This window comes from Papio anubis, chromosome 11, assembly GCF_008728515.1.
Source record: "Papio anubis isolate 15944 chromosome 11, Panubis1.0, whole genome shotgun sequence".
NCBI lineage: Eukaryota > Metazoa > Chordata > Mammalia > Primates > Cercopithecidae > Papio > Papio anubis.
The window spans coordinates 95,601,104-95,673,192 of NC_044986.1; the positions used below are offsets into that span (position 1 = coordinate 95,601,104).

General features: G+C 43.6%; 1 protein-coding gene across 2 annotated transcripts; it reads right to left on the reverse strand.

The window, feature by feature from the left end:
• Positions 1 to 2,985: 2,985 nt before the first annotated feature.
• LOC116269483 (supervillin-like) lies at positions 2,986 to 29,101 on the reverse strand. Of its 2 annotated transcripts, XM_031652419.1 has the most exons (6): positions 28,579 to 29,101; positions 19,988 to 20,114; positions 16,088 to 16,135; positions 7,918 to 8,065; positions 3,671 to 3,760; positions 2,986 to 3,584 (listed from the first exon to the last, which is right to left on the reverse strand). In XM_031652419.1, exons 1-6 carry the CDS (start codon positions 28,824 to 28,826, stop codon positions 3,448 to 3,450), a joined length of 798 nt encoding a protein of 265 aa, XP_031508279.1. In that variant the 5' UTR covers positions 28,827 to 29,101; the 3' UTR covers positions 2,986 to 3,447. The 2 variants fall into 2 exon arrangements, with proteins under 2 accessions (XP_031508279.1, XP_031508280.1); XM_031652420.1 differs by lacking the exon at positions 16,088 to 16,135 and having other exon boundaries at positions 28,579 to 28,954.
• Positions 29,102 to 72,089: the final 42,988 nt, after the last annotated feature.

Consider the following 72,089-nt stretch of genomic DNA (forward strand, 5'->3'; position numbering starts at 1 on the left):
TTCGGTCCCCTTACTGTCTCTCCATGACTAGCTTCCACACAACTCACTGCCCCCCTCTGAAAAATAACCACTTTTTGGAAGAATATCTGAAATAAAATAGGCCCGCAACCATCTGTGACCACCCCACATTCTCACAACTCTGGGGTGGAAAACCAGACTCAGGGAGGTGAGCAGACCGAGGGAAGCGATCTTCCAACAGACTCCCGCTGCCGCTCTCCACCTCCAGCTGCGCGGGCCTCTGTGCCCGAAAGGCCTCTTTACATACCATGGTGTCAAGTGTGTAATATACATATATGTTTACATTATGATATACAATAATTTAAACAGTGACATTGGGTGGGCGGAAGATTGAGAAATGGTTAAACAGCTATGTATGCAAATACCCAAAATACTATTTTGAAGTAGAAAATAGCAAAGGGCTCATTTTTTAAGGTAGGAAATTAAAACATGCAAACTGAAACAAATTGAGCAAACCGGAATATGCAATGAATTTATCAGGAGCAGCTTGTAGAAAATGGTATATGTCACTCTGACAATTTCGCAGGAAAGACCCGATGGGCGTGGTGGACTGCCGTGGGTGGAGCCTGTCCAGCGTGTCCTCCTCTGCTTCTGTAATAGCATCTGGATTTTCCTTTGGGGAAACCACCTCCCTGCGCCCCCACCGTGGCTCTAGAGGAGACCCAGAGACCCGCCTTTAGCCAGTCGGCATCTTCCATCCCATTGGCCACAGTGACTGGTTTAGGGATGGACACGGGACTCCAGTTGAAGCCAAGAAAATCAAACGTGGAACTTCTGCTGGGACTACTGGGAAGAGAAGCTACCTGTGCTGGGCTGGCCAGGGAGGCAGCCTTGTGACTCCAGAGCTGGGGTGTCCATCTGCCGCCAGGCCACTGCCTGACGGAGAGTGAGGCCAGCCCAAAGCCAACACAGACTGTGTTCTGAGGGGCCGCTAGAACCCGAGGCCACACCCGCACTGTTCAGCGAGTGAGCCAGTCAACCCCGCCGCGCTTTTCAGCGAATGAGCTGGTAAACCCCTCCGCACTGTTCAGCCAGTGAGCCAGTAAACCCCTCTCATTTTTCTTTTTGACTGAAGTCGGTTTGAATTGGGATGTTTTTCCGGCACTTGAAATTGACGGACTCCTAATACCATAATCACTTTTCCTAGTTGGTTTAGTCATGATCCCGTGGGAAGAGACACCCTTAGTCATCACTGAGAAAACCCGCAGATCTATTGATTTTGTAAATGATTGGAAGCTAAGTAACATGCCTCACTGATTTTTTAGTGAGCTGTACTAATTTGAGCCCATCTCATCTAAATATTTTGCAAAGTTATGAGTAAGAATTAAATAAGTCAAATGAAAGACAGGCGTTGAACTCTGCTAAGTGATGTAAACCTAAAAACTGCAAAACAGTATTCAAGTTATGTGAAAAATCCATTGACACTTTCTTTATGGCACAGGACAAGCACCTGTGGCGCACGGGTCTGCCTGCCTGCACATCTGGTCTGCCGTCTGCATGTTTTATCTGCTGGGAGGCTTTGTGCCCCTGGCTCCTGCAACAGTGTGCCCTGGCTCTAGAATACTAACGCCCCTGTGATGGAGTTAGAAGGAGAAGGAGGTCACATGGGGAAAGAGCCTGGTGGATATGCTGTGTGTAGGCGAAGGAAGCCCTTCTCAGTGGAGGAAAGATGCAGACCCAAATAACTCACTTGGATGCATAAGGATTGAAAATGACATCGAAGTCCCTGTCCAGCTCCACAGGACTTGTGGGCGTATTATAATCCACGCTGTGGTAAGATCTGGCAAAGGTTTCATCATCATCCGCCTTCATCACCTCCTCCACAGATTTGCCAGTGACAGTGAGCACCGTTTCTTGCATCCCGCTTACTATCAACAAACAAGCAAATGACGTAAGAGTTTTATAAAAACAAGGACTCCAATTATGCCTCACAATAGTTTGAAGATTCTATTTCCTCCTAAGTTCCTGGAGTGGAGGAAACATGATTGTGATATACAGGGTCCTGTGGTTGCTTCCCAGGCCCTTACTTAATCTCTGACCTATCTCTGACGTAAGGACTTCCCACCTGAACAAATCTTCTGCAGTAACATGGTGGGAGAGAGGGAGGCTGACCTTACTGCATACACCAGCCCACTGAACGCTTCTGAACCTGCACTGGCTTCTGCTGAGGGTGGATGAACCAGCCTCGGCCTCATTCTACATCAAGGGTCAGCAAACTTCTTCTGAAAAGGGCCAGCCAGTAAACATTTTAGGCTTTGCATGGGGAGGGCCGACAAGGGGCCTGTGTTGCAACTACTCAGTTCTGCTGTTATAATGCAAAAGCTCACATTGGCATGAATGTGTCTCAATAAAACTTTATTTACAAAAACAGGTTTGGGCATGGTGGCTCAGGCTTATAGTGTCAGCACTTCAGGAGAGCAAGGTAGGGGAATTGCTTGAGCCCAGGAATTCAAGACCAGCCTGAGCAACATAGTGGGACCCCATCTCTACAAAAACAGAAAAAGTAAAAAAATTAGCCAGGCTTGGTGGTGAACACCCATAGTTGGAGCTACTCAGGAGGCTGAGGTGGGAGGATTGCTTGAGCCCAGGAGTTCAAGGCTGCAGTGAGCTATGATGGACCACTGAACTCTAGCATGGGTGGCAGAGCAAGACACTGTCTCTAAAAAACAAACAAAACAAACAACAACAAAAAACAAAAGCAGGTGGGCAGCTGGATTTGGCAATGGCCATTGCTTGCTAACCCATGGCTACATCACTGTTCCACATTTGTAATAAATGCTTTGCTGATTGGCATTCCTTGCTTAGCTAGTTTAGTGATTATATTATACTTTCATATTTCTGTTCAGTGGTGGTTTTATTATTTTCAACCTTTTAGTGGTCACTGTCAATAGGAGGGGCTCCCAGTGCCTAGTATTTGGTAAGTTTCCTGGATTGGACATTTTAATCAAGAGATAAAAGGCAATTTCTGCATATTGCTTTTATTTTGTGTATTTTGTTGACTTTTATATTGAAATATTTATTTCAATATTCATTTGCCATAATTTTCTTTTAGAAATCATTTGTGATTATAAGAAATAACGTCAGCTTTTACCTTATTGGAAACTGATAACATACAATTTAAAGTTCACCAGGCCCAAGATCATGTTGATTTGGCCGACATATAATAATCTGCTTTCAGAGTTATAAGCAAAATCACTCAGTTCACAATTCCAATTGGATGGCATCCCAAGAGTTTAGATTCAAGAGCAAATGTGTTATTGGGGCCCCCAATTTAGTACATTATCAAGTGAATCAGGGGTTGATAGTCTAATCAGTCTTGACCAAAACTTCATTTTTTGAAGATAACAACAAAGATAATGATTACAGTATGACTTAGTAAAGCCATAATGGAAAGAAAACAGTTTAGCTGAGGAAGAAAAGCAATCAGAATTAGGATTTAAAGATTCTGAGAGCAAAGCCTTCTGGCTTCTGGTAGGTAACTTGGTTATTCAGCCTTCTCAGAAAGGTTTCCAGCCTGTCCAACTTCAGGTCCGATTCCAACTGCATATCTGGTCTGGCTTCGATATCTAGGCGAGCAGAAACTGTCAGTGAGACCGCATCACTGAGGCCTCTTCTGCTCAGGCTTGGCGTGGCCGGGGCCTTGGTGACTTACCTTCCAGGGGTTTGGAAACGGGTGTGGTGCCTCTTGTTTTACTGCAAATGGGTGAGGCTACTGGGGTTATGGCAGTGGGTGACGCCAAACCTGCAGAACACACAGACGAGCTACTGAGCATCTCAAGGTCACTTCTGGAAATGTCCGGAACCCTGATGGATCTCTGTGAGTCCCAGGGTAGACGGCACAACATATAAGAATGTACACACATGCAGGCACACACACACGCACTTCACAGGTACGGCGACTGTGGGACAACCAACTGCAAATGTAGACAGGATTTTATTATTTCCAAGGATCGTAGTGGCTGACAAGCTGATATTCCAAAATGAATGCTGAAGACGTGGGAAAACATATTCGTGACATGTAAACTTGGGCAAATGCAGCTGTGAGTTCTGAGGCCCTCCGGGGGTGGCGGGGGCAGCTGAGAGTGCACTGGTGCCATCTGCAGAATGAACTGTGTCACACTCGCCAGCAAGTGACCCTCAGCACTGAAGCTCTCCTCCAGGCTGAAGGGAGAGAGGGACAGTGGCCTTGGGGACATTACACAGACAGTAACCCAAGGAGGGCCAACCTTTCAGAAGAAACCACAGACCAGGGCAGGTCTGGACTGACTGTGCGTGTTGGAAGGTCCTGTCCATCTCCCATGTGGGCAGAAACAGGAAATACTTTTCCTCGTATATTTACTGAGAAGCAGGTTGGGGAATCTTTAGAAGGGCAAGTGGTGAGAGACATATGAAAGGGAAAGGGAGGAATTCCAGCATGAAGAAAGTATCCAGCTGGAAGAAGAAAACTTAGTAAAGAGAAGGATGAGTATCGCTTCCCTAACCTAAGTGGAAGGCATTGGAAAGAAAACTAGTGCATTTACAAAAACCAAAATGAGATGTGAATGTTCTCTGCACTCATTTGTAATAAATGTGAAATCCTTAGATGACATTGCCACTTAGATGACAATGCATCCCTGGACGAACAACATCCAGAGAATATGCCAATCACTATCGCAAGGAAAACCAAATGAATGATTCTGCTCCTTCCTCCTGTGAATGGGAGAAGTATTACAGCATAAAAATTTAATAAAAAATACCATTAAATGGTTTAAAACTCAAGTTTTAGGTAACATCCTAGAAGTACTTCTCATTTTATACATATATTTGATTGATGATATCAATAAAAGTTTTAAAATTTGTTTCAATTGCCAGAACTACAAAGGGTTTATATCCATGAGAAAGTAAACTTTATTGAAAGATGATAAAGATAAATAAAATCTGGTATCACAGGGTGGGGAGGGAAACCATCACTCACTAGAAGGATGCTTAAGAGACATCAGAGGAGTTCATTAGCACAGAAGCCGTTAACTCCGCAGCTAATAATAAACAGGGCTGACTCTGACGGTTGGTTTCCAAAGCAACGGGAGAAATCCCTCCCTGTCCTGGCGGGTGCCGGGCAAACCCCGCTGCCATGGCTCCCCCTGCTGGCGGTTCAGGCAGTGGCACTATCCAAAAGAGCTCTTCTCCCAGCTAGAGATAAGGATCCTTAGGCAATGAATGGCTCAGGGCATAGAGATGCAAATTACAAAACGTTAAAACAAAGATCCTCCATAGCTCTTTTCAATGAATTCTAGGTACAACAACCAGTCACCTACTCTCTTCGGGAACACTGTCACATCTCGCTTACTCCAGGTGTGGCTGGAGTACTTGGCTTCCAGAAGAAACCTAGAATACCACAGGAACCTTGTGGAGTGCTGTTACACAGAATTGAGGAATATAAAAAAGGGAGAAAGTCCTAATAAGACTAACAGGAGAAGAGAGGTTTCTGGGATGAGAGAATGAAGGTCAGGCCCCGGATGCCTCCTGGCAACGCACTGAGAGGTGGTCACTCCTGGTTGCCTGATGTTCCTGGGAGGTAGGAACCCAGGCTGTTGTGTAAGGGGTTATGTTATTCTACAGTGAATGTAAATCGGATGCCTTATCACTACAAATCAAAAAGAGCTAATGACTCAAGTGAAACATATAACCCAGGAGGTGATGGCAAATATTAGAAATATAAGAAACAGTTTTTTCATTAATTATAAAGCATAAGAAGATCATTTCCTGAGTGAGCCATATAGCACCTGTTAAATAAAGATCCCTGATATATTCAGGAAAATATGAAAGCGAACTCATTCACAGAGAAATGGGAACTGTTCCTTCTCCAAACCTGCATAAGAGCAACTCTATATCCTCTTATGTCAATGTGAACAAGGGCAGTGGCATTTGGTAGTAAGAACCCACTTACAAATAAATTAGGATTTTTAAGATAGAAGAGGAAAAAAGAAACCAAAGCAGAAAGTCTTTAAGATAAACGTCTGGGCTAGAAGTTGGAAAACCTGAGGTCTGATTCAAGTTCTCAGCTCCAGTTCTACTTAGTCACTCTGCGCCTAAGGAGGTACTTCTGTTAAAGAAGGGTTGGGGTTCATGTTAAAGGAGTTTAAACACGATTATCCAGTTCTGTGATCTGATGCAGAAAATTGGCAAATAATTTAATGTGAGAGTAAACTATCTTCTCTTATCTTTTCACAATTCCAAGATGAGGTTGAAGAGATCTGCTGGAAGGGATTTCCTGCTAAGATTTGAGTTAGTTACAATTCAGGGATTTCCCCTCCTTTCCTTCTGCAGACATTTATTATGTACCTATAATGAATTAGGTCCTATTCATGAAAGTGTGGTTCTCTGAAGGTTTTGAGAAAAAGGAAAGCTAAGCCTATAAAGCTGATGACGAGATGTTAAGATGAAGTGAATGTGAAAATGTTTACCACTAAGTTGGGAAATCTGCTTTTAAACAATAGCTTAGAAAATGATGGTATGTGCATATAGGTGACAAAGGGACCCCAAATTTTAACAATTTCCTGCAGGATAGGAAATAAAGCCCCAAACACTCCTATGAAGACTCAAAGCTCTCAGGTGACTTTAGTAAGCATTTCATATGTAAGTCAGTTTCATACATGTTTGAATACAGGCATCAAATCAGTTCTAAGAGCTCAGCAGCAGAGGACTGCGGCAGGGACGCCCCACTGCCTTGGAACTGAGGACACCTTTTAGACACTTATTAAAGCATATCCGGAATTGACTTGGTCAGTCAGAGAAATCAGGTTTCATGGAGAAGGACCTAGGAATTAACCTAAAAGGAAGAGGGGATAAACTTCTTTACTGTGAAAGGCTGACTTAGGGTATGTGGTTGCCAGGTCACAAGGAAATGGAAATGATTTAAAAGTAATTCTGGGAAAGGACCAATATTTGCTAGCAGATCTGAATTGCTTTTGAAACCTACAATTGCACTCAATTCCAAAGGGATAAGTTTTGAGATAGTGACAAATTGAAATATGCATTTACATTGAAGCTGACATTATTTATGAAGAAAAGATACTCGGTAGGACTATCTCACAGACCCTACCCAAAAAACATGTACAGGACGTCAGTAAGTTTAAAACTTTTAAAGAAGGCTGGGCATGGTGTCTCATGCCTGTAATCCCAGCTACTTGGGAGACTGAGGCGGAAGGATCACTTGAGCCCAGGAGTTTGAGACCAGCCTGGGCAACACAGTGACACCCCATTTCTACATAAAAAGTTTTAAAGGCCAGGCGCGGTGGCTCACGCCTGTAATCCTAGCACTTTGGGAAGCCGAGGCGGGTGGATCATGAGGTCAGGAGTTCAAGACCTGCCTGGCCAATATGGTGAAATCTCGTCTACGAAAAATACAAAAATTAGCCAGGTATGGAGGCGGGCACCTGTAATCCCAGCTACTCAGGAGGTTGAGGCCGAGAATTGCTTGAACCCAGGAGGCGGAGGTTGCAGTAAGCTGTGATCACACCACTGCACTCCAGCTTGGGTGACAGAGTGAGAGTCCATCTCAAAAAAAAAAAAAAAAAAAAAAGTTTTAAAAAGCCAGGCATGGTGTTGCACACCTATAGTCCCAGCAACTAGAGAGGCTGAGGCGGGAAGATTGAGTTTGAGTTTGAGTTTGAGGTGGGAAGATTGAGCCCATGAGTTTGAGGCTGCAGTGAGCCATGATTGAGCCACTGCACTCCAGCCTAGGCAACAGGGCAAGACCCGATCTCTCAAAAAAAATAAAAAATAAATTAAAAAATAAAAAAATTAAAGAGACCATGGCTTTTTCCTTTAAATTGAGTTATCATGTACCACCATGCCCTCCATGGGTGAGTGTGCTCACAGGTGTGCATTGTGCGCGCACACACACACACACACGCTGACCTTTCTTCAGCATCCTGCCAGCCACAGTGAACTGGGTGGAGTCATTGGCCGCTCCTCTGCCTCTTGTCTTCCAGGCCTCCTCTCTCACAGTGATGAGCTGCTTCCTTTCCTCAATCGTCATCTGGCTCTCTCGACTTTCTGTGACCCGCTGTTCATAAACGTACAGAAGAGAAAACAGGAGAGAGAAATGACAGCGGTGTGGATCTCAGCCTGCAGCATTTCATGAGTGAAAAAAGCAGGTAGACAAAGAGGAGTAAGTATATTGTCCAAAGATGTTCAAAAATGTTCTATCTGAAATGGGCTCGGCTTCCTTACATCCAGGTTGGGTCGGAGATCACCACTGGCGATACTGAAACTTTAGATGAACACCTTTGTCCTGTGACTTACTGGTTTGGGGCACTGGAGCACCAAAACAATCCTTTGTAAACACAAACAGTTAAAAATAGATTGTTTTTGGGCCCTGGTTTTAAAGTTTCTCTGTCTTATCCCATCTAGTTAAACTCTGTTAACTGGGAGATTTTTATCCCTATATACTCACAAAGAACATGATTGATCCAGAAAACTTTATCCATGTGAGCACGCAAGGAACTTGCCCAGTTGGAAGGAGGGAGGCTGGTTAGGAATAAGGGGCAGGAAAAGGTTTGCTGGGGCTCTGCTTGCTTTTTCCTGCAGCCATGATGTTCTGTGGGCAGGTAGGCAACCAGGAGAGCCCACGGAAGTGGCTTTAAGCTGTGAGAGATCTGACATTGAAGATGAACTATGCTGCAGACGTAACCTACACACACAATAACATTTCTACTGAAAATGCTTTCAGCAGTTTCTAACTGGAAAGTCTCTGGAGATACCTGCTTCTTCCATTTCCAAGCCTTTGGTGACACTCATTAGGCTTGAGGTTGGCGATGTGGCAGGAGAGGAAAGGGAAGAAGCTACAGAGGACTCAGAGGGCATCAGGAAAGGAGAAGGGGCTCAGGATAGGCCTGGGATGGGGAGATGGGGCTGAGGAGGGAGGGAGAGGAGCAGGGATGGAGGCAGAGGACAGGGCTCATGCCACTGAGTGATGTGTATTGGGGAGAAGAGTGTAGGTGGCGGTCGCGGGCGATATCAGGGCAGGAGGTCCTCAAACGCTGGCCTGCAGAGTTTGCTTTCCCTCTGCCTTCAAGCCATCTCTCCCAGCACCACAAGACCCCTGACTATGGTGAGGCACAGGGCTGGGTGGAGAGCAGGGGAGAAGCACAGGGGCTATGGAGCTAATGCCAAGGAAGGAAGAGTGGAAAGGTGCCCCCTCTAGAGAAGAAGCCATGTCCCTGGCTGTCACCTGCAGGTCGCCTCTGGAAAGGGCTCTGGGGGCTGGAGATGGCCTCCTGGCTTTGGCTTCTCACTTTCCCTGTCTTTCGGACTGGAGGAAGGCCACTGCTGCTAGTGCATCTGCACTAGCGTCAAACTGCATCTGAGCACTCCGCACCTTCTTCTAGCAGGTCCTCCAGATGGCTGCTAGGGCATCTGCTTTCAAACTGCTTCTGAGCACTACTCAACATCTTCTAGCAGGTCCCCCAGCTGGTCTGCCTTTCTAAGGCATTTTCCTTGGCATTTTCCGTGGATCGGTGTGATCCTAAGGCCTCACGCTGACACAGGGGAGGACTCGGAGAGCCCCGAGTGAAGCCCATCCTGGAGATTCTCTTCCCCAATCCCTTTCCTCCTCACTATGGCAAACCACTTCCCTTAAGAGAGAGAACTTCCTGATTCAGGAGAGACAGGAAGAGAGTGGCGATGGAGACAGTTCATTTTTTAACGCCCTGGAATGATGGAGGTTGACAGAGGAAAGGCACCTTCCCTTCATTTCCAGCAGCACAAAACCAGGTCTGCACTGGGAAGATTTGGCTTAAGCTATGAACGTGGGCTTCTCCACCATCTAAGTGATGAATCTTTCTTTCACAGGATTCTTCCATAAGGCCCTCATAGCCAGAAGTGATTTTGAGGTCCCTGCCAATTTAAATTGGGTTAAAAACCTTTTCTTAAAGAGATATGACAACCAATGATCTTGGCTTGAATCCTAGATGGGGTGGGGGCTACAAAGGGCATTATTGGAGGAAATTGACACAATTTAAGACGGATGTGGATCAGATAAATATTGTATTAACATTAACTTCCTCATGTTGATCACCATATTGTAGTTATGGCAGAAAATATCTTTGACTTTAGGAAATACACACTCAAATCTTGAATGGTAGAGGAGCACAATGTTTCCAAACTACTGGCATATGGTTGGGGTGGGAAAAATGAGATGGAGAAAGAGAAGGCAAGAAAGTGGGATGAGGAGTGGAGAGAGGAAGGGAGGGAGAGTGAAGGAAGGGGCCAATGTAAATGATGAGTGGTTCTGGTGGAGGGTATGAAAGTGCTCTGTCTAGAATGGAAATGTTTCTATAAGTTTAACATTTTATCACAATTAAGATTTACTAATTTTTTTGAAAAAATCCTAACTTTTCTGCTCATGATTGGCGAGAAACCCCTAATTCCAAGTAACTCTCTGAATCATGTATCCTTTTTAAATAAACGATGAGGTTCACTTGCCCAAAAGACCTCATCAAAATTCAACAAAGAGAACATGTTTTCTTTGAAAATGAAGTTTCAGGAGTGAATTTTAGTCAAACCAAGATGACACTTGGCTTCAAATATTTCCAAGAAACATAGCAAGTGCCAAGAAAATTGGCATCTCCAAAGGTCCAGCCATCACGATGGTGATTCACTATTCACTTAGCCAACTCTGTGGTGAATCCTCTCAGGCATCTCGACAGTCCAGGGTGGGGTAGTGGGTGTGGATGGTGACTCAGAAAGATAGTAGCCTTGAGTCAACAATTTTGTTTTTCAAAGCACTGGGATTCCCCCAGAGCCCTTCATGGACATGATGGATATGAACCCCGGGCCGATATGACCATTTTAAAATTGAAAGCTTCAATTTCTTTGCCAGATATAGGTCAAGAAGAAATAATTTTCACCCTCTGCTAAATGATAGTATTAAACATAAACATTTTTGTTTCTCTAAAAATTTCTACTTAACATTGCTACTTAGTAGGGTTGGCTTACAGCTCCCCAGTTCCTGCTGTCTGACTTTACATGGCTCTATAAAGAGGTAAATAATATAGGTTGTTTATACTCCAAAGAATTTAATAAAAATTCTTTGCTCTTCTATTTTAGAACTCTTCTATTTTAGAACTCAAAATGTGAAAACAAAGAAGATGGATATCTTTGTCCATTTGCCTTTTTTTAGCTTCTTCATTATTGTCTTGTTTTTTTCCTTCTAGTTTTTTCTTTCCTTGTTTAGAGAAGGACATATGTACAGTAATAAGTACTGTATCATTTCCCAGGTTTAGCTGATACACATTGAGTGTTGACTGGAATAGTAAGAGAATTGGCGAAGAATCTGAACAGAAATCTCTACCCCATCTGTCCTTTATCCTTTCAAAGATAGATCCCATGAATGTGGTGGGGAGAGGCAGAGAGAGAGGGTGGAGGAGAAAATGAGTATTTGTGTATGTGTATGCACGCGTGTGTGTGTGTGTAGAAGGTAGTGAAACAGGTAGAAAGGACCGTCTTCTTTCAGAGATGGTCAGAGACTTGGTAGGTCACAGCTGGAAACTATGCAAAGACAGAATTAACATGAATGCTTTTAGGTTGTGTGATGTTGCTGATGGGTTTGCTTCTCTCTTTATACATCGACTGAGAAATCATAGCAAATCTCCCTTAATGTTTCTCACACAGGGATGTGATCCAACAAGAGAGGGTAGAACTAAGACGTATTATAAGGATTAGGATAGATTTCAGAGTAAAACTCCACAACCGGAGAGCTTCATGGGAAGAAAATACTATGATCTGGTTTTTAAATTTTTATCTTATTCACATCTAGTTAAACTAAACTGTAAAGGAAGAAATTATAAGAGCACTTATTAAGCAACAGAAAAATGGTCAATGTAATAAAGTTGTACTTTTCAGTTTTCAAAAACGTTAGCATCATTTCGATTTCTACACGCTGTGAAAGAAATTTAGCTTTGCACCTTCCTTAAGAGAAATTTCAGTCCCTCATCATTGCATACAGCCTCAAGTAGCCTGAACAAAAGATGAAGATCACGGGTCTAGGCTCAGATCTCAAAGTAACTGTTTTCCAGTCCTGTCACCATCTACCAGCTCCTAAAATGAAAAGAAGGGAATAAAGTGAAATCTTATTCTGGTACAGTCCTGAGGCATGTGAGAAAGAAGAGAATTCAGGCTGAAGCCTGACACAGAGACAAACAGTCCATTTAGACAGAGCCTGTGTGCTGTGTAAATGCTCTGTTTTCTTCTCTGAACCTTTGTATTATTAAATATTAAGACACCAGTACTGCTGGAGGAAAGAAAAGGAGTGACTTGACCTCTGAGAACACAGATGAGCTAGTGCTACATACTTGGTATGTAAAATAGTTACATTTGGCTGGGAAAAACTGGTCAGAAGAAAAATATAGAATTTTTTGAAATTTTAATTTTGAAGTGATGAAACATAAATGTATTTGGCAAATGTTATTTTCCCTTAAACTTAACAATATATGGAGATACATTCCATGTTCGTGGATAAGAAGACTCAATTTTGTCAAGATGTCAGTTTTTCCCAACTTGATCTATAAATGCAACGCAATTCCAAAGTCCCTGCAAAGTATTTTGAACATATTGACAAACTGATCATAAAGTTTACGTGGAGAGTCAAAAGAGCCAGAATAGCCAACATAACACTGAAGGGGAAGAAAAAAGTTGGAGGGGCCGGGCGCGGTGACTCACGCCTGTAATCCCAGTACTTTGGGAGGCCGAGGCGGGTGGGTCATGAGGTCGGGAGATCGAGACCATCGTGGCTAACACGGTGAAACCCCGTCTCTATTAAAAATACAAAAAATTAGCCGGGCATGGTGGCGGGAGCCTGTAATCCCAGCTACTCGGGAGGCTGAGGCAGGAGAATGGCATGAACCCGGGAGGCGGAGCTTGAGGTGAGCCGAGATCGTGCCACGGCACTCCAGCCTAGGAGACAGTGCGAGACTCCACATCAAAAAAACAAAAACCAAAAAACAAAAAACAAAACAGTTGGAGGACCAACACCAGTCAACTTCAAGACTTACTATAAAGCCTCAGTAATCAAGACTGTGTGGTACTAGTAAAAGGATAGACAAATAGATCAATGAAATAGTGTGCTCAATAATTGATTCATGTAATATAGTCGACTGATCTTTGACAAGGAGCAAAAGCAATAGAATGAAGAAAAGATACTATTTTCAACAAATGAGTGCTGGAATAACTAGACATCCACATGTGAAAAAAAAATCTAGATACAAATCTTCCACCATTCACAAAAATTAACTCAAACTGGATCACAAAGACCTAACTGTAAAATTCAAAACTGTAACACTCCTAGAAGATAACATAGGAGAATATTTATATTATTTTGGGTTTGATGATTAGTTTTTAGATATAACACCAAAGGCAATATCTTAGAAAGAAATAACTGACAAGCTGGACTTCACTGAAATTAAAAACTTCTGTAAAAGACACTGTTAAAAGAATGAGAAGACAAATTACAAATGGGAGAAAATATTTGCAAAAGACATGTCTGACAAAGGACTGTTACCCAAAATATGCAAGTAACTCTTAAAACTCAACCATGGGGCCGGGGGCGGTGGCTCAAGCCTGTAATCCCAGCACTTTGGGAGGCCGAGATGGGCGGATCACTGGAGATCGAGACCATCCTGGCTAACACGGTGAAACCCTGTCTCTACTAAAAAATACAAAAAAATTGCCAGGCGAGGTGGCGGGTGCCTGTAGTCCCAGCTACTCGGGAAGCTGAGGCAGGAGAATGGCGTGAACCCGGGAGGTGGAGCTTGCAGTGAGCTGAGATCTGGCCACTGCACTCCAGCCTGGGCGGCAGAGCCAGACTCCGTCTCAAAAAACAAAAAACAAAAAACAAAACTCAACCATGGGAAAACAACCAGATTAACAAATAGGAAAAACATCTAAATAGATACCTCACCAAAGAAGATATATAGATAGAAAATAAGCATATGGAAATATGCTGAATATCTAATTTGCAAATCCCATTATTAGGGATTTGCAAATTAAAACAACGTGACACTATTACACATCAATTAGGATGGCAAAAACCCAAGCACTGACAACACTAAATGCTGGCAAGGATATGAAGCAACAGGAACTCTCATTCATTGCTGATGGAGATGCAAAATGGTGCAGCCGCTTTGGAAGACAGTTTGGAGGTTTCTCACAGAACTCACATACTCTTACCATGTGATAAAGCAATCATGCTCCTTGATACTCAAATGAGTTGAAAACTTATGTCCAAACAAAAGCCTGCACATGGATGTTTATATTACTTTGTTTATAATTGCCGATTGTTTATACAGCGAGAGGACAGAGACACTGTGAGAGAGGGGACAGAATCCCTGAGAGGAAAGGGACAGAGGCCCTACGAGGGAGGGGACAGAATCCCTGAGAGGGAGGGGACAGAATCCCTGAAAGGGAGGGGACAGAGGCCCTAGAGGGAGGGGAAAGAGGCCCTAGAGGGAAGTGACGGGGCAAAGCCCTGCAGAGAGGAGATGGGAGCCTGGCATTCCTGGAAAAGCGGAGCTGTTTTGACACCAAGGACATTCCATGGGGAAATAAAAAAACAACTGTTCACATTTCTCATGTTATTCACCCACAGAGTGGCTCAGCCAGGCCGGGTCTCCCCTCCAGGGTGGGGTTCAGAGCGAGTACAGCGAGGATGGACGGAAGGGACAGGGGGTCCGTGTTCTCTAGTTTTAATAGGGCCATTGGAACCTGCTCCTTCTGGTTCTTTATTAGGGTCACTGGAGGGGCCTCCCCTCGCTGAGTCTTCCTCCCTGTCCCTCCACACCCCAAACCACCTCCACCATATCCTCCTCCTCTAGGAACTGAGCAGGACAACATCCTCACTGGGCCGGAGTGAAGAACACGGCCACCTCTCCTGGGCTCGTGACTCAGGATCCAAGCTTGGAGGCTGAAAGGGGACACTCTCCCCTTAAACCAGTTTCATGACTATGAGGGGAATTAATGCCATCAAGTCCACCTGAAAATCTGAGCCAAGGATCAGTGTGTGTGTGACTGACCCTAAATACATGAAGAACCAATTAAACACACACATGTGCACACACTTACAGACACAGACACACACACTCTCATAGACACACACACACTCATACACACACTCTCATAGATACACACTCAGCACACATATTCATAGATACACACACACTTTCATAGACACACACACACTCATACAGACACACTCTCATAGATACACTCTCACAAACACACACTGTCAATGATACACACACACACATTCTCTTATAGATGCACGCACACTCTCATGGACACACACACAATAGTACTGAAACACACACATCCCCCTCTTTCACAGTGAAATGTAGCAAAGAAATTATTCCCCAAATTAAACAGAAGTTCTTCCCCTGCTGCTCAGAACTTGCAGTGAGGCTTAACATGAGTGGCTTTTCCTCACCCAATTAATCAACACAAAAGACAGGTATTTATGGGCAGCAGGAATAGCAGGAGAATAAGTAGAAGCATATACAGGTTCCTACAGAGCAAAGCAAGAGGATTTAAGGTGAAAAGAGAAGATTTATCAGAGCGGGGCCAGGCAGGGACATGGGGGAAGGAGAGACAAAACAATGATTTTTTTCTAACAGAATGTTAATTGACTCATTGCAATTTCAGTTCTCTTTTCAAGAGAGTCCTTGCTTGAATGCTGATGCTAAAATAAATCCACACAAGCGCGGTAAATATACCTGAGTCAGCTTTGTGCAGTAATTAAATGAGTTAATTTATAGAAGATTGTTAGTTACAGAGAGAGGAACCATCACTTTCATTGACAGTTTTAACATTTAACAGAAAATATCTTCTTAAAAGTATTTTCATTACATTATTTAAAAAATAGTTTAAGGGCATGGGCTCAGCTCTCCACTCCGGGCAAAGGCTGCATCTGGTCTGGAGATAAGAAAAGCACCAGGGAGGGTGCACAAAGGAACCACCCAGGATCAGAAGTGTACACCCACGTGAAGTGTAATACTGGCCACCATCTAGAGGACACCTGTGTTAGAGTCAGGCTTACCCAAAGCAGATTAGAAATGGCAATATCATCCGCAACTCCTCCTTCTTCCTACAGGTTAAAACAAACAAGGAACATTGCAGAGTATTGGAAGAGAAGAGCCTCATCAGGGCGTCGCAATCGCCTTCAAGTATTTCGTGCCTGGGTTCAAACAGCAGCATGCACGTGCTCACACAAGGCAGTGATGTGAACCTCAGGCCAACTCATTCCCTGACCGCAGAATGAGCATCTGGAGTTTAGAGGGCGTTCCACCAGCCTTTCTCTCCCTCCCATCCTCGCACTTTAAAAGGAGACTTTTAAATTCTCCTGAATTGCGATCTGGAATTTCAATGGCAGCAGACACAGAGAATATAAATGTGCCAGATTCAGTTTTCTTGAAATTTCAGGCACTTGTTCTGGGGCTGTCATAGATCTGAGCTGGGTGCACTGACCTCACAGCTACTGAAGCACAGTAGGATATCCAGTTCCCATCTGGAACTCAGAAACAGACACAGGGTTTTAATGGCCAAGTCTATGAAGGGTTTTTGCTTCTTGGAAAAGGTCTGATTTGCTGGATGACTATCTTCACAAAAGATGGGGGGTCACCGTGTATGTCTAAATGCCGAATAAGCTGAAATGGGGTTGGAATTGAAAATAACTATTTGGTGAAAATAAATACATAATCGAAAGTTAGTTGTAACAGAGACTCCTGCCAAACCACTTCTTTGAGACTTTGCTTCATTTCGTTTTTCTCTCTCTGGTGAAATGAGTTTCCCTTCCCTCCCCTCCTCTCCCTTCCTTTCTTTTCTTCTCGCTTTGTTGCCCAGGCTGGAGTGCACTGGTGTGATCATGGCTCACTGCACCCTCAACCTCCCAGACTCAAGCAATCCTCCCACTTCAGCCTCCCGAGTAGCTGGGATGACAGGTGTGCACCACCACACCTGGAAACTTTTTGCATTTTTTGGTACAGACCAGGTTTCACCATGTTGCCCAGGCTAGTCTCAAACTCCTGGGCTCAAGCAGTCCTCCCACCTTGGCTTCCCACAGTACTGGGATTACAGCGTGAGCCACTGCACCCAGCCCCAATATAAACCTTAACATAAAAGACCCAAAATGGGCTGGGCACAGTGGCTCACGCCTGTAATCTCAGCACTTTGGGAGGCCAAGGCAGGTGGATCATGAGGTCAGGAGATTGAGACCATTCTGGTCAACATGGTGAAACCCTGTCTCTACTAAAAATAAAAATAAAAAATTAGCCGAGCATGGTGGCAGGCCCCCGTAGTCCCAGGTACTCAGGAGGCTGAGACAGGAGAATTGTTTGAATCAGGGAGGTGGATGTTGCAGTGAGCCGAGGCTGCACCACTGCACTCCAGCCTGGGAGACAGAGCGAGACTCCACCTCAAAAAAAAAAAAGACCAAAAATGAGATGCTGGCTAGAGCACCTCAAATATGTTTTCTTTTTGGACCAATCCATTGACAGAGACAAAACAGTTATAGATTTTTCATGGCATCCTTTAGTATATTTTTAAATGTGACTCTGGAAAATTTCAAAACCACCTACGTGGCACACATTATATATTTTTATAGGACAGTGCTGACTTCCATGCTGCGTGTATTTTCATAGGAACAATGGAAGGAACTTCTAGAGTCCCGTCTCTTTCCTGCCTCTTCTACATTTCCACAGACTGCACACTCACGGCAGCAGGCTCTCAGCACACAAAAGGAACGCAGGAACTGTGAAGGGCGTGATGAAGGGCGTGACTGTAACACCAGCTCCTTTCTGCCCTTGGTGCTAAAGATGGAAGGTTCCAGCACCTGCTCTCCTGGGTACCTCTCCATCAGCAAGGCTAGAGCTACTCTGTGCAGCAAGCGCCCCTGTTCAGGCCCCACGTGTCATGACTGTCTGTCCTTCTTCAAGGCAGCATTCAGACACCCCACAAGCAGTGGGCGTGTCAAGTCTCCTCAGCTACTGGGGGACTCCCTTAAGACAGACCAGGTTTAAGGCGCCTCACCCACCACATGTGAGCACAGGCTGGGGGGGGGCGGTACTGAAAACAGTGCCAGCCCTCGGGAAGGAATGAGAAACACCTGACCTCAACAGAACCTGAGATTGCCCAATGTGGGCTACAAGGGCCTAAGACAGATCGGCTTATTTTAACTTCAAAGAGCTTATTGTCTCCAGCCAAAGGGAAGCAGGCCACTGAGGAAGAGTGGGAGAGTTCACCACTGCTGCAGGAACAGCAGCCTCCACGCGCCCAGAGGCGGTATTTCCCATTCTAGCCCCATCCTGCTTGGAAGCCCCGGGGCTTCAGGTCACTGGGTTTTCTACTCCAAGGGCAACTGCAGTCAACTGGCCTCTCTTGCCTTCTAAAACCCTTAGCCAGCCTTCAGGCGGTTCGGATCTCATCCTCCACTCAAAGCCTTCTGGCTTCCACACCTAAGGTGATCCTCCATTCTTCTACGGGGGTAACGCACCTATTTCACTATTCACCGGGACCCTCTCCTGCTTTGTGCTTTTTGGCTTCATTTAAATTTCCACCGGCTCTCTAGGACTCCCAGTTCCTGATGGGCTGGGGAGTCTCTGCACCTTCCAAAATGATGGACAAAGGGCCAGGCGCTGCTTGGTGCCAGGACATAGTAGTTGGCAGGTTTGCTAATGAGGAATGTGTTCAAGTTGTTTTTGGAGCAATGATTTCAAGATTCTTTTAAATAAAGTTTGTGGGTAGCGGGGATACATTATTTGACAGATGGATTTTCTTTCACTTCAGGATCTCATTTTTGAAACCTGAATTTGACATGGTGTGTGAAAAATATGTGCATGTTGGTATACTTTCTAAACATCTAGTTATATTTGAGAACTTTACAAATGGCCGAGGGTTAAATTCTTTAGTTATATTATCTTTAACACCACATATGTCTCAAAGAAGAGAATTCAAATTGCCATTCCAGTGTAACCTAAGAAGACACAGAAGTATCGGATGAAATAGTGTCAGAGCTCCTGACTCACCCTTCTATGGGCACATCTCATTTTTATGTAAGTTTCTTAATGCATGAAAGTCACACTCATCATCTCTCCCTTCCACAGATGCTTAACTCATTTTAGAGCTAGAAGGGGCCTGGGGAACATCTGGTTGAAAGCATTCTTTTTCTTTTCTGCTTGAAGACTTCTGATCCTAGAAAGTGAGCAGGGAGTGCGCCACCGGTGCATCATTTCGCCTCCAGCCAGAAGGTGCATTTGCAATTGTAGGGCCAGCCAGCAAGTCAGTCACCATCAGGTTTGAAAGTGTGCACTACCTGGTCAAAAGTTGGTCATCATCACATCTGTAATTTAACAATTCATCAATACTTTTGCATATGAAATGCTTGCTAGTATTGATCACCATGCATTACCTAATTTTGTTTCAACTTGTAACATACATTACTGTATATTCTCAATAAAAGGCATAGCTACTCATGAAACACGCTTAAATGGTGAACTAGTGAACTAAATACTCATAAACCACAATTAAGTCCTTACTTTTTATACTTAGGTTTAAAATATCTACATAGGAAAATCAAGTCCATATTTTATATGCAACTTAAAGATGTTCAATTTTTTTTCATTATAAAGGCTTTAATAACATTCTAAAGCCAGACTTCATTTAAGAAGGTTTTTAAACTGAAGAAAAAGTACACACTTTAAAATTCAGTCACTTGTTTCTGACACAGTGTGCGTGTGTTGCTGATCCCAGTTCTAAAACATCTCTAGGCACAGCCTTCCACCCAATTTTAGCTGCTCTGTGACAGGCTCTCAGCGTGTACCCTAAGGGCAAAAACGCACTAATGCTTCACAGAGAAGGAATTAGGTGGCACATGCTTGTCTCTTTGATGCACTTCCAAGAGTGGTGTTAGTCTGAAGGCTTTTCCTAACACGAGGAACGTTACCTTCTTGATGAGGGACCGCCCTGCTTCCTGGGTGTGCAGGCTGCTGGCCGGAGCCTTGCCGCCCTCCTGCCTCCTGCTGAGTCTGTTTCTCCAATCTTCCTCTCCGCTTTTCTTCAACAGTGCCAATCTAGGAGGAGAACATGCCAGCCACAAAGAGTTCAGCACCAAACTCTTCCTTGTGATGGAACCATAATCTAGATAAGTGAGAATGCTTTGGCCAAGACACGACCACAGCCACCTCATTTTAACATTTTGAATTTCATTTATTCTGAAAATAGCATGTCTGGAAAAATAATAAAGTCCCTTTTCTAAGATGGCCCCAAAGATTTTACAGTTGACTGAAACACAGAGCCGAAATGTGACTTGCTAGATAAAAGATGCACCGTCATCCCAGCCAAGGAACGTTTTCCCTTGCCCTTGGGCTGAGATCAAGAGAACCGTCCTCAGAGAAAAAATGTCTTCTAGTGACGCCTTCTGTTCACTTGGTGAAATAACATGAAAGGACTAAAGCTGTATCGTAGTTCCTACTTGCAGAAAATAATGCAGACGTGGGCTTAAAAACCTAAAGCTATGAGGCACTTACAGTCTCTTAATATCATCCCTTTCAATTAGAGGTAAAATTTGATGTTTATGACTGCTTCTCCTCAGGTATTCTAAGCCCTGTTCTTTTCCTACAAATGAATTTGGTCTTTCTAATCCGTCTTCTTTAAACAGAAACTATTTTCTACCAACCCATTTTTAAAAAATTATCACTTCAACTTTCCTCACGGGAAAGGCATATACAAAAAAAGAATCTAATTAACTGAGGTTGTTACCTAACTCGCTTTAGTTCAACAATGGCATGGCTAGGAATTTGCTTGAATATTGGAATCTTGAGAGGTTATTTTTCACAAACATGAGGCTGTTTCAGCTAACTGTATTGCCATGAATGAAGAAATCTTAGGCACTTGCATTGGACAAACATGGGAAAGATAAAAGGTAAAAAAAAGATGATGATCATTAAACTCATTTGAGCTGCTGTTCAAACAATTTAAAGAGTAGGGAAAAAACCAAATAACTAGATCCCTTCCCCTCTGTGCTGGACCTGATGGGCGAGGTCTTCTCAATATCACTAATGCATAATCCATAAATGTTGTATTTTTTATTTTTATAAATTTGTTTTAGAGATGGGGTCTTACTTTGTCACCAAGGCTGGAGAGCAGCAGCATAATCATGGCTCAGCGCAGCCTCGAATTCCTGGGCTCACGTGACTGACTCTCCCATCTCGGCCTCCATAGTGGCTAGGATGACAGGTGTACATCACTATGCCTGGTTAATTTTGAAAACTTCCATTTGGTAGAGACAGGGTCTTGCTCTGTTGCCTAGGCTGGTTTCGAACTCCTGGCCTCAAGCGATCCCCCTGCCTCAGCCTTCCAAACTGCTGAGATTATAGGCGTGAGACACCACGTCTAGACAACAGTGTATTTTAAAGCAGCACATCAGCTCTGGTCCCAATTTGGCCACTAACTCCCTTTGAGTACCTTGGCTCTCCCTCCCGTATCTGCCACATCAGGAACCGGACCAGATGATCTCTAAGGGTCTTTCTTCCGAGCTGCCCGATTCCCATTAAATATTTGTTTTGGAGATGGGATGAGATATATCCTATGATAAATGTTTTGTTAAGTTAAAAAGAAAACAAATTTTTTGTATTTAAGAATCCAGTGACGTCTACATATGTGTACACAATTACATCTATACTTGTCTATTCACTCAGTCAAATAATGGGAAGTAAGCCGTGAAGAAAGGAATTCCCCAAAGGAGGCAGGAGGTTTGAACTCTGGACCTGCCCCCTTCCTCAATCTCTCCCTTCTCCTCCCTTCCTTTCTGTTTTCCTCTTTCTCCTAAGTGGCAGCAGATACGATCTCACATGCCCGTTCTCTAGAACTGTGGTAAGGCTGCCTTGTCAATCTCATGCAGATCCCTTTGGTCAAGGTCTCATTTAGTCCTAACTCCTGTAATTCTCAAATGTTGAACAACACCCTGCACGCTACAAGAGCTAGTTCGTGGGCGTGGACACAAAGTCCAAATTCCTTCAAGAGTTTTAATCTGCATCATTTCATACTGTACAATGACTATGATTCATCTTTTCTCCAATTATTTTAAATAAGTCAGTTTTATTCTAATAAAATAATCTCACAAAATGAAATCATTAAAGGAAATTGGTATTCGCATGCTGTACTTGAGCTTTCAAAGCATCAATAAACGAGACTTTGAAAAAGTAAGCATGCCAGCACTTTAATACCCAAATGAGAAGGAAGAAGTCCTTCTTCCTTCCATCATCTCGTGGAGCCAGGCACTCATCTCACTGATATTCTCCTTGCAAACTGGCCCCAGAACCAGCTTCTCTCACTTCACCTTCGACCCAGGCCAGCAGCTACTCCTCTTGACCATCCGCCTTGTTAATCAGGTTGGATCCAAATGATGAATTTAAAAACAACCAAATTCATCTTCCTGAGTTTATTAGAAGTCATGAGCTCCGGTCTTTGAAGACCTTCTGAAAAAGAAGCTCTCAAAAGTCTAGGGCAAAGACACCAGCACCTGTGTCATAGGACGATTTCCCTGGTGATTGCTTTGTGGCATCTAAAACTGACTTGGAAAAACACAAGCTGTGGCATCTGAGATCACCGCCTCATCCACCTTATACTCTGCTGATCTGCTCGGCGACCCGAGACACGGGGAACTGTTATCCCCATTCCGACGGACAAGGAACGTGGGAACATCCGGGTCAAGAATTCCATTGACTGAGGTCACACTGGATGTTAGTGGGCAGAGAGACGTGACTGCAACCCTTGCCTGCCTGTGCTTGTTTCACTGCGGTAGAACATTAGCTGACCAGACACATTTTTGTCACACCGTTTTAGGAATGGCATAGGATTCTTACAAGGTTTTTCCTTTCTTATAAGGTTTCTTATAAGGTTTCTCCCACCATGGGAAAGTCTCCAAAGAATTTCTCCATTCCAAAACCCTAAAGTTTTGCTTCTACATGTGCTGGCAGAGTTACCTTTGGGGTCTTCCGAAGACTACAGAGTAACCAGAAAAACCTGGAAGAAACTGTGCTTCCATGGAGCCCCCATGGCACTTGGAGCCAGCCCTCGCCTCCAGCCTACGGAGCACATGATGAATAACTCGTAAATAACACGCACTAAAACTTGAGTGGGTTCTTCCTGTCCCTTTTGATTTCCTCATTGGCATCCACCATGCTGAGGAGGGAGGGAGATCTTCCCAAATGTGTTCCTTCCTCCTGTGAGCTCACAGCCCTCCGGCTCACCGCAGACTTCCAGGCTCTGAGAGGGTCGAGGAGCCGACGTCTGGGTCTACACAGGACATAAATTCCTGCTGGTGCAATTCAAACAACTGTCAGCGCTTCTGACAACTGCCAAGCCGAAGTGCTGTTTGCAGGACTGTGATGCTGGGAGCCTGGGCAGCGGCTTGGCCTGGGGCTGTGTAAATCCAGGGAGTGGAACAACACTGGCCCGCTCACCCAACGCCTGGTCCAGGGCCACCATGACAGGTGCCTGCCAGGCCACCCGGGGAAACGGTGCCTCTTCTTCCATACCTCACACTATTCCAGCAGAGAATGCTGGCCTGAGAGCCCTGCTTGGTGAGAACAAGGACTTCAGACTCAGAGCAGTCAGGGCTGGGTCAAACAGGAGACACGACAACCATGTGCCCCTAATATTAAATAAAGTGTGTTTTTTCTCTCTCTTTTTTAGAATTCTCCCTTCATTTTAGAGAATTATAGGCATCCCATAGATCTCAGATAAGGCTGAACAGCATACACAAATACTTATATTAGATCTTGGTCTTGGCTGGTTCACAAGTTGGAGACGCGAATGAACTAAAGTGTCTTTTAAGTGGGAGACAATCAAACATCAGAAAAGGAGGGCTGGGTGTGGTGGCTCACACCTGTAATCCCAGCACCTTGGGAGGCTGAGGTGGGAAGATCGCTTGAGGCCGGGAGGTGGAGACCAGCCTGGGCCACAGAGCAAAACTCTGTCTTTACAAAAAAATGAAAATAAGAAATCAGCTGAGCATGGTGGTGTGCGCATGTAGTCCCAGCTACTTGGGAGGCTGAAGCAGGAGGACCATTTGAGTCCCAGGAGACTGAGGCTGCAGTGAGCTATGATCACACCACTGCACTCCAGTCTGGGTAACAAAACAAGATTCTGCCTAGAAAAAGAAGAGAAAAAAGAAAAGAAAGGAAAGAGAGCAAAGGGGAACTGCATCTCTATTCTTATTCCTACATAAATCTGGGGCCCTGTAGTGGCTGAAATCTCCCAGCTACAAGGTAAGAACCGGGAGTTTGGAGACAGGGAGACAGCCTCTGGCTGGATGGGATAGGGAAGGGTGGATGGTTGGGGCGGGGGCGGGCAGGCAGGAAACATAGGAGCCTCCAGCCGGCCCCTCTAGGGCAGAACTCCACAGAGGCGTGAGGTGGATTCTGCGACAGTTCAGGGAGTTCCAATGAAGTCCTTACACGCCACCAATTTCCCGAAGTGAAACAATGGCTCTTTTATTATTTTCCAATATTTTTCTTCGCCAAATTAGAAAGCCCAGATGCCACTGTTTCTGAGATTGTGGAGATCAGATTTCTAAAGGCCTAACGTACTCTTTAAGCAATAGCAAAGGTTTTATCCCTAAATAACTTAAGAATTATTTAATTCACAATGTTTCTCAAAGAAGTTCCCAAACAAGAACCATTTAAACACAAATAATTTAGACAGTTATAAAACAACAATTTTACTAATCCAGTGGGAAAAGTCGATTGCGTCCTATGTTTTATGCTGGTTATGGTTCAAATTTGACATTCACAATGTCAGAAAAGATGAAAACCGCAAAATAACTTTTTGGTAGATTTCCTCGAGCAGCAAACATTTTCTAAAAAAGGAGGATGTGGAGGGTTTCCTTTAATTTCTTAATTTCTCCACTTTTTGTCTACAAGTGGGGATAATATTGCTTTCTTCTGAAGGCTCTCTTCAACATCAGAGGAGGTATCATGTGCAAAATGCGGAAGGCAGTCTGTGATGCTGGGTAGCACTGAGCACGGAGCACTCACTATCATCAGGCCCCGGACAGGGGAGAGACTGACACAACAAGGCTGAAGCAGACAGACCTGCCCTCTTTAGTGGGCACAGCCATTGATAAAAAACGATAAAGGAAATCTGTAAATTCCAGGCTCTATTTCTTAGACTCTGAAATGTGAATGTGGATGTGTAATTTGAAATAAGCGATGTTTAGAGCATGTGCACTGAGAAAATTCATGAAGAAAGAGGGTGTGTCTTTCTAACACTGCTGTCTAGCTGGAATTTCTGTCCTCTTACCGTATTCTCCTGGATAGAGCACACAGGGCTGGCTGCTCTAACATTAATCTGAGCACACTGCAGTTTTGCCGTGGACCAGGGGAGAGAGTTGGAGACATGGCTCCTAGGTCAGTTCTATTCACTACATGGTCCTGGAGGCTACCGGAGCTAAATCCCTCCTTTGGTAAAATGAGGCAGTCAGAGGTATGTAGAATAAAGTCTGGAAGTCCTATGATTTTATATACTTCTTCCTCAAGAAAGAAAAGTAAAGCCCAAATAAATGTAGGAGTAACATTCTTATTTTAAATAGTTTAAGCTTCATTATTTCATTTTCACAAAAGGGAGAGATTGAAGTCTCATTTAGGAAAAAGCTATCATAGATAAGTTATAAAAATATGTGGTTTAGGCTGGGTATGGTGGCTCACGCCTATAATCACAGCACTTTGGGAGGCCGAGGTGGGTGGATCACCTGAGGTCAGGAGTTCCAGACCAGACTGGCCAACATGGTGAAACCCCGTCTCTACTAAAAATACAAAAATTAGCTGGGTATGGTGGCACATGCCTGTAATCCCAGCTACTTGGGAGGCTGAGGCAGGAGAATCACTTGAACCCAAGAGGCGGAGGTTGCAGTGAGCTGAGGTTGTGCCATTGCATTCCAGCCTGGGCAATAAGAGCGAAACTCCATCTCAAAAAATAAATAAATAAATAAATAAATAAATATAAATAAAATATGTAGTTTAGTTATTTCCAGCAAAGTACAAATAAAAGTACTGTCAAGGTAAGTGGGAAAAGATCACTGGCAATATATTTTGCATTAGTGTAATTTATTACAAACATAGCTGCTAAATAAAGTGTCCCTTGTCCTTTCTTAAACATATTTTAACAAACTGAATAGCTGAATATCAATCAAGCGTTCCTTTCTATCATGATTCTGAACAGACTGGGCTCAGGGATCTCTTGGAGACCAGGATAAGTTATGGCTTCTGTTAGCCGGCAGGTGTGCGTGCTCACGCATTCAATTCTGAATGCACTTCCGGGCCATTCACAAAAACTTTACAGCCATCCTTGAACGCCCTAGATGCCCACAAAACCCAAACTAAGAAGCTGCATCTTTCCAGTATCTCAGTTTTAAAAATGAGAATTTTACAGTAAGATTAAAACTTTCAGAAAAACACGGATCAACTAAAATTTACCAAAAAACAGGCAAGTAAATCAGGAATTATTGCTTAGTGGGTAGACACAGGACTTCTTCATCAAAAGTCCTAAGTCCTGATGGACAGAATATCCCCAAAGATGGGAAGGCTCCTTTAAAAGCCTTTGAAAGAAAGGGGCATAATATTAGTATTTTCCACTGGGGAATACCCCAGAGATATTTTCTCATGTGTAAAACATCAGAACTTGTGTATGAGTGACATTTATTTTTAATTTCCTTAAATGATCTCTCTTCTTCCTCACCAAACCAGTTATCAACACTTGGGTTTCTGGGATGAAACTCTCTTCGAGCCCCGTTTCCGTGGAAGAGAACTTCAAGCCTCAATAGGCCCAACTGCTTCCCTGACTGAAGACATCCTTTGCCTCACTGCACTGACTCCTCTGCCCCTTCCCTAGGCCCCTCAGCCTGCCAGGTCTAACTTTTCATGAATCTTAAGTAAGTAAAGGAGAAAGTCAATCAGATTTAACAATCTTATTAATTTGTCAGTTGAAAAAGATGGCATCTATTATTTTATAAATAATGTTCAAGAAGCTTGGCTTAAAACTAGAAAGAAGGGCCAGGCATGGTGGTGCACATCTGTAATCTCTATACTTTGGAAGGCGGAGGTGAGAGGCTTGCTTGAGGCCAGAAATTCGAGACCAGCCTTGGCAACATAGTGAGACTCCCATCTCCAGAAAGAGTTGTTGTTGTTGTTGTTGTTGTTGTTGTTAATTAGCCAGGCATGATGGTGCACACCTATTGTCCCAGCTACTGTGGAGGCTGAGGCAGGAGGATCACTTGAGCCCAGGAGTTCGAGGCTGCAGTGAGCTGTGATTATACCACTACACACCAGCCTGGGCAACAGAGGGACAGAGGGAGACCCTGTCTCTGAAAAAAAAAAAAAAAAGAAAGAAAGAAAAGAAAAGTCTTTCCTTTGTGGTTTGGTATAGTCTTAGGCAGTTTGAAATGTATCTAGAAAAATAACCATGGTCAGTGCCTAACAAAGCATGCAGACTTCTGTGTGGTGGCAGGTGAAAGGAAGGGTCGAGGCTGGCAGAACTGTGGGAAAAGGTGTTGGAAATGGTTCTCCTAATATGGAGTTGACATGACTTTTCTTCACCCAGTTTTCCTGTCACTATTCCATCATGTTTTTTTCCTACTAAAGACTTTTTCCTTTTTGTACAAATTGATGTGGTACATGAGAAATTTTGTTACACGTATGCAATGTGTAGAGACCCAGTCAGGGTATTCAGGCTGTGTCCATCACCTGAGTACAGTACATTTTTATTTAGTCACCCTATTCTGCTATCAAACCCTGAATTTATTTCCACTATTGTATCTTTTGGTGCTTAATTCAACTGTGGTTAAAAGTTCACAAGGAAAACACACCCCCAAGGTAATTTACTTCCAATTCTCTGTATCTGTCTCATTTAAATATATTCCTCTGCACCCTACATCATTATTTTGAAAGAAATTAGGCTACTGTGTTATTTGATGCTGAAATGCAATCTTTCAAGCTATTACCTGACATACAATTTCTAAATGCAGTTCAGAAAAGTCATCCATTTTACAATCTGTAAAGGAAACAAAACTTGGATTCTAAGCCCAAAGATGTATGTCCTGTATGTACATTTATCTTCACTCCCTCTACACGTACTTCACACAAAGCCACAAGTGGTTTGTGCATTCGATATGAATCCTGTGTATTTAAAAGTGGAAGAGCCAAGATCTCAGCTCCTGTCACTAGATAGTCCAAGAACTTAATATTATAAAAGACATTGGGACAGTGGAAGCAAATAAATAAAGCAGAAATCTGTTTGTTTGTTTTCTCATCTGCGTCTGGAACCGGCCCTGTTGTCATTACCGAACCAGGCTCACGAGCAAAGGCAGTTCACTCTCAAACACCTCAGCTTCCTAGAATTACTCCAGGACAACAGCACAGCCCTGTGAGAAGCTGAATGTGTGATTTCATCTCTTTGCCCATCACCGAGATCGTTTTCTAAAGCAAGCTGTAAGCTCCTCCCCGAGAGAATTACTTTTCGCTCACCGAATCTCATTACCTTTCTTTAATAGACATGGCTTTGCTGGGTGAGTCAAGAAGGCCCTCCCCTGCCGGCGTTTTGATCTCTCCAGCAGCAAACATCGCACATGGATTCTTGCAGAGCTTCTCCTGTGGCTGTTCCGAAGAATCCTGGGGCTTCCAGGACACCGGGGCTGCGGTTTGAGTAACAGTTTTCCCAGCAACTGTCCCTGTCTGCTGGGAAGTGGGCTCCCCGAACTCTGCCGCTGGGAAGGAAAAGAGCAGCATCAGCACTGAACTCCTCAGGCGAACGTTCTTCCAGTGATTCGCCCCCAGCAGCGCAGCTCTGGGAGTTCAAGCCGTGGGCACACGGCGGGTGACCCAATCCACTGGGATTTATGCAAATCTGCAGCACGCTACACTTCCCAGAGGGTTACCCACACGGCAAAATGCTTCGTGGCAATTGGTTTCTCTCCTGTGTGCGAGACACAGGAAGTCAGCTTTAACCATTTACTCCTGAACGATTCTAATTCTCCAAAACAATACTTTAACATTCAAATGTGCTATACTCACAAACCAAAACCCTTATTATAACTTACACTGTATTGTTTTATGCAAATCCGTAGATTATGCCTGTAGTTTAGAATATGGTTTTCAATCTAATTTTTTAAAGTATCAGTGTCCTTACAAAATCTATAGACACATCAAAGTAGATTTATTGAGCCTAAAAAGGAGATTTTTAAAAACCTATTTACTGCTTTGCTCCCATGGGTAGCTACTTCTTATTTTACACCACTCATTCAAATATTTACTTAAAAAAAAACTGATTTGCAAAGAGTTCCTAGAGAGTGCAAGGATATACTTAGCTACAAATGCACCAAGAAACTGAGGAGCAACTGGAGGAGGAAGTGCAGGCAGTTGATCTAACAGCAGGTCCATAGAACGGGGCACTGACATGGAGGCCTTTTGGGATGTCAGTAACCTAATGGGATGAACTTTTTTTTTCAGGAAGGATATCTATGTGTCCAATGCAAGCACATAAACAATTAAAAAAACAAAAAACAAAAAACTAGCCCTGTACAGTGGCTCACACCTGTGGTCTGAGCACTTTGGGAGGCTGAGGCAGGAGGATTGCCTCAGCCCAGGAGTTTGAGACCAACCTGGACAACATGGTAAAACCCCATCTCTAAAAACAAATGCATAAATTAGCTGGGCATAGTGGTGTAGACTGTAGTCCCAGCTCCTCAGGAGGCTGAGGCGGGAGGATCACTTAAGCAGGGGAGGTTGGGACTGCAGTGAACCATGATTGTGCCTTTGCACTCTAGCCTGGGCAACAGAGCAAGACCTGTCACTAAAAAAATAAAGAATATAAATTCAAGGAAAGGAAATGGGGGCAGTAAAAAGTCTCCACTCTGTTCTCCAACAGGACCTACAGGAGGGGCCACTAATGAGAACCTCGTATCATTGTCAGAAGCGTACACTCATGCTGTGTGCATGAGGTGGCCACAACCAGCCAAAGACTAGGAAGAGAACAACAGGTGGGCCAGAGCTGGGAGGGCCTTAGCATGCCCAGAGGTGCATTAAGTAGGCTGGGGCCATGAGAGTCTCCCCAGCTAAGGCTTATGATTTTTTTTTTTTTTTTTGAGATGTGGTCTCGCTATGTTACCCGGGCTGGTCTTAAACTCCTGGCCTCAAGCAATCCTCCTGCCTTGGCCTCCCAAGTAGCTGGGATTACTGCACCAGGGGTCATGATCTCTATTCAAGCATGTTAGTACAGCTTACCCTGAAAAGCAACCTCTAGGGGGCTATGCTCAGCTTGGCTCATTCATCCACCTTTTCTTCATCTGTAAAAAGTCACAAATTAAAAACTGGACATCATTAGAAAAGGTAAGTTTGGTCTCCAAAAAGTCTTTCAGGGCTGACCTGGAAATCTTTGAGTACAAGAATAGGTGCACCAAAATAATAATTGGTGGTAGTTTCCCCTGGCAGGGAGCCCATTCTTTCTGCTCAGTGAAAAGGTACTAATTTCCCTTGCAATTCAACCCAGCCAAACCAAAGCAAACTCTGTCCAGGGATTTCTACTCTAACATTTGTCTGATTGAGATTTCACGAATATATTTTATGGGGGGAATTTCTTATATTTTTAAATAGTAGCAGCAGCACAACAAGAAGAACCTGCTCCTTTGGTTTGAATTAGTTGTTTTTATACTGGTCACTGTATGATTCTCTAACTGCGCTCAGAAAGAAGGGAAAGCTCATCTGAAAATTTCAACTAGATTTTATTATATTCACAGAATGAAAACCTGCAGCAAAGGGAGACAAGATGCTCCATCATCTTATTCTCTCAAAAAGCCAAAAACCTTATTATTAAATCCAGTCTAGATGAGACAATAAAGAAGAAGGAAAAACAGGGAAACAGGTACTTGCCATCGATAGCTGGCATTTCTGAATGTGAAGTGCACCTAGGAAAGACATTAGCAAATAATAATAATACATTAGCAGGTCGGAGCAGAAGATCAAAACAAAACATCATACTGAAAGTAAAAATAAAAATGCAATTAAATTCTTCTAAGAAATAACTTGGCTGGGCACGGTGGCTCACGCCTGTAATCCCAGCACTTTGGGAGGCTGAGGCGGGCGGATCACGAGGTCAGGAGATCCAGACCATCCTGGCTAACACGGTGAAACTCCATCTGTATTAAAAATTCCAAAAAAAAAAAAAAAAAATTAGCTGGGCGTGGTGGCGGGCACCTGTAGTCCTAGCTACTCGGGAGGCTGAGGCAGAAGAATGGTGTGAACCCGGGAGGCAGAGCTTGCAGTGAGCCTAGATCGCGCCACTGCGCTCCAGCCTGGGCTACAGAGGGGGACTCTGTTTCAAAAAAAAAAAAAAAAAAAAGAAAGAAAAGAAAAGAAATAACCTCCTGGTAGCAATTCTAGTTGTGAAAACACACATACAGTTGTGAAGTGACACTGGAGCGTGTGTGCACACAATCCCAGCCAAGTACACACCCCGTGGAGAGAGACCAGGCACAAGAACAACTTATTAAACACCACTGATGACAATTTTCTAGACAAATCTTACCATTTCTATGCAATAGTATATGACACTTTAGTATAAAACTCAAATACAACAAGTAGATGGACATTTATAAAACCAATATAAAATTCCTCAGTTATTTTCACTGTAAAATCTCGTGAATATGCAATCTGGAATCTAATTGAACAAGGGGGTAAAAAACATTAAAACCATTAAATGAAGAAAAATAATGTTTTTTCCTATCTGAATGCAATGTAAAATTGTGTATATATCATAATACCACTGTAAAGGCTAATATTCTTTAAAAAGACTTTTAAATAAGTCAAATAAATAATGCTTATAGATTAGATGGAAGAATTATGGAATCGCCAACATCCTATATAAATAGCATCAAGGCCATCAGTGTGGTAAAACTCCTGTGTCATTGCCATGTTCCTGGACTAGGAAACTGCACATACGCGTGCCTACCTATCTGATTCCTTTCGTTCTTCTGAAGTTACAGGTTGGGTTGCAAATCTCTCGGGAGTTTTTCTACTTTCACCAGGAGAAAAATAGCGTCTTGGTTTCCGGGACCCTCTCTCCCGTTCCACACTGGTGGGCAAGCCAGGTCCTTCGGCCGACCTCTCCACCCGTGATTTGCTTTTAGAATCAAAGGGCAGAGAGTATAAGGGAGGCAAACGAAGACAGAGAAAGAGAAGACAGCAAAGGATTATGCGTCTCTGTGAGTCAAGGCACAGACACCGCCAAACCCCTCTTCATGCCTCTACCATGCAGGTAAGGAAGGAGACATTCCAGAGACCCAATCCGCTAGTTCCCCATTAGTAGGCAGAAGCAGAGTGGCAGCTTTTGAGCCATTTTCTGCATAGTCGCACTGCACACACTTGTGAGCTAAGCTAATATGATTCAATGCAGAACACAACACAGGTCGAGGAGTGAATCATTCTGCCAGGGACGTGCAAGTGACACAGCTGGAGGGCGTGTGAAGCATCACCTAAAGTTGATGCTCCTCCTCCTCCTCCTTTTCTTCCTCCTCCTCCTTCTTCTTCTGCTTTTGACTCGCAGATATGGAGAACTGGGCTATCCTTTCTGTCATCTTCTAGAACCTTCAAGGTAGGAGGTTTGGGGACATTCTGGGTGGCTGATGCTACCCAGCTACACTCAGATACATTTTCTGAGGTTTCTGTCATCACCAGCTTGGCGGTGTGACCGGTATCTGCGGGTTGGACATAGCCACGGATTGGCTGTCGTGCAGAGCCTGCTGCCTTGCTGGGGACCTTATCAAAGGCCGAGTGCTCAGACTGAAATGACAGATAAGGGACTGGTGCTGGCTGGTGTCTCTTCTGAGTTACCGACTCTGAGGCGAGTTCAGGGCTGTTTCGAGCACTTTCCTCTCATCAATTTTTCTCTAAGTCTTTAAGAAAGAAAAAGGATTTAAGTTGCAAAGTGCGGTAACAGCCTCACAGGAGGAAAGCATGCGTGATCACAGATTACCAGTGAATGGAAACCGACCTCAAGAGAGAATAACTTGTGAAAAAGCATTTTGGTGTCTAATGTTAGAAACCAACTACTTGTCAGATGCTTCTGAGTTGACTTTCCAATTTGCATATGTATGCCTGGGAGGTGCAAAACTAACTCTAACCCCTGCAAAAGCTGGCAGGGGTCAGATGCTATCCTGGGGGAGAACGGGTCCCTTCTGACCAAATAAATACCCAGAAGCCACAGAAAAATGCATTAATATACACCACCAGTATGCATTAGGGCACAATGAGGCTGGTCCCTTGAATCAGGAAGCTTTCCTCACGCACAGGCCCGGAACACCAACTGTGGTTCAGGTTCCTGGCATACAGACACCTAATGACCAATCGCGGTAATTTCATTGTTGCCTGAAAATGTAAGGGAGTTTGTGATTATTTATGCTTTTTATTGAGCTCAAGATACAATAATCGCCTCTCTCTCTCTCTCTCTATTTTTTTTTTTTTTGATATGGAGTTTTGCTCTTGTTGCCCAGACTGGAGTGCAATGGTGTGATCTTGGCTCACCGCAACCTCCGCCTCGTGGGTTCAAGCGATTCTCCTGCCTCAGCCTCCCAAGTAGCTGGGATTACAGGCATGTGCCACCACGCCCAGCTAATTTTGTATTTTCTCTAGTAGAGATGGGGTTGCTCCATGTTGCCCAGGCTGGTCTCAAACTCCCGACCTCAGGTGATCTGCCCCCCCTTGACCTCCCAAAGTGCTGGGATTACAGGCGTGAGCCAGCGCACCTGGCCATAATCACCTCTCTTTTAAAGCACTCAACTAGACATTCACAAGCCTTTTCATGCAATGCAGAGTATATTCATTCATTCATAAGGCAAGTGGCTAGTTTGGGCATCATTATGAATAATTCTAGCACCAAAAGAATGTTAGAGAAAAGATATTTGCTGAAAGAATTAATGAAGTGAGTATTTCCCACCACCACCCCCCACTCCCAGGGACTGCTGTTATTCTTAGTTAAAAACAAATCCAAAAAGAGAGGTCAGGCCCTGTGGCTCACACATGTAATCCCAGCCTTTGGGAGGTCGGGCAGCCAGGGAGGAGGATCACTTGAGCCCAGGCGTTTGAGACCAGTTTGGGTAGCATAGTGAGATCTTGTCACTACAAAAGTAAAAAAAAAAAAAAAAAAAAAAAAAAAATTAGCTATGTGCAGTGGCGTGTGCCTGTAGTCCCAGCTACTTGGGAGGCTGAGGCAGGAGGCCCACTGGAATCCAGGAGTTTGAGGCTGCAGTGAGCTATGATTGTACCACTGCACTCCAGCCTGGGCAATGGAGAGAGAGACTCTGTCCCTAAAAAGGAAAAATAAAGTAAAAAAAAATAAAGAGAGATTGCTCTTGTTGTTTCTTGAGTTATTCAAACATCTGAGAGCAAAACTGGCATCCTTTTCAAAAGCTACAGACCTTTCTCCATTACTGCAAAACAAAGAAAGCAAGAGCTCTGACCGTGGGGTGGGGTCGGACCTCTCTGCTCAGATCCTGGCTCAGTCAGATTGGCCTGGGTGGTGCTGGGCAACTCACCTGCCCTTAGTAAGCCTCAGTTTCTTCACCTTTTAAATGGAAATAATAGTGACATAGTGTAATGTGACATTTGCAAAGCACATGGCTTAGCGCTGAGCAAAGAGTAGACATTTAATAGTGTTATCTAGTTCTTATTTTTGCTTTTTGAAGTACCATATAGTGGGAAAGGAGACACAATTCCAACTACTTGAGAATGGAAAACTGATTAGGGCTCAGCTTTAAAAGTAAAGAGGGCTTTTGGAGTGGGAAAAGGGATTTCTTGTGGGGAGAGGAATGTAGACACTTTACCTAAGCTTAATTGGCAAAAGTAATTATTTATGACGTGCACTGTATGGAAAAGAATAGTTTATTGAATGACAAGTGAATCCTGCTAAATTTGATAAAAACTCCTTTTTTTTTTTTTTTTTTAACATAAGAGGCAGGGCATCTATATATGCGTCATTAAAGGACAATCCACACAGACACACATATAGGTGGTGACTATGAACAACTCAGGAAAAGAAAACATTCTGAGTTGTTATTTTTCCCAGAGATGAGCCAGTGTTGGAGTTTTTCATACTTAAAACGTTTGTTAATCAAAAGGAGACTGATGCACGGCTCCAGTTCTCCTGTGGAATGCGCACTTCTGATCAGAGACAATCTGCATGTTGTCCTCAGCCGAGAACAAAGTGACTGTCAGAAACTCTGTGTGGGGAGCTTTGTCCTTCCATGACTTACTCATTCTGACTCCTTCCGCCTCTCCCTGCCCCCAGTCTTAAAAATGAAATGATAGGGGGTTTTGTTTGCTTTTAAAACCACATGCCCTAAATTTAACTGTTGAAAATTAACTTCTGGTTTAGAGATGAGGAGATATGAAAGCAAGGAGGTTGGAAGGGCTGGGAGCAGTGGGGAGTTGAGCAGAGGGGACGCCGGCTGGAGAGTGAGAGTCAGCTCAGGAAAGCAGCCCAGGGCCTGGCTGGGTGCTCACTACTGCCCCTCACTGGCCAGTCCTATGTGAGTTGGTGAGAAGGGAAAAGTAAGAGGTGAAATAAAAGGTTTGTCAATTAAGAAAGCGGGATTAAAAGAGGAGGAAGGAGAGATTACTATCAGCATGGATTAGGGCATGTGGAGGAGAAAAGCAAATGATTTGAAAGTAACTTCCACATGATTTTCAAGTGCACCGGTATTAAAAAGGGAAAGAGGAGAGCGGGTGTCAGCTGATGTGTGGAACCGCAGGTCAGGCGGGAAGAAGCAACACTCATGCACGCACACCCCAGAGGCCGGCGTGCCGGTACCTGGACGGTCAGGTGATAAGTGAAGGTGTGTCCCCTTCGGAATCTTTCTGGAGAAACCACTCATGTTTGGGTTTCCCTGTCCTATCGCGTACAAAATAGAAAACAACAACAACAACAACAACAAACAGATAATCTCTATTAAAATGTCAACATACACACAGATTTTACTATAACTTAAAATCTAAAGGCTGATTTTTATTAAAAATAATCCTCAGCCGGGAGCGGTGGCTCACGCCTGTAATTCCAACACTTTGGGAGGCAGAGGCGGGCGGATCACGAGGTCAGAAGATCGAGACCATCCTGGTTAACACGGTGAGAACCCGTCTCTACTAAAAATACAAAAATTAGCCAGGCATGGTGGGGGACGCCTGTAGTCCCAGCTACTCAGGAGGCTGAGGCAGGGGAATCGATTCAACCCAGGAGGCGGAGGTTACAGTGAGATCGAGCCACTGCACTCCAGCCTGGTGACAGAGTGAGACTCCATCTCAAAAAAAAAAAAAAAAAAGAATAATCCCCACTCATAAGTGGGAGTTAAACATGGATTACATATGGCCACAAAGAGGGAACAACAGACAAGAAGGCCCACCTGACGGAAGAGAGAGGAAGGAGGGCAAAGATCAAAACACTACCTGCTGGGTGCTGTGCTTAATACCTGGGTGACGAAATATTTCATACCCTCAACCCTGGTGACATGCACTTTACCTATATATCAAACCTGCACATGTACCCCTGAACCTAAAGCAAAACTTAAAAAAAAAATTATGCTATTAAATAAAAGAGTAACCCTGGCTTTTGAAAATGTATAAGCACATTTTACCATAGAGTTTATATTCGCTTCATGGAATATCCAGGACATGTGACTTGACTCACTACTAAAAGCAAGAGGTGGAAATAAATGTATCTAAAGCCACTAAATCATGTGTCTTCCCAAGTAATTTTAAATGATTATAAAGGAGTCTGTTATAATCACACTCTGCCCAAAAATACCAGGATATTCTCTTGTAAGTAGTTGACTAAAAATAAAAGGCAACTTAATTTCCCTAAGTTTCATTGAGGCAGATTGGTAAATAACCTAATATAAAAATAGCATCCATGTAAAACAACACATTTCAAATAAAGAGAATAATAAAAGTAAATTCTAAAAAATTCAATGAGATTATATTTTAGTTGCTGTTATACACTTGTCTTTTATAATTATCACTGAGTAATGCAACCAACGCAAGAATTACAAGTACTAACTCGGGTTTGTTCTACTGATGTTTATTGAACGCCTACTACGTGCAAGTAATAAGCTAAGGAAGGACAAAGATGAATCAGAAATCAACCCAGCCATTAAAAACCTTATACCACAGGTAGTCAAAGTAATATACAATCCACACATTCATTTCTTGACACACAATTGAGTATGACGCCATGCGGAATGTGACTGAGTAATTATGCCAGACTGAAGGTATTTTAGAGAAACATCATGGGTAAGGACAACGTTGTTTTAACAACGTGGAACAAGTCACAGGAGGAACACTCAGATTACTGCCCTGTCTCTTCTTAAAATTTAGAAAGAAAAAAAAAAAGGAAATTCTACAGGCTAGTTACAATGTTTTACCAACTCAAAATCTTATGATCCTATCGGCAAGAGTTTTTAAATACCAGGCTGAAAACACATTCCAGCTCAAAGCAATTTCTAAAAGAAAATAAGAGTTATAATCAACTTAATTTTCTAAAATCATTTTGGTTTGAGTTTTGGTTGGAGGGGACAGGCAGGTATCGGGAACCGCTACTGTACATCTTGCTGTAACCACTGACCTCTGTCTCAGTCTGGGCTTGGACTGATCTGTTTCTCCAGTAAGATCCTCCAGCCTTACTACTCCTAAAACTATCACCCCACCTCCCAATCCTCTGCATCACATCAATTTTGCCCACAGCAAATAAAAAGTGAAGCTGTATCTAGAGCCATTTCATTTCCAACTACAAAGGGTCCAATTTCTCAACTTTTATTTGATGGGAAGAGTTTGGCCCATCACCCGCAGCCAGGAACGAAGGCAGCGCAACTCAGTCCAGCGTGCAGAGGGAAGAGGGGCCAGCAGACGCTTGCTGTTGGAAATGGCATCAAGTTCCTATAACGAATCTGCCGCCTTCACGGGGTTATGTTTAGGCTGAACGCTTTCTGTATAACAGAGGGCTTTGTAAACGAAGTGCAATACAACTTTTTGAACATGACCTTCACTGGCAAGAATAAAACTTGGTCAGCATCACCATCAAACTCCATCAGGGGCTTGTGGAAGCATGTTGGGTCAGTATGTATAAAATGGAAATCCCACACAGACACAGGGGACTTACTGGGCTCCATTTACTTGTTACACCTGAGATATGGAACCAGCCAAAAACCAAAGGACTACTGCCAGGGTGGAGAATACTCAAAGTCTGAGTATATAGACAGTCTCCGACTTACAATGTAAGATTTATTGACTTTAAGATGTTGTGGAAGCGATAGGGATTCAGGAGCGCTTGTGCTTAGAATTGTGAATTCTGTTCTTTTCCCGGGCTGGTGGTGTGTGGTGTGATGCTCCCCTGCGATGCTGGGCAGAGGCAGTGAGCTGCTGCTCCCAGATTGCCACCAGCCACACAACCGTGAGGGGAATGACCCGTCCCCACAGTGTGCTGCATGGCCAGATGGCTCTGTCCAAATCCAAGCAATGTGAGTGTTCTGAGCATGTCTGAGGTAGGTTGGGTGTATTAAGCGCATTTTTGACTTAATGTTTCCTTTATTTTTCTGATTTGCAATATTTTTAAGTTATGATGGATTTATCGGGATGCAACTCTGTCATAAGATGAGGAACATCTGTAAAATAAATACAACTATATGTAGTAAGAAACAAACAGGCCAGGTGTGGTAGCTCATGCCTCCTGTAATCCCAACCCTTTTGGAGGCTGAGGCAGGAGGATCTCTTGAAGCCAGGAGTTTGAGCCAGACGGGGCAACATAGAGAGACCCTATCTCTATAAAAAATTTAAAAATTTGTCAAGTGTGGTGGCACGTGTCTGCAGAACTAGCTACTCAGGGGGCTGAGGTAGGAATATTGCTTGAGCCCAGGAGTTTGAGGTTGCTGTGAGCTAGGATTGCATCACCGCACTCCAGCCTGGGTGATAGAATGAGACTCTATATCTAAAACATAATAAATAAATAGGAAATAAACAAATGTATGTGAAGGCATCATTCCTAGAACATAATAAGCCTTTTAAAATGCTTGCTTCTTATCTTCTTCCTTCTTCATAGTCAACACAGCACAGAAAGTTTACGAATTTCTCTTTTTGTGCTTTGAAGACATAATACTTAAGGAGACCCAATTCAGAAGTCATGAGATTTTAAGCAGGGTGAGTGCAGCCTCACCAGGAGGGCCTGAGTTTGTCTTTAGTACAGGTAAAGCGGAGTGGTCTAGGAAAACATTTCTCCAAGTAAGGCTTTCAGGATCCTTGAGGTTGGCTCCCGCATGTATTTGGGTGAGGTTATCTGCCATCCAAAACGGAAAAGAGAGAGGGATGAGGAGAGGCCTAAATCAGACACTGATGGTGCACAAGCTGTCCTGGGCGCTGCGAGCCATAATCTCGCAGAATGCGGCCACTTCTGAGTCGTGCAGCAATGTCGATACTTCGTCACCCCCCTCTTCTGTCTCTGACCTCCCCCATCAGCGTTCTTAGCTGAGTTCTCCTCCTCACCCCCATGATACAGAGCCCCAGGGTGCTCTTGACATTTCAACTTGGATATCTAATAGACATCTTAAATTTACATGTCCAGAAAATGAACTCTCAACTTCCCTCTGTTCCAACTTGTACCAGAGTCTTCCCTATGGCAAATCCCTGCTGTGAGTTGCCTTGGCCAAAAAATTGATCCCTCTGTTTCTTTCAAACCCCCCTCCATCAGCAAGTTCTCCCGGTTACCTTCAAAATATAACCTCTTTCCACCACCTGTGCTGCCATCATTCTAGTTCAAGCCACCACCGTCTCTCACCTATGTTACCAAGATGACCCCCTCATTGTTCTACCTGTTTTCATCCTGGTCCCCTAAAGTCTATCTTCCGCTTAGCAGCCAGTGTAATGCTTTGAAATGTAAGGCAGATGGATCATTCCTCTTGTTGAAACCCTCCTATGGCTCCACATATCAAGTAGCGCCAAACCCAAAGCCCTTGTGGTGGCTCTGAGGCCCTCCCCGATCTGTGATCTCACTAACATTACCCCTACCGCCCGCTCCGTTACAGCCCTCTCTCCTCACTAGGATGTGACAGCCTCTGGAGAGAGAGACTTCGTTCACATTCATCTCCTCGGCACTCAGAGCTATGTGTGGCGAACAGCAGGTCTCACATGCTCTTGGAATGGACGAACTGGTGAATGACAATCTCCACAGCAACTCTATGAGGTCTTCTCATCCCCATTTTATAGATGCGGACGGTGAGGTGCAAGGGAAAAGGACATTAACTGCCCACGATCACACAGCTGGTAACAAAAGGATGGGGCTTGGACCCAGTGCAACGAGACCTTACAGCCTTCCAGAGCAACAAGCTTCCACATTCTGGAAAATGGCCTGCACCTTACAGCCTTCCAGAGCAACAAGCTTCCACATTCTGGAAAATGGCTGCTCCCTTGGCATGAATGGGTAAGAATGAGGTTGGGATGCCAGTGTTCATGGACTTCAAGGTTAAGCAAGGAAGACACCAAGAACTTCCCGGTCACAGCCACAACCCTGACCGGATGTGGATCTCTCTCTAGTGCCGGTTCCACCGTCAGCAGAGTTACCCGATTACCTATGAATTCTGCAGAACCCAATTACCTTCTTCCTTTGTTTCTCCAATGAACAGCATAAAAATCAATGGAGTCAGGCCGTGGAAGGTTGTGGACTGAACTTTCCACCTCGGAGCAGCACAGCCTGATCATAATACTGAGGGGTTGGCAAAGCGATGCCCAACTCAGATTTTAAAATATATCATCCATCAAAGTACAAAATTTACTTCTGGGGCCCAGAAGGCATTGTTTTACAGAGACAGTAAAATAGTAGGTAAGCTTTTAAAAACATGAATAAAAAAAGAGATCACATCTGAAGAGTGGTATTTTTCTTTTTATTCTTCTTTTTCATTTATTTTCATCTTGTGTGCTGTTATTTTACAAAGTATTCCTTAATATTATGCTTATTTTTGATAAATAATTAAGGTCTGGTTAAGAAATTAACAGTGGGAGATTTGCTTTATACAACATAATGAGTAGAACACAGGATACTATGAGGCTACAGCAGTCTTTGCCCATAGAGTCAAGAATCAATTCTGGTGGACAGAGGCACACTGTCCTGTCCTGTCCTGACTGGGATAATGGTTATACATTTACCCAAACTCACCAACCTGCATCTTTAAAATCTGTGCATTTGATGTAAATTGTATCTCATCTTAAAAATATGTCAGCCAGGCATGGTGGCTCATGCCTGTAATCCTGGCACTTTGGGAGGCCAAGGTGGGCGGATCACTTGAGGTCAGGAGTTTGAGACCAGACTGGCCAACATGGTGAAACCCCATCTCTACCAACAAATACAAAAATTAGCTGGGCGTGGTAGCGTTGGCCAGTAGTCCCCCTTACTTGGGAGGCTGAGGCAGGAGAATCGATTGATCCTGGGAGGTAGAGGTGGCAATGAGCTGAGATCATACCACTGCACTCTGGCCTGGGCAACAGAGTTAGACCCTGTTACAAAACAAACAAACAAACAAACAAACAAATAAATAAATAAATAATCAAAATATGTCATCATTGGGTTACAGAGTAAGGACTTCTTTAGTAATGAAAATGTAGCATTTTCTGGGGGCAGAAGCAGGATAAACATGTGAGATAACCAATTTCTTCCAGTCTCCCTTTGAGCTCATCTCAATGCTGAAGGCCTGAAATCTGTAACCGCAGCCCAGAAAGGAGGGAGAGAGGAGGTATGTGCAGACAGCACGACTGTCAGAAAATTCTGGAATCTGAGGAAGGTGCGAGGCTGGATTGGCATCCCCTCATCTCCTGATTTGAGCCACCACTCCTAGAACAAGGTAATCGGGGACTTGACAGCTTTCATCATGAGACTAGACTAGAATCAGCCTTTCAGGGCTGTGGACTCAGTTCACAATGCTCCACAAGTGGCCGATGATTTTCTGCTCACTTATCATGATTTGCATTTACTGTTTAATAATATTTATGAGCAGCCTGACTCAGACCACATTCAAGAACCCCAACCCCAGACGACAAAGTAGAAAGAGCCTTGTCAGATAAACAAGTGCTGCTCACAGTGTGTTCTGCCGATCGGTGTCCCTGCTCCATGATTAGATAAAAGGCTCGCACCGGAAGGGGAATTAACAACATCACTAAGCCTGCTGTGTAGTTCAGCTGACATTTTCTTCACAGCATCATTTTCTCAATGAAGGAAACTGTACATAATTTACATTCAGGTGCAAGTGTCTCATAGGTTTTTTGCAGATTGTTTGCAGATTGGCTATTTCAAACAGCACTGCGATAGTTTGGTGACACTTCAAGCAAACAGAAAACAGCAGAACATTCATTCAAAAATTATTCACTAGGTCTCTCGGTATTATTGGATATGGCCAGGTGCAGTGAAGGAGATATGAAAATGACTAAGGCAAGGTATCTAACCTTCTCTTAAGGCTTTTATTCAAGTAATGCTATCACTGCAATCATCCTTACCAGACTTATAGATGGGCTTAATAGCAAATTCACAGTGCCATGTCTGGAGGAAGCCTGATAAAATTGCTAAAATCCTCTTCTGGGTTTGACAGCCATGATCTAGGGTGCTTGCCATTTGTTTTTTGTTTTAATTTTTAATTTCTGTGGGTACATAGTAAGTGTATGTATTTATGGGATACCCGAGTTTTTTTTGTTTTTTGTTTTTTGTTTTTTTGAGACGGAGTCTGGCTCTGTTACCCAGGCTGGAGTGCAGTGGCGCGATCTCGGCTCACTGCAAGCTCCGCCTCCTGGGTTCATGCCATTCTCCTGCCTCAGCCTCCCGAGCAGCTGGGACTACAGGTGCCCACCACCACACCTGGCTAATTTTTCTATTTTTAGTGGAGATGGAGTTTCATCGTGTTAGCCAGGATGGTCTTGATCTCCTGACCTTGTGATCCGCTCACCTCGGCCTCCCAAAGTGCTGGGATTACAGGCGTGAGCCACCGTGCCCGGCCGGTACCTGAGATGTTTTGATACGGGCATGCAATGCGTAATAATCATATCATGGAGAGTGGGGTATCCATCCCCTATTCTTTGTGTCACAAACAATTGAATCCTACTTTTAGTTATTTTAAAATGCACAATTATTAGACTATTGTCGCCCTGTTGTGTTATCACCAAGCAGGTCTCATTCAGTCTTCTATTTTTGTACCCATTAGGTGCTGGGCATTTGAATATCCTTCCTATGACATAGGGTGCCCGTGAAGTGGCATCTGTGGGACTCCTCATTTGGCTCATGACCTCTTTCTCCTCTTTTCCCTTCCAGTACAATCATCAGCAACCCAGAAGCCAAACTGATAAGATCAGGGCTCCCTACGCCAAGCCGAGCCAAGCTCCAGCTCTGATGTCTCTGGGAAACTCATAGTCTGATGATGGCAGCAGACTGGTGTAGAGTCCAAACACCACAGAAAGTGGAAGTGACTCCACAAATGATTCCAGTTTCTATTAAGACAGAGAGAAGTTACAAAACAAACAAAACAAAAACAAACAAAAAAATAACCTGGAAAGGTCAGGAAAGCAGGGCAGATGGGAAGGTGGACTCTTCTCTGGACACATTTGTCAGTGCCTCTATTAAAAAGAGATACCTAAATGTAATCTGGCCACTGCAGGATGCAGGGAGACCATTGCCTACCTGTGTTATTGGCAACTCACTTTCATTAATGTCCCCCAAGATTGGAGTAATCACTTTGGCAGTCATATAAAGAACTTGCTGTCAACTAAAACCCCTAGGTCTGTTTCCCATGAACTGCTGTTAATCAAGTTTCCCCAGTCTTGAACTTGTGCACTGATTTTTTTCCCCTCTAAATACAGGACTTTATTAAATTTCATCTTGTTAGTTTCTAACCATCGTTCCAGGTACATGTGCTCTCCTGCCTACATGCTCCTGTTCTCTATCTCTTTCTTCCTCTCCTTCTTACCTCTCTTTGCCCTCCATCTCTCTCCTCTCCCCTCTCTCTTTTAGTCATCAAACTTATGTACAATTCCTCCTCCAGAAATCTGATCACCCCTACCATCAATATCTCCCAGACTATCTAAAAAAATGCCAAATAGGGCCATGTTAATGACAAAGCCCCAACTGGAACCAGAGACCTCATTATCTCAGGCCTAGGCAACTGCAACCACCACTTAATGGACCTCCCTGATGGAAATCAATTATCCTTCAGAGCAATCCTCCACACTCCTTTGGAGCAATATTTCCAAATTCATGATCAATCATGCTTGCTTTAAAATCCTTTAGGCACTTCCCACTGTCCACACAGAAAAGGGCAAATGCCTGGTCATGTCATCTGAGGTGCTCCATGATTGTCCCCACCTGGCTCTCCACTTCCTCCTATATTCCTCCTTCCAGGTCTGTGTTGGACATCTGTGCCTTCCTGCTTAGGGCAGCCTCCCTTCCACATCTAGCAAACACACCACATCTTTAAGGACTTGGTTCAATTAAGACCACTTCCCCAAGGGGGAATAATTAATACCCCATCCTCGGTACTCCCATGTTACTCAAACTTGACCTGGAGAATCATGTTTGCCCCACTGTGTGGTAGTTATTTCTCATACTCAAAACCAAATGGATATGCCCAGCTAGGAGCAGAGTGCCTGGTACACAGGAGGCTCAACATAATTTTCTTGAGTGATTAGCTAAACTACCTTGGAGCTGAAGTTAACCCACGAATCAACAGCGATGAGATATGGATACGTGGAAGGATGCCCAATGAGTTCGAATCGTCCTAGACTACAAGTTTTCATTTTCTTTTTGAGAAGGCTTTAAGTGCCTTATGCAAATCCATAAGTATGGACATCTCTATATGTATGTTTCTATAATGCCCTCATCTTCTTTCCTAAAATATCTAACCTCAAAGGGAAAAAACCAGCAAATTCTTCTTCCACAATGATGAAAAATAGCATTGACATAAATGGAGAGTGGTGTGCAGTGGAAAGAGCTCTGAGAGGTGCAGAGAACTTGAATGAATGGACGAATGATGGTCTCAGTTTTGTCAAAGAAGCTCTATGGTCTCGATCAAGTTACTTTTTAAATCTTTAGTTTTTCCCATGTATAAATGGGTTTTTTAACTAAACAATCTCCAGGGTTACTGCTGTTTCTGAGAGTCTAAGATTCTTCATGTCAGTGCTATTTTTCATCATTGTCGAACAGGGAGTTTGTTGGTTTTGTCCTTTGAACGTTAGTTTCAGGTCAGGCGTGGTGGCTCACGCCTGTAATCCCAGCACTTTGAGAGGTCCAGGTGGGCAGATCATTTGAGGTCAGGAGTTTGAGACTACCCTGGCCAACATGGCCAAACCCCGCCTCTATGAAAAATAAGAACATTAGCCTGGCGTGGTGGTGGGTGTCTGTAATTCCAGCTACTCGGGGAGGCTGAGGCAGGAGAATCACTTGAACCTAGGAGGTGGAGGATGTAATGAGCCGAGATCACGCCATTGCACTCTAGCCTGGGCGACAGAGTGAGACTCCATCTCGAACAAACAAAAAAACAAACAAAAGTTAGAGAGTTTAGGAGAAAAGAGCAGGGGCCCTGTAGAAACAGTTTATCTGGATTTACATAAGGTACTTAAAAAGCCTTTATGTACACATAAAGAAACTGATCATTTATTTTGTGGAATCTTGGGGTGAGCCAACCCTTCACAGAGCAGAGGTCACCTACAAGGGGAGAGGCTTATAGGGTTACGGGGGACCAGAACAAGGAAGTGATGACTTCAGGTGTATCAGAACTGTTTTGATGCAGCAACTGGCTGGCAGGGAATTATATTACCAGGAAATAATAACTCACTCCAAGTTTTCATAAAGGCCAGGGGTTGCCCTTGCATTGTATCCCTAAGTATATAATAATATATAATGATACACTTTAACTCCCTACAACTCCCAAGGGTCTACAGACTAAAAAGTGCTTCCTATTACCAAAGTGAAGTCAAATCCAGCACAGTCAAATTAGTTTCACCATGTGGGTGTCCAGCTCTAATTATATAACAGCTTCTAATTAGAAAATGTTAAGAACGGCTATTAACTTCTGAGTCTCATTAAAATTAACAGTTAATTTGCTAAAAGTTGCTTGTTTGGAAAAACTGCTAATGACTGTTCTGCAGATACGCACAGGTGTAAAATCTGCAAGGACACAGGGTCAAGGACAAAATTTTGCATTTAAAATCTCACACACCTCTGAGTTTTTAGCTAGTGTACATAGTAGCTAGGGTTTGGGGAGATGTATTTATATTTAATCCAATGAATAGGAATTGTCTGCCAGGTGCAGTAGCTCATGCTTGTAGTCCCAACCCTTTGGGAGGCCGAGGCAGGTGAATCACTTGAACCCAAGAGTTCGAGACCAGCCTGGACAACATGGCTAAACCCCATCTCTACCAAAAAGTACAAAAATTAGCCAGGCATGGTGGCATGTGCCTGTAGTCCCAGCTTCTCAGGAGGCTGAGGAGCCAGGAGGAAGGCTTGAACCCAGGAAATCAAGGCTACGGTGAGTTGTGCCCACTGCACTCAGCCTGGACAACAAAGTGAGACTCTCTTACAAAGAAAGAAAAAAGAAGAAAAGAAAGAAGATTACGCGCGCCGCCGCGCTTGCCGCGCCGCCGCAGGCAGGCGGCAGGCGGCGTGGGCGAATCATCCGTCTCGATCCGTCAACATCGATCTTCCGGATCGAGAGTCGGGACAAAGTCGATCAGATCAGGATCGGGGATCAAAAATCCGGATGTGTGTTTCTCTCGATCGCTGTCACAGATCGCAAGCGTGTCAGAAAACCTGCCTGCTAGTAGACCACGGGAGATGGAAGAGTGAAGCCACGTGCTCTCCTGCAGACACCTCTCTCAGTGCATGGGAAACAGAATCCTGGGCAGAGAGGCTTGAGGCTCTGGAGTCAGTTTTTAGACTAAAACCTCTCATGGGGAGATGAGGCAGTACAACCAGAAATAGAGCTCCAAGTGCCTAGCACAAGCCCCTTCTTTTCTTAGTGGCTCAGGCTGCACCGTGTCGAGGTGTTGCAGAAGCCTGCATTCCAGAGGGTGCCCTGATCTACTTCCTGAGCAGATCCGCAGCTGTCTGGCATCCATGGGAGCCCTGCCCAGACCATCATCCACCAACGGCAACTCTCCCAGGGGTCCAGTGTCAGCCTCAGCTCTGCATGAAACCTCCATGTCGTGTTCTGACCACTAAGGATAAAATTTGCTAAGGAGAAAGGAGGGGTGAGGGGCTGCAGTACAGTAATGACAAACAAAACTAACAAACGAGGGTTTTCTAGAGTGGATCACCACTAGAAAATGAGGTCTGCCTTCCATTTCACTCTCTTTGCCAGTCACATAGTTCCCAGAGAATAGAGCGTGACAGCTGGATGCTCAGCAAACACAGCAGCAGGACTGGAGACAGTGAATTTCTCCATTCATAAAAGTAACAAAGACAGCGCATTTCCTTTATATAGATACATGAGATGCATAAAGTAACAAATTCAACAAGAGCTTTGGATTCAGAATTTCCAGTAGTAGCAGAAGCTCAGATGTTTAAAAATTTAAATAATCTGTAGGACTCAAATCCCTTTGAATTTTATTCTAAAATTCACAGTGGTGGAATTAGCAAAGAATGGTTCCTATCAGTAACACTACCTCTCCTGCAAATATTACAAAATTCCAAGTTTACAGGTTTGGAAGGGTTAGAGAGGTGGGGCTGGAAGTATCTTATTATTCTCTACTTCACCTATTTCATTACTATGTGTATTCTTAGTTTTCTTCAGAACAATGTATTCATCTGAATTCCTGGGCATCTAACAGGATTTCTGAGCTAAAGACCCTGTAATATCAACTAATCAATTAACTAATTAAAAAAAAAATCTTCTTTATCATATACGCTGAATACTAAAGAATTGTAAAATAAACTTATTACTTAGGTAAATATTGTCCTAAAGACTGGCATTTAGCCTGTAATGTTTACAAGGAGTATAGTACAGTGAAGTATGAGAATTAATGACTATTCCGTATATATGCACAGGTGTGTACAGTGTTAGTGTACATGAGCACATTCAAAAACAGCATTGGAGACGGGACTCACTTTTGAATGTTTAGGACATTATAGGTGGTCTTTGAAGGTATATTCATGAGTGTTGTATTCATATTTAAATAATGAAAGAAAACAGCCTCTTGCTAGTTAGCACAGATTAAAATGATTAAATGGGAATGAGTTGCTTCAGAGATTTAACCGCCAGAAAGTTTGGCAGAGCTAGCTGATAAGTGAGTGTAGCAGTGAGAAAAATATTCCATTTTAGTGACAGAGCAAATCCACACACACACAAAAAACCCCACAGCATTAAAATTGTTATTTAAGGATACTTTGTTTCTTCGCTTGTTATCTTCTTAAACTTTTCTGCTACATTTTTCCATACCAGATGACATTATTATTTTCACTTATGGTTATTTAGGTCACCAAAGAGGTTTCTTTTGTTATTGTTTTAGGTTACAAAGTATGTTTCGGTTTATCTTACTTCCCCCTAAATGGAAATCAGACAATGATTTTCTGAAACTTGGATTTCCTGGCTCCAGATAAAGAATAAGCAGAATTTTAATACATTTTAAATCCATTTTTAAAAGCTGAATAACTGCCATCATTACAACGTAAATCTTATTTTTATTTATTTATTTATTTATTTATTTATTTATTTATTTATTTTGAGACAGACTTTTGCTGTTGTTACCCAGGCTGGAGTGCAATGGTGTGATCTTGGCTCACCGCAACCTCCGCGTCCTGGGTTCGAGCAATTCTCCTGCCTCAGCCTGTAATCCCAGCACTTTGGGAGGCCGAGGTGGGCGGATCACGAGGTCAGGAGATCAAGACCATCCTGTCTAACACGGTGAAATCCCGTCTCTACTAAAAATACAAAAAATTAGCTGGGTGTGGTGATGGGTGCCTGTAGTCCCAGCTACTCGGGAGGCTGAGGCAGGAGAATGGCATGAACCTGGGAGGCGGAGCTTGCAGTGAGTGGAGATCACGCCACTGCACTCCAGCCTGGGCGACAGAGCGAGACTCCGTCTCAAAAAAAGAAAAAAAGGAAAAAAGAAAAAAAACACTTCTGTAAAAGAAAGAAAAGCCTGGTAAAAATAAAAAATAAAAAGCAGCAGCAACAGCACCTCAGAGCCAGGGACTGTGGTGGGAAGAGCAGCCCTGTGTGCATCCTCCTCTCCTAAGGTCAACTTGAATATTTGATGACAACAGTGACTGAGTGATTAGGGAAAAGCTGAGTCATGCGCCCTCAACATACTGTTTAAGATGAAAGAAGTACGCAACGTATTTAAAATTACCTACATTAAAATAACTTAAATAGGATGTTTTGTTGCATATCCAGAGTAAGAACCATAACCATTCAAGGTGCAGCTTTGCCTCTAATGCTCCCTGCTGAGAGCAGCTGCTCCCTGTGCTGGCTGAGAACCTTGAGAGGCCCCTATCTCAGAGCACAGATCTTGTGCTGGACCCTGAGGGTGCAGAAAAAGTTACTGCCTTTGAGGGCCCCAGTCAAGGGAGGAAAATGACTGGCCCTCAGTTACCCAACAATGTGCCGAGAGGAATCATTTCATACTGCTGTGACATGGAAGGCCATATCTGTGAGGTGGGGCAGAGATGACATACATGTTGTTGCTGTTTTTAACAAACACTTTTAATAGTTGGGCATGGTGGCATACGCTGGTAGTCCCAAGTACTCAGGAGGCTGAGATGGGAGGATCATTTGAGCCTGGGAGGTTGAGGCTTCGGTGAGCTGTGATCAGGCCTCTGCACTCCAGCCTAGGTGACAGAGTGACACTCTGTCTCTAAAATAATAGTAATAATAAATAAACAAAAACCAAATACATTTAATAAAAAATTAGGCCAGGTGCAGTGGCTTGCACCTGTATTCCCAGCACTTCGGAAGGCCAAGATGGGAGGCTCACTTAAAGCCAGGAGTTCAAGACCAGCCTGTGCAACATAGTGAGACTCTACCTCTACAAAAAAGTTTAAAAAAATTAGCCAGGTGTGGTGATGCACACCTGTGGTCCCAGCTACTCAGGAGGCCGGAGTGGGAGAACCCTGGAGCTTGAGCCCAAGTGTCAAGGCTGCAGTGAGCTATGATTGTGCCACTGCATTCCAGCCTCTGTGACAGAGTGAAATCTTGTCTTAAAAAAAATTATATCCACACAATTCACTTCTGTGGAATATCTCAGGTTCTGATACCACTGGGTGGAAAAGGCGACGTGTAACCAGCCAGGCAGCCTGCTGGAAAATGGGCCACCCAGCTCCACGCTCACCGATGTGGGGGCTGGCAGGGTCGCTGGCTCGCATGTATCGAGGGGTGTCTTCCTCCAGCAGGCGGTGAGTCACCAACCCTGTGCAGCTCTGCAAGAGGATGGGCTGGGTGTCATTTTCAATCCCTTCCAGGCGCCTGGCAATTCTTTCTTTTCTGTGAGATACACAAGAGGCAGAGTGAGCAACAGTGATCGAGTCTAAAGGAAAATGGAATACTGTTTTGCCAAGCTCTTCTAATAACTCCGTACTATGAAGATCTTACCTGCTTCACCTGGGCGCGGTGGCTCACACCTGTAATTCCAGCACTTTGGGAGGCTGAGACAGGTGGATCACCTGAGGTCAGGAGTTCAAGACCAGCCTGGCCAACATGGTGTAACCCCATCTCTACTAAAAATACAAAAATTAGCCAGGCATGGTGGCGCGTGCCTGTAATCCCAGCCACTTGGAAGGCTGAGGCAGGAGAATCACTTGAACCTGGGAGGTGAAGGTTGCAGTGAGCCAAGATGGCACCATTGCACTCCAGCCTGGGCTACAGAAAACTCCATCTCAAAAAAAAAAAAAAAAAAAAAAATCTTAACTTCTAATTTCTAAGATTTCTTTTCTCTTTGATTCAAAAATTTGTCTTAATTCACAACTGAAACAAATCCAAAAAAGAACAAGATATAGTATTAGTAGTTATATGCTCGCTTTATTCACTCATGCAACATCTTTATTGAACTGCAAATTTCAGTTCTTGGTTGCTATGTAACAGTGACATGCAAAGCTGACCAAGTTCCTGCTTTCTTGGAGACTGTTTTTCATGAGGGGAGGCAGATGCCAAATGAAGAAGAGTTCACACACACACGGATGCATCATCCTATCCTAAGATCAAGTTGAGTATTTGATACTCATAACAATGACTGAGTTATCAAGGCAAAGCTAAGACATGTTTTAAGTCAGATCCTCAAAGTATTGTTTAATATGAAATAAATATGTAATATATTTAAAATTGCATACATTAAAATAATTTAAATAGAATGTTTTGTTGTATATACATTGCAACACCTATATAGGTGACTCATGTAAATGTCACATATATAGGTTGGCAAGGAACTAAAATCATACAGGGTAAGGGAGAAGGTTCTGTTTCATCTAGGGGAATCCAGGGAGACCTGACGAGCAAGATCTCTCTAGGAAAGTATTTAGGCAGAAATCTCAATAACTATTACTAACTTTTGTTTGATTTAACAAAGTATTCTAAGCTTTTACTATGGAAATCATTTACAGAAGTGTAGACTAGGAGTGTGAACCCCACAGGGCCATCCGCAAGCTACAAGCATGAACTCACGGCGGCTCCTCCTCCTCCCTCTCATGGAATCTGTCAATGGCTGTAACTATCTGATTGTTTCCCACAGTGCCTAAAGTAGCCGCTTCAATTAGCTACAGTTTAGATGAACACAGGTCCTCTGCCTCCCTGCACAGGCTTTTGCTGGAAGGAAATGTTAACAGTGGTTTCCTTGCTATAATTTAAGTGGATCATGGGCAAGATAATGACCCCAAAGTTTCTGGCAGCATTGGAGAAACAGAACAAATGCTGTGCTGAGGTTGGGAGGTTCTCACATGACACTGACCACCAGCATATTACTGAGATGCCAGACAACTGTTTCTTTGGAGAAATGGCCACAGTTCTCTCTTCTTGCCTGCTCCTCAATCGCTTAAATTCATAGAGGCTCATCTGCGTGGCTCTTATGAAGGACTCAGGAAGGGGTGGGAGAAAGAAAGGGAGGAGGCCGGACAGCCTAGGGCCAGGGCCAATGGGAAGTTTTGAAAGGTTGAGTCACAGGAGAAACTCAAAGGAATTTGATTTTTGACTGCTTCAATTTCCGTTTTCTTTTCTCAAAGTGTTAATTTTTAGTAGTGAGTCAAAACTACACACACACATGCACATGCACACACGCACATAGCTTTTATATTGCCCTTTTTTTTTTTTTTTTTTTTTTTTAAGACAGAGTCTCACTCTGTTGCCCAGGCTGGAGTGGCATGGTCTCAGCTCACTGCAACCTGTGCCTCCCAGGTTCAAGCGATTCTCCTGCCTCAGCCCCTCGAGTAGCTGGGATTACAGGTGCCCACCACCATGCCCAGCTAATTTTTGTGTTTTTAATAGAGATGGGGTTTTGCCATATTGGCCAGGCTAGTCTCAAACTCCTGACCTCAGGTGGTCTGCCTGCCTTGGCCTCCCAAAGTGCTGGGATTACAGGCATGAACCACCGCGTCTGGCCTTATATTGTCCTTTGACTGTGTTCAGAGATGTAAGCCTTGTTTTTCTTCATTTATTTTTATGTGATAGTCACCTTAAAACTAGTTGAATTGGCTTTTGTTAGGGTAGCTGGCTTCAAAAAGACAAAGTCTCTCTGTGACTTCAAAAAAGTCTCTCAGTTGGTCTCTGCAGGAATCAGAGTAGCTGGAAGCAGAGTTGCTTGTCTTATAAAGGTAATTATGTTGCTATTTAGAAGACAGGAGTATAGTGAGAATGGGGCACCCTGCCACGCAGCCTCGGGAGAGGAGGCTTGGCCAATAACAACAGCTTCCCCATCAACAAATTAGCCCTAGTGAGATTATGGTGATAAAACTTTAATGGTTGGTAGGACATATTTTGAAAATATTTTCAAAGATGACAAAAAGCAAAACGTTTTAATCAGTTATTTAAACCCCAAAGAGGAGAGTGGAGCCAAATTTTTCAAAAGGCCACTCAAGAAGCTATCAAAACCAAATTCCAAGGGCGCCTCAAAGGTACGACTTGAACCCATGCCTCAAACCCTAATTGAGAAATAGAAAATATTAGTAGGGTCCTAAGTAGCATTATCACATTTCCTTCATTTCCTTTTCTTTTTTTTTTTTTTTTTTTTTACAGTGTTATGGCTTTTGTAGTTTGGTGAGCAGGAGGAAACAGTGCCCAGTGGCTTTTTTCTCCCAGCTTGCTTGGCGGGAGGGAGGGTGACAGTGTTACAGGAGTCCCTCGGTGCCACTTCGCCAGCCAGAAATCTCTGCAGTTGTGGTGACCTGTGTCCAGGGCCTTGCTTGGGCCTACAGGCTCACTCTGCCCACTCGGCCAGCAGGCTGTACTCTGTGGTTCTACCAACCCAGATCCTGTGCCTGCTAAGGCTCCACCCTCAGTCCACAGCTGGACCAGGTGTGCAACAAGCAGCTTCTGTGTTGGATGCCACTGTCTAGACAAGGGAACACAGTGGCACCAAAAAACTTGGAGATGCCAGCAGCCATGGAGCTCCAAGGGATGTTGCTGTTGACTGGGGAGTCCCAATGTCTGAACTCCCAAGAAATGCAGCTCTTCACTCCCGTAGCTCAGTGAGTGGGAGCTTTGCCATAAGCCCTTTTATTCCAGCCGCTTGCAGCTTGGCGAGCAAAAGGGTGTGACACTCAGCGGCTTTTTTCACTCCCACAGTTCAGGGAGCAGGGGCATTCTACAGCTCTTTCACTCCTGTTGCCCACAGCTTGGCAAGCAGGGACACTTACAGCTCATATCGACCCGCTGCCCACAGCTTGGCGAGTTCAGGGTTCTTGTCCTGTGACCAAGAAGAATCAGATGGGCAGCGCTGGAGAGTGAGTAGGGCAGAGAAGAATTTTATTGAGTGACAGAAGGAAAGCTCTCAGCGGAGAGGGGACCCTAGAATGGGCAGCACTCAGCTGCAAGAGGGGCCCATGAGCAGGTAGCCCTCTGTGAGGCTGAGGTTGGGGGCTTTTATGGGCTTAGAATGGGGTAGTGCATGCTGACTGGTCCACAGGCAGGTTTTGGAAAAAGTACCGTTTGACTGGTTAAAAGGCATCATCCACTTTGGGAGGCGGAGGCAGGCAGATCACAAGGCCAAGAAATCGAGACCATCCTGACCAACATGGTAAAACACTGTCTCTACTAAAAATACAAAAATTAGCTGGGCGTGGTGGCTCATGCCTGTAGTCCCAGCTACTCGGGAGGCTGAGGCTGGAGAATCACTTGAACCTGGGAGGCGGAGGTTGCAGTGAGCCAAGATCATGCCACTGCACTCTAGCCTGGCGACAAAGCGAGATTCCATCTCAGGAAAAGAAAAAAAAAAGGTATCATTGAGAAGGAACCAATAGAGAGAGACAGGGTAAGATGGTGATGGAAGTTCTCAGGCTGGTTATGGGCTCTATCTGGAACCAGGAGCTTGGTTTTTGGGCTTTAGGTTCTCTTTGGATTGAAGGTCGGGTTTCACCGGGGACCTGTCCCTGTCTGCCTGGGAATGTGTCTGTCTCCTGTCACCATCAACAGGGTCTCTGTCACACAGGCTGGAGTGCAGTGGTATGATCACAGCTCACTGCAGCCTCAACCTCCCAGGCTCAAGTGATCCTCCCACCTCAGCCTCGCATGTTAGCTGGGACTAGAGGCACACACCACCACGCCCGGCTAGATTTTTGTATTTTTGTAGAGACAGGGGTTTCACCATGTTGCCCAGGCTGGTCTTGGACTCCCGGGCTCAAGCGATCCCTCGGCCTCGGCCTCGGCCTCTGAAAGTGCTGAGACTGCAGGCACAGCCTGATAGTTCCCTTTTCCCCCGACACTATTTCATCTGGGTAAGGATCAAAACCATTAACACACACACAGTGTCATAATCAGTAGTTGAGTGCCAAGATCATTAGTTGATCTTTCCTTCTGGAATGCTTCCTGCCATTCTCTATTCCCTGTATTCCAGAAGGAAGGTCAGCTAATCGGGAGACTGTGCAAGCCTCCTGCCCACAGGAAAGGTAGACTTTCCTGCTGCCCTTACTGCCCTGTTTCAGTATTCTATAAGGACAAAGATAACATGAGAAGGAAGCCAGGATGCAGTTCATCACAGAAGCTGAACCTCAGCCAGGAGTAGCGAGAACCAAGAGAAGGACAGCGGACAGGCTGAGTCATCCTATTGCCCATGGAGATCTTTGTCCTCTTCTGGACAAAACAGGATAAGCAGCCCACCAGTGAACACTGCCCTCTGATAGCCATACACTTCTGGGCATAAGACGGGAAGTTCTCAGGATAGGATTTAACAGACACACAGAGGTACCTCATCAGGGTCATGGACTCAGGAGGCTGGCTCCAGAGAACTCGCAGATCACTACGGGAGCACTAACGGCTTCTAAGTGGGAAGTGGCTTTGCTGCGAGCTCTGTACTTAGGATGTTGAATGTCCCAGGTTCTCCTACTAAAAGCTAAATCACCCCTAATTGTTGCAACACAAAAATGTCCTTCTAAAACCCCTTAGGGGCTATCCTAGATTGAGAACCATTGAGAATCACTGATGCCCCAGTATTAGAATTTCAAATACACAGCCTATGCCTTAGACACCCAGGCCCTAGGTTACACAGTATAGACGCCACTAGCCCAGCACTGCACTCTTTTCAGTCAAGCCCAGAGTCAAAGCAAAGCTATGCCAAACCTATTGCTCCTGGAAATTAGAATCCATCAACGTAGTGGGTATTTGAAGGGACACCTTAGGGTCCTCTCTGATCGTTCACTGAAGAATTTTTTTTTTTTTTTTTTTGAGATGGAGTCTTGCTCTGTTGCCCAGGCTGGAGTGCAGTGGCACGATCTCAGCTCACTGCAAGCTCTGCCTCCCTGGTTCATGCCATTCTCCTGCCTCAGCCTCCCGAGTAACTGGGACTACAGGCGCCCGGCTAATTTTTGTATTTTTTTTAGAGGCGGGGTTTCACCGTGTTAGCCAGGATGATCTCGATCTCCTGACCTCGTGATCACCCACCTCGGCCCCACAAAGTGCTGGGATTACAGGCATGAGCCACCGTGCCTAGCCTTCCCTGAGGAATTAAATGAGCTCATAAATTAAACAGTTCTTTAAATGTATTGGTGAGCTTATTAATTCTTAGTGGAAATCTATAGCGAATTTTTTAGGAAAATAAAAATTCTTCCTGCAAACAAATTTCTAGCAAACAAATAATTAGCTGTCAGTCCATTCTTTCCAGCAAATATTTTTTCAATTGCCAAGATTGACCTCATTCCTACAGACATGGGATTATAATAAAGAAATTATGTACCAGACAAAAAGAAGTAATAGACATTTTGAGTTTCACCTCTTTTCCCCAAGTCTATGCAAACATGTAATATAATTAATGTGTAATTAACGTGTATTATATTACATGTTTGTTTTATATTATTACTAATAATATAAAACCATGTTTGTTTTATATTATTACTAATATAAAACCGTGTTTATTATTAATATTATAACACATGGTTTTATATTATTAATTATTAGCATAAAGCTAATGCTAAAAACATCATGGATGGAAGTCCCTCTTGCTGTGGAAATCTATGTTGTAACTCTGTTGTTTTCTTTACAGACTACCTACAGTTCTACCAAAGTTATCTTCTTTTATTTATTTATTTATTTATTTATTTGAGACAGAGTTTCGTTCTTGTTGCCCAGGCTGGTGTGCAATGGCGCAATCTCGGTTCTCTGCAACCTCTGCCTCCCGGGTTCAAACGATTCCCTTGCTTCAATCTCCCAAATACCTGGGATTACAGGTACCTACCACCATGCCCAGCTAATTTTTTGTATTTTTAGTAGAGATGGGGTTTCATCACGTTGGTCAGGCTGGTCTTGAACTCCTGGCCTCAGGTGATCCACCTGCCTTAACCTCCCAAAGTGCTAGGATCACAGGCGTGAGCCACAATGCCCAGCCCAAAGTTATCTTTGATTGATCATCTTGAAGGTCTCTGTTTGAAAACTTTAAAAAAATTTTATGTAATTTCAGACTTACAGGCAATGTAAAAGATATCCTTCATAATATGTAGCATTTTACTACTTTGGCTTATTTTTATTCTTTTTTCCCTCTCCATAAGTGTATTTATATGTACATATGTATGTACATACATACACATACATGTTTACATAATATTTTTTCTGAACCATTTGAGTCAATTGCAGCATGAGGCCCTTTTATCTCTAAATTCTTCAGCGTGTATTTTCTAACAAAAAAGAATAAGAATGCTTTTTAAAATTAGGTTCCCCAGCTGTAATTCAATTGATTATATGCTGTGTCAAAATTATAATTCATATATGGTTCATGTTTAGTAATAGTAGTTATTATGTAATCCAGATATAAATAAGCATCAATGGTCTAATTTCCATTATAATAAGACATTTTCTACTTTGCTTTCAAATACATTAGGGCTTCTAAACATATCCGCCTGTCCCTTATTTTACTTACTATGTTGGTCTGTTACTCTTCTCTGCGTGATTCGGAGTGGTACCACTGTGGCAATATGGACTCTATGAGTCTATTTCTTTAGTTATTTCTAATGGGAGCTGGAGGTTAGTTTTCAAGTAAGGCGATTTAAGGAAATTTGACAGCAGAGCTGTAATACTTCATAAGTTATTTCACTGCCTAATATGCTTTTCAGTAAGACGATATAACACCAATATGCTGGACGATTTTGTCTGTGGGGTGCTTTTCTTGGGAAACATAGTTTCTTCCATTAGCTCTAAGAAACAGAGGTTTCTGGCTAAGACATTGTTGAGTTCAGTCCTCCAAACGTGAGCACAGTAGAACCTTCCAAAGAGATATAAGTGGCAGCGGTACTGCCAAGAACACTTCTCTCCTCCTTCACGCGACAGCCCAAGAGCCCAGGCCAGATCCGGAATATTCTGATCTTACTTCCCACAGGAGTAAAGCCCTTTCACTTTTACTCTTGGATGGCAGCCACTAATATAAAGACAAGCAGCTCATAAACCAAGCAGTTACAAACTAGAGGAATAACGGGGAGGGGTGACGGCTAAAGGGTGTAGCGTTTCTTTTTGGAGTCATGAAAATGTTCTAAAACTGGCTGTGCTGATGGAGGCAGAACTCTGTGAATTGCTAAAATTGACCGAATCGCATACTTTAAATGATAGGGTTGCATGGTATGTGTGTTGTGTGTTTTTTTTTTTTTTTTTTTTTGAGACGGAGTTTCGCTTTTGTTACCCAGGCTGGAGTGCAATGGCACGATCTTGGCTCACTGCAACCTCCGCCTCCCAGGTTCAAGAAATTCTCCTGTCTCAGCCTCCTGAGAAGCTGGGATTACAGACGCCTGCCACCACAACTGGCTAAGTTTTGTATTTTTAGTAGAGGTGAGGTTTCACCACGTTGGCCAGGCTGGTCTCAAACTCCTGACCTCAGATGATCCACCTGCCTCAGCCTCCCAAAGTGCTGGGATTACAGGTGTGAGCCACCACGCCCAACCGTGTTGTTTCCTAACAAAGCTGCTAAAGAAAGTAGAGTAATATTTGGTCCATTTCATAATTCCTCAATGGAAAATCTATTTTAATATTATAAACGTTACATAAGTAAGGAAATTTTTTTTTTTTTTTTTTGAGATGGACTCTTGCTCTTGTTGCCCAGGCTGGAGTGCAGTGGTGCAATCTCGGCTCATTGCAACCTCCACCTCTTAGGTTCAAGTGATTCTCCTGCTTCAGCCTACTGGGTAGCTGGGATTACAGGCACCTGCCACCACACCCAGCTAATTTTTGTACTTTAAGTAGAGATGGGGTTTCACCATGTTGGCAAGGCTGGTCCTGAAAGCCTGACCTCAGGTGATCCACCTGCCTCGGCCTCCCAAAGTGCTGGGATTACAGTGGAGAGCCACCTCATCCGGCCAGGTAAGGATTTTTAATCCCTTGATTTTTTGTTTGTGATACACACTTAGGGAAGTCCCGAGGAGAAAAAGCAGCAACCACTTTAATGCTCAATTTCACAGGGGAAATCCCTCTTTAAATGAACACAAAGAGACTTCTATAAACTTGTAACATAAAACTTGATGTCATTAAAACAAAATTATAGCTAAATCCTTTTTTCACATACGTTGCTAAAGGCTGACAGACAACATTATTAGCATATCTGTTAAGACAGAGAAACAAAGAGAGTGCTGGTCTTTCCAAATCTGCCTTTTTTTTTTTTTTCTCATAAAAAAGACATGAAATAAGCCTGTAGATAATTTAGGTGAAATTCAGAGGACATGGGGCACTGGCATTAAAAATGCCAAAAAAGCATGTTTTAAAGATTTAAAGGACCTTGTTAATTTAGAAATATCAATCTGGTTGAAGACATGAAATCATCATCTTTGATTTATAAAAATTACATTTTAATAACCATTTATGATAAATTTTAGAATACAACTGGCTAATAAGCTTAGGTGTTCTAAAAGTTTATTACAGATGAAGTTACCATTTGTTAAACCTTAAGGAACCTAGCATATCATACTGCTTTTGATTTTTCTGCTCATAATATTGCCTGTGGTATTATGCTTCAAATAAAGGAATTGGGATAGAGAAGGGGAAAGAGGGATGCTTCTGACTGGTGGAAAAAACCTCTGCTATGTAGAACTTCGCCTGATCAACTCTTCTCAGCTAATGCTTACATTGATTTGTTCATTCTTACACCTTGTTTTGATCACCTGAATAGGTTTAAACACTTAAGGCCAGGCGTTGTGGCTCACACCTGTAATGCCAGCACTTTGGGAGGCTGAGGCAGGCAGCTCACTTGAGGCCAGGAGTTCAAGACCAGCCTGGGCAACATGGTGAAACCCCCGTCTCTACTAAAACTACAAAAATTAGCCAGGTGTGATGGCACATGCCTATAATCCCCGCTACTTGGGAGGTTGAGGCAGGAGAATCGCTTGAACCTAAGAGGCAGAGGTTGCAGTGAGCCGAGATGATGCCACTGCACTCCAGCCTAGGTGACAGAGAGATATTCTGTCTCAAAATAAATAAATTAAAATAAAAAGAAGTAAATTTGTTTTTTTGTCTTTCACAGAGAGTCATTCCACTTCACAGCCGTTCCATGCCCCATCTCCACCCGTCCTACTTGGACACGAGGCCACTGACTTGCCTTGAAAACTTCTGGGGGAGAGCTGATGCGAGCACAGTGTGGACCACCTCATTTCCAGGTACCATGAACTATTAATTTTCTTTTCTTTTCTTTTCTTTTTCTTTTGTTTTTGACAGAGTCTCGTTCTGTCACCCAGGCTGGGGTGCAATGGCACGATCTCAGCTCACTGCAACCTCTGCCTCCCAGGTTCAGGCAATTCTCTGCCTCAGCCTCCTGAGTAACTGGGATTACAGGTGCCCGCCACCATGCTTGGCTAATTTTTGTATTTTTAGTAGAGACGGGGTTTCACTATCTCGGCCAGGCTGGTCTTGAACTCCTGACCTTGTGATCCATCCGCCTCGGCCTCCCAAAGTGTTGATATTACAGGTGTGAGTCACTGTGCCTGGCCTAATTTTCTTTTTGATATGAAATCTCATCTGCCTCCTTGTAATTCTATACATTATTCTTACTTTTGGCCTCTGGAGCGACGACATAGAATAAAGCTATATTCCAGCTGACAGTGTTGTCAGTTCTTGAGAATTGCCACATGTCCCTGTCTGGGTTTTCCTCACCAGGCCAAATCCCCGGAGTCTTTCAGACATCCACCCTCATCAGACTATGCCTTGGCCCATCATCCGTTCAGTTCCTCAGATGTATTCCAATTCGGCAGCGGGCCTTTTTTACTGGATTTACTTTCTATTAAAAGAATATGTTGTTTGGTCTAACTTCTTTGGGACATGATTTTTGCTTTTTCTTTCAGAGTAGAAAAAAATCTGTCCTTCCATCAAATCTGTTTCTTCCCCTGGAAGGTCTCCACAGCTCAGTCAGGATGAAGTGAGCCTGGACCAATGATCGTTCCCTGTGCTGCTGTTACAGTTACAAAGACCAGGCGATGTTTCCATCATTTCACAGGGAAAAACTAGGGGGAATTGGTTTATAGTGGTGCAGACATTTTACTGCATGTGCGCCTTGACCAGTGGAAATAGTAATTCACCAAACACGTGTGAGTGCCTGCTTGGGGAAGATGGTCATGATATATAGTCTGCACGGGCTGTTCTCAGCCCAGCAGGAAGCTACAAGATGTTAAATGTAAAAGCCCTAACTCTGGGAAGCATCAGGAGGCCTGGGGCAGCCTCCGGAGGCAGCAGGAGTGGGTGGACAGGGAAGAGATGGGGATATGGTCGGAACTCACTGCCCTTGGAGAAGGTTAAATGGAGAAAAGAGATGAGCGAAGGTCGATTTTATGTTCCCTTTCTCACCCACCACACCCAGCCTCTGGCAAAACCTCAGGAGGCCTAAAATTAAAGGGCAAGGAAGGGAAAAAAGGTGAGGATTAAAAATGCATGGAGACGGCAGGGAATTGAAGCTAATTCTTGGAGGAGGCAGGAAGGGCCGCAAAGGAGACTGTAAGCTGGAGGTTAGGGAGAGAGTTCTGCTCAAGGAAATTCGGACAACACAATAGCATCTACCTAGACATGGTTGGTCACTTAGGAACAGCCTTACCTTTAGGAAGTGCAACTAAAAGCTTAGCATCAGTTCCTCTTTTGTGGTTGGTGAGCTGATCTTTATCTTCAAATAAGAACGCTTTCTGAAAGTGAAACATTTCTCCATTAATAGTTAAGTCCATTTAAATCAAGATAAGATGTTAAATAGAAAATGCAGAACATAAAAATTTTGCCACTGTCGATCGCAAGTAAAACGTTTTATATTGGGGAGCAAATTGGTAGCTTTTTTCGTTTACTTATATTTCTGTAAATATTGTGATTTTTTGTGCAACTAAGTAATTACAGCAGGATTGGTGGGTGGTGTGTGAAGACATTGCTGAACTGGGAGTCGTGTGCTTTAGCTCGAACTGACCCCCTCTTCTTGACCTAGGAATAGCTGTGCAAGCTTATATTAATTACTCAACCTCTCTGTGCTACAATTTCTTCTTCAGAAAATCAGTAACTTGTCTAGGTGATCTACACGCTGTCCTCCAGTGTTAAAATTACATTAAAGTAACAGATGCCTTCAAACAACCAAGGCATCAAAGCATGGTCAAAAGTTTGGAAAGCCTCATGAAGACTCGTGTTGGAATAAAAGAGGAAATGAAAGAGGAGAATAATAAAGGAAGTGAGCCCTTACTGTGGACTTTCCCCCATGTTAAGCACAAGGTATCTCCTTAATTATCTCCCCAAGACCCTAGGAGGTATGAACTACTCAGCGGGGTGCTGATAAAGGTACAAATGGCCCTGCCCTCTTGCCCCGCCCACCCAGGCCCTCCACCTGGCCTTGCAAAAAGCACCTGCTTTGTAGTATTGACTGGTGGTGTCAACACTCCCACCATGGCGGATCTCAGGCTCCCACAGGACTCACTGAACTCAAAGTCGGGAGAGAGGCACGCACGTCAGGCTGCAGCACAACACCGGAACTAGTACCATCCTCAGTTTACAGATCCAGAAATTGTTACGTGATTTGCCCAAAGACTCATATTTGACAAGAAGAGGAGATGAGATTCAAATCCGTCTCCTAGTTTAATACCAGCCACAGTCACCCCAAGACTGCTGTGTACACAACTCCAACTCTTTGATGTGCCCGGAGCAGGCAGGGCAGAGGGTGCTGCTGCCTCGAAGGAAGAAAAGAAACCTGTGGAAACAGGGAACTGTGGTTCCTCAAGGTCCGTGTGACCTCCAGAGGGGTAAAAGATGGGCTTGAAAAAGACTCCCTGTGAAACTGACCTTCCCCCTGTACGGGTGCATTTCCATAGAGGCCAAGGAAGAGACCCAGGAAGCCGCTGTGGGTACTGTGTAAGTGGGACAGCTGAATAACCTCTACCCTCTGTGTAAACTACACGGAAAGAACTTCCATACAGTCCAAAGCGTGGCTGCCATCCCGTGCTCCTAGAACCAAGCCCATCTGAAATCTTCGTCTTTCCATATCCAATGTAGCAAAGCTTATACTCCACAGGTAAGTGTGTTCACATTATTTAATGAAAAGTCTAGAGAATAATTAGGCTTCATAAGCCACACTCCAGATTGGCTGGAAGAGCCTAGGACACCGGCCTAGTCAGAAACTTGGAATTAGCACTGACTTCTAAACACTGAATTGTAAGGCAGTAACTACTGCTTTCAATGTAGAAACCTCAAAAAATTAAATAATGGCAGAAATGTACCTGACTTAAGGAATGGCATGTTATTTTAACTGATTATTTAATTGCTAATTTAAATATCTTGACAAAGCTCTGTACTTTGGGAAACTAACATCTTTTCAGGAAAAAGCATCTACATTAGAATGAAATAATGCAATCCCTGAAATATTCAACTTGCTGGGCACTGACCTTGGGGCACAAATGCTGTCTCATATTTTCAGAAATAAACATCTGTATGTCTTTATTTTCCCCTTTCTGTTTCTCAGAAAGCTCAATGGAGCCACTAATGAAAAGCAAGAAAGTGTCCCTGAGTTAAATACTCCGCTGAATGTACAGAGTGAGCTTTACGAGTCATCACCAAACACTGCCTGGCTCCACGGGCACTTATTTTCTCCAAACACACTACAGATAGTGCCAGCACCACGTGAAGTGCAGCCTTTTGACGGCAGGTCAGAAACCAAAGAAAACCAAAGCTCTAAGAGGGAAGTCTCTGATGCTTCTTAACCTGGTTCACTCGACATGCTGTTTCCTCCGCCTGAGCTCTCTCCCCACCAGCCTCCTGCCGTCCTGTGGTTTCTCTTGCTCCTCGTCTGGGCCTCAGTTGACTGGTCATGTCCCGAGGGCAGAGCACCTGGACCCACTGCCTATCCCGACCAGCACCAAAAGTATATTACACACCTTGGTAATCCCAGCACTTTGTGGGGACTGAGGCAGGAGGATTGTTTGAGCCCAGAAGTTCGAGACCAGGCTGGGCAACATAGCAAGATGCCATTTCTGCAAAAAAATAGAAAAAATAGCCAGGCACAGTGGTGCATGACTATAGTCCCAGCTACTCAGGAGGCTGAGGTGGCAGGACCCAGTAAGCCTAGGAGTTTGAAGCTGCAATGAGCTGTGATTGTGCCACTGTGCTCCAGCTTGGGAGACAGAGTGAGACCCTGTCTCTTAAAAAATGAATTAAATTATTGAATTAAATATTATTTTAAAAAATTAAAATATGTCGAATGAATGGCTACTACAAAACGCTTCAAATAAATTCTACAATTCACCCTGAAGTATTTTTTGTGTACCTTTTATGCAAAGTTGATGTGATGGCCAGGGCAAAATTATTGCAAACATGGAGAATAACTATAAGAGCATACGGTCAATAACATCAGTCATAAGCCCCTCCTCCCTCCCTTCCGTCGCACCCTCCCTCCTTTCCTTTCTTCCTTTCTTTCCTTCTTTCATCTTTGGATAGGACATAATTTGTAACACATCACTTCTTAGTACCTTTGCTCACCTTGCATACATGTGTGAAAAACTGGCATAATTTCACATGTTTATAAAGTATCAATTTTAGAATCTGCAGCTTCCAGGTAAACATTTATGAGTCCACATGGCTGTCATCACCCTCTGGTCCTGTCTCCGCTGCCTCTCTCCCCTGACTCTCTCTCCTGGTCCCGCTAAATGACTGGGTGCTTCTGAGAAAGCGGATGAGCAGGCAGGAGGAGCGGGAGCAAGCAGACCAGGCTGGAAAGTGTGGCTCTGGCTCAAGGTGGTGCCACAAGCTGTGATTGATGCAAGACCCCTCAAATCAATAAATGAAATCAAGTTTCTCTCTTTTTTTTTTTTTTTTTTTTGATGGAATCTTGCTCTGTTGCCCAGGCTGGAGTGCAGTGGCATGATCTCGGCTCACTACAACCTCCACTTCCTAGGTTCAAGCGATTCCCCTGCCTCAGCCTCCCGAGTAGCTGGGACTATAGGGGCGCAACAGGGCGCCCAGCTAATTTTTGTATTTTTAGTAGAGATGGGTTTTCACTATGTTGGTCAGGATAGTCTCGATTTCTTGACCTCGTGATCCCCCTGCCTCAGCCTCCTAAAGGGCTGGGATTACAGATGTGAGCCACCGTGCCCGGCCCAAGTTTCTTTCTTTCTTTCTTTCTTTTTAAGTTATGTTTCTTCCTTGAACTTTCACTACCTGAGGGCACCGATCATCAGTGAAATTACAGGTAAGACGCGCTTGTAAAATTCGGGACGGTTCATCAGTGAGCACCTTTTTCGGCTCATCTGATGCTGATGAAACACAAGCACCTGTGAGGGTCCGGACTCTCCTCTCCTCTCTGCTTCTTCTGACTCAGAGGTCCCTGAGCAGGAAGACTGGTAGGTTCCATTACTAACACATATGACCAGTGACCCCAATAGCACAGAGCTCTCGGATGCCGGATACCTCCCTTCCTCATCAGTCACCCCCCATCCCCAATCTCCCCAGGGACAAAGGGGTGTCTGCAGAGGCAACCTCTGCAGGCCTTGGTGTCTCACTACAGCTCAACCAAAACTAAGATCCTGTGTTTCAGTAGGGAAGCATCTCTCCATAGATACTAAAGTAAATGCTATCCACTTCATTTTCTGTATTTTGATTTTAACTTTCTAACAGTGAGAAACACCTTTTGGATTTTTATCCAACTCTCTGTCTCCCCTGAAACAGTGCTTGTTCGTTAGGACTGATTGTTTGTCCTGCCACCCCACTTCCTCTGCTTCAATAATCTGAGAAGAGAATGCCTCCTGCTTCCGTGGCAATTTTTCTTTAAAATGTGTCCCATTGGCCAGGTGCAGTGACTCATGCCTGTAATCCCAGCAGTTTGGGAGGCTGAGGTGGGTGGATCACGAGGTCAAGAGATCGAGACCATCATGGCCAATATGGTGAAACCCGTCTCTACTAAAAATACAAAAATTAGCTGGGCATTGTGGCACGTGCCTGTAGTCCCAGCTACTCGGGAGGCTGAGGCAGGAGAATCGCTTGAACCTGGGAGGCAGAGGTTGCAGTGAGCCAGGATTGTGCCAGTGCACTCCAGCCTGGTGACAGAGCAAAATTCCATCTCAAAAAAAAAAAAAGATGTGTCCAATTAACCTACTTAAATGCCTACCCATAGCAACATGGGGGAATTTTATTAAAGGAGAGCAGGATACTCTGCTGTTATTATCTCTATTTTTTACAATGTGGAGTATGCTTCTATTACAAGGGCTGTCCAGCACCCATGCAGGGACTGTCCAGCACGCACCTCTGCAATCTATTCATTCTGCTGCTGAAGTTTAAATTACAAGATACGGAAGATGAAGTCCCATTAGCTCATATTTTCGTCTCTTTTAGCTGGTGTCTTTTGACCAGATTTCTTTTAAGGAAGCAGGCTTTTACACCTCCAGCCCATTTTACACTTAGCAGCCTAGCACAGGCTGTCATTTTAATAGGTATGCATAACATAACACCCAAGATTTGAGAATAGCTGTGTCTCTTTGAGTCTCTGTCCACTGATGTGTGTGACTTTCCTATTGCATGCTTTTCCTATCCTTGAATAAGGAATGCCTTCCTGTCTCTTTTTTCCTCAGTCACTTACTAGCTCCACGATAGTTAAACCAACTCGCCAGGGACATATTAGAAACCAAGCTTCAGATTCTATTAAAATATGGCCAAGATGAGAAATACGGATGCATCTCATTAAAAAAGTAACGTTTGGTGAGTCAGTTAAGACAGCCTCACTGATGACCCTGGATCATCATTGCTCTAATTAACCTTATACTTAGATGTGCTGTTTGATATTGTGTGTAAAAATTAATAATCCCAGCACTTTGGGAGGCCGAGACGGGCGGATCACGAGGTCAGGAGATCGAGACCATCCTGGCTAACCCAGTGAAACCCCGTCTTTACTAAAAAATACAAAAAACTAGCCGGGCGAGGTGGCGGGCGCCTGTAGTCCCAGCTACTCGGGAGGCTGAGGTGGGAGAATGGCGTGAACCCGGGAGGCGGAGCTTGCAGTAAGCCGAGATGGAGCTTGCAGTGAGCCGAGATCCAGCCACTGCACTCCAGCCTGGGCGACAGAACGAGACTCCGTCTCAAAAAAAAAAAAAAAAAAAAAAAAAATTAAATAAAGCATAAACATTTAAAAGATGTAGATGAAATACACCAAGGATTTGTCCCATCCAATGTGTTCACAAGATCAACTGCCATTTTCAAATGCAGAGCAGGCTCAGCCTGAGGAGGACAGGAGTTAGACCCCTGTGTATTCCAATGTTATTGAAATGCAAATCCTTTTTGGTCAAGGAACAATGTCATAATACCTTAGGCACAAGAGCAACTGAGTGGAATTTGGGGCTGGGTCCTTCCACTGTAATGAAGCACAGATTGAGACCTTTGCCTGACTGTGTAGGGGACAACTTTGTGCCTCCATCTGAAAATATCAAACTCTATTAATAACAGTGATCTACTAAGAAGCACCTGAGATACAGCTACTGTGTATGGCAGAGACATTCATTTCCACACTTCCTTACATCTATGATGATGTGTCATGGAGTTTTAGCACATTAGGCAAATCAAAATAGCACTCATAATATTCTGTAGCCAAGGGGACTGGAAGTACAGAAAGGTTAAGAGAGAGTTGGGAAGACCAGGGAACAAGAACTCACATGGATGGATGGATGGATGGATGGATGGATGGATGGATGGATGAGTGGATGGAGAAAGGGAGGGAGGAGGGAAAAGAAGAAGGGAAGGAAGGAGAGAGGGAGGAGGAACAAGTCTAAACCATTTCTAAAAAGAATCTAGCTCCCTTCTTTGATGGACAGATTGCAAAAGGACACTGTCTGCTTAGAGGCAGGTGTGAGAAAGAAAAGATAATAGTCCTTTAAAAGTTTGCAATGACAAGAGACACCAAGATTCTGTTCTCCAAATCACATCCATAAACAGAATTAAATATAAAAAGAATCCTGTGCTTCATACATTTTAATAAATCAAACTCTAGGGAGAAAATATATTGCCAAACATTGAAACTTAAGAGTTAGGTATTCAAGAGAATAATTTTAAAAGCTATGACAAATCTTCAAAATTTAACAGTCCTTGAGACAAGGCTACTTTATCTTGAAACTTTCCTTTGACGTGGTAATCCAGCGAAGCTTAAGTTTTTATTGTTGAAATCTAAGGGAAAAGAAATAATATAACATTGAAATAGTTACACAAAATGTTAAAAATCCAATGAGAAAAAATTCCCCAAACTCTCTCTGAACATATAATTTAAGAAAAAGGAAACCATTAACCAGATAAAAACTAGAAATACAAAAATGACACCTAAGAATCAAATTCTACATGTAAATTTACATAGGCAAGTTTTTTTTTCTCTTCTAAAAAGTAGCCAACTTTACTCCATGGGTAAAACTAATAATAATAACAATAATAACACAAATAATAATAATTCACACGTAGTTTAATGCTGTCATTTGAATTTGTCATGGCAACAAGAGTAACTCAAAGCAATTAAGTACTGAATAGTTACATACTCAGGAAAAAAGGAGAAAATAGGAAATTTTCGTCACGGTAACTAGAAATGTTTGAGATGCCTTTAAAGCATGGGGGTGGGGACTGAAGAGCAAAAAACAACTCAGCTGTGTCTTTTGCTTTCATTAAAATCAAACAATAACAACCAATTAAAATAACCATTTATTTATTTTTGAAGACAAGATACATATTATGTAAAGACAGCTGGTAACAATTCTATACAAGAAAAACACATCCCAATTGAACAGGTTAATCAAAACCACAGACAAAATTTATAAGCAGTCTAATGGCATGTAATCTGTTTTACAGCCATAGGAACCATTGTCCACTAAGAAAACCACAAGCAAACCACTTACAGAAACTTCTTCCCCTGAGGAAGTGTCTTTGGCCGTTTAATAGTTAGACGCAGAAGCCTGAAGAAAAAGAAGTACAAAATATATCAGACGTCAACACTCTGTTATCCATCAAAATATATCCTCGATCCTGGAATTTGGAACTGTGGCCAACTAAAGAAATACAATAAAATGAGAGATATAATGCCAGCAAAACATCTAAGCTTTTCTCCTAACTATACAAGTTTCTTGTTATGTAATTAACAAAAGAGAAATCAATTCACAAAACTATCAAGTGCGGTAGGAGAAAATTCCTGAATCTGAGGTCTGAATTGTTCAAGTCACTTCCCAATAGTGCATTTGAGCTGGAAAACAGTTTTGATGTATCATGGCTGAGTTGCAAATGTGATACTCAAAACAACCTTAGCGTTTCATTTTTGTTCAATCAGTAAACTGAACATGCCACACCACCTTGGTAGTTAAATTGAGAGCATGTATTTTCCTCCAGGCTGGAAGAAAGCCACTGAAAAGACAGTATCTTCTTCCAAATTGTCTCACATGAAGAGTTAATAAAAAGATGCTACTCACCACTGCCTACTGGAAAGAATTTAGTATGTATAGCATTTGATTTAGAAAAATATTTTAGCTAAAGTGCAGCACATCTAGAATTGGATCCAAAGTATGGGCATTCCGATTGCATTTGCAATTTTTCCTACATAAAGGTTTCAGTGGTTTAGTAATAACTTTAATTTACTTAGGGAAAAAAAATTCACATTATCAACAAACACAAGATAAGCTCAGTTAGCTATTTAAAGTGTCTTCTGAGAAATGTGTATAAGTAACTGGACACAGGAGAATACACGGGTAAAATAGAGGAGCCCAAGCATTCATTATGTTACATAAGTGTATTTCATATTTCTCTTGCCTTGCCTTGTTTCTCAGAGAATTTGAAAGCTCCCAAATAGCTGGAAAAACCTGGGTTTCTGAACATGGCTGCACACAGAAGGCTCAGTCACACAGCCTGCTCTACAGCTAATTCTCAGCCAGCAACGACCTTCGTCTGGTCTAAGCAAAACTGGGTTGAGATTTTTCACAGTGCAGGACTAGAGCGACCAGGCACTTGTGTCTTTGAGCCTATGGTACACCAGAAGCAAGGGGCTGCTGGCTGGAACAGCTCAGACCCCATAATCAGATTACGAACAGAAATTAAGCCTGGAGGCGCTGCAACAGACTGGAGCCCAGTGATGGGACGTGCGTGATGTAGATGACCAAGGCAAAGCCATGGCACATCCCAGCATTTGCTCCGGCTAAAGAGGCAGTGCTGCAACCTAACCATCATCGGAGGAGTCAAATACAACTTCCTCTCCCTACAGACACACACACAGAGAAAAACCTACAGAGACCCTCGTGTACTGGGAAGAAGCGACACTTGAGTATTTCCAGGCTGCTCCAAATCTGGCTTTGGCTAAGTTAAATGAAGTATTTTACCTAACAGAGAGCCAAAAACCCATACTTAAGATTTATGAACAACATGTGAGTGAAACTGTGGGAAAACAAAGGTCAGATATTACTGGAGATTCCAATTTTTTTTTTTCTTTTTTGAGATGGAGTTTCTCTCTTGTTGCCCAGGCTGGAGTGCACTGGCGAGATCTCGGCTCGCTGCAACCTCAGCCTCCCCGGTTCAAGTGATTCTCCTGCCTCAGCTTCCCAAGTAGCTGGGATTACAGGCGACTGCCACCATGCCTGGCTAATTTTTTGGTATATTAATAGAGACAAGGTTTCACCATGTTGGTCAGGCTGGTCTCGAACTCCTGACCTCAGGTGATCCGCCTGTCTTGGCCTCCCAAAGTGCTGGGATTACAGGCATGAGCCACCGTGCCTGGCCCCAAAATTTTAATTTGAGGCAGAAGCCATTAAGTTAAGCTTCGCCTGTTAGACCGCCCCCTGTTTAATTTCAACCACATTATGTAGTTGATGGGCCCAAGCAATGCTCATGCAATTCCAAGAAAAATTTGCAATGATTACAGACTGACCATATTTACAGAGAAATGGGACATTCAAGAGAACCAAGGGAAATAATCTCATTTGCAAACTGAGAAAGGTAACTGGCTGCTGGATAGACAACTGTTTGGTGATGGAGCTAGGGATCTTGGGGAGGAGGGATCAGGACTGTGATTCACCACAGGAGCAGGGACTCTGAGTTTGTCTTTGTATCTTTAGTTCTGGACACTGTACCTGGTGCACAGTAGGTCTGCAGGAAATGTTTGCTGAATGAACATAGGAAATCATGAGATAATCTCTTCTAAGAGCTAGAGATCTCCTTCTAAAATGGGTGCGTGAAGTTAGTATCCTGTGTTCAAACCAGGTGGACTTAGACTCATTTGTAAATACAAACACACTTAAGGTGAAAATGAAGAATTATATGCTGAATTAATAAAGACACATAAACACAAGCTATGTCAACCCTGGGTACTAGAGGTGTCAGTGATAGCATTTGGCATTTTTCTTTAAACTCCTCATTACATTATAGTCATAAAATCCGGGAAAACTATGGCAAATAGGATAGTTAAAAAAAAACTCAGCGAGGGACAACGTCAGTACTGTGAATAACTAAATTAGAAACTTGATGGTAAGGTCATAGATAATTAGCAAGGAAAAGAAAAAAGGGAGTGTTGGGAGGAGAAGAGGGAGGGGAGGAAATAGTAGAAGCAATTGATTGTGGAAATAAAGAGATGAATCAGGCATGGTGGCTGACGCCTGTAATCCCAGAACTTTGGGAGGCCAAAGCTGGAGGATCACTTGAGGCCAGGAGTTCAAGACTGGCCTGGGCAACATGGCGAGGCCCTGTCTCTACAAAAAATAAAAAATGAGCTGGGTGTGGTGGTGCACGCCTGTAGTCCCAGCTACTTGGGAGGATGAGGCATGAGGATCTCTTAAGCCCAGGAGGTTGAGGCTGCAGTGAGCCATGATTGTACAGCTGCACTCCAGCCTGGGCAACAGAGTGAGACCCTGTCTCAAAGAAAAATAAAACACACAGAGAGAGAGAGAGAGAGAGAGAG

What these genes read in the sequence shown, in the direction of transcription:
- LOC116269483 (XM_031652419.1), bottom strand. Translation starts at nt 28,826, where the DNA reads ATGCTGCTCTTTTCCTTCCCAGCGGCAGAGTTCGGGGAGCCCACTTCC. An exon ending in GGCGGTCCCTCATCAAGAAG is followed by an intron (nt 16,136 to 19,987) that starts GTAACGTTCCTC and finishes TTTAACCTGTAG; the next exon opens with GAAGAAGGAGGAGTTGCGGA. An exon ending in CGTTTCCAAACCCCTGGAAG is followed by an intron (nt 3,585 to 3,670) that starts GTAAGTCACCAA and finishes CTGCTCGCCTAG; the next exon opens with ATATCGAAGCCAGACCAGAT.